This window comes from Dendrobium catenatum, unplaced genomic scaffold (assembly GCF_001605985.2).
Source record: "Dendrobium catenatum unplaced genomic scaffold, ASM160598v2 fragScaff_scaffold_703, whole genome shotgun sequence".
In the NCBI taxonomy this organism is placed as follows: Eukaryota; Viridiplantae; Streptophyta; class Magnoliopsida; order Asparagales; family Orchidaceae; genus Dendrobium; species Dendrobium catenatum.
The window spans coordinates 505770-577858 of NW_021319165.1; the positions used below are offsets into that span (position 1 = coordinate 505770).

Genomic DNA, 72089 nt, shown 5'->3' on the forward strand with positions numbered 1-72089 from the left:
CAACAAATAAAGGAATTTTTTCATAATAATTTGTTTAATGAATTCCATATAGGATATCAGTACAGTTGCCAAAGCCTGACTTTTGCTAACAGGAAACGCATTAATCTGGAAGAAGAAGAAGAAGAAGACGAAGAAGCAGCGCTTCAATCATCAATGTTGACAAAAATCCAATCAGAAAATTCTTATAAATAATATGTTTATATTATAGTTTCCGTTTATGAATTATAAGAATAAAGTTTTAATAATTGAAGATTTGCTTCTTCTTTTTTGCGATTAATTCATGATGATCAATATTCATGCAAATCAAAGAGGAGAGAGAGGATTAAAATCTGGAACCTGGGCATGGAACAAGCCTTAGGCTGCCACCGTAGCCTGGTGTAGTTTAAATCCGGTCGTCCATTCTTAAAGCAGTTAAAAGCCTCTTCAACAAACGGGCAAGACCCTGCCTCATACAAAGGCATCGTCTCTCCATCCTCCACCCATCTCCCATCAAACAGATCACAATGATACTTATCATTACTGCTTCTCCTCCTTCTTTCTCCCCATCCCTTCTTCATCTTCCCCTTATTCTTAGCCGACCTTCGAAGCTCTTCGTCACTGGTCAGCGTCGGGGAAGAAGAAGATGAGACCATGAGGTTGGCGTTGAGATCAATGGAAGTGGAAGTAGTAATACATGAAGAGGAGGAGAAGTTGGTCATGAGAGGGAGAGGAGTTTGTTGGAGAACAATTATCTTAGTGGAAGGGTAACGGGCGGTGCATATGAAGAAGAAAGTGGTGAGGACTGTGATGAACGTTAGAGATATTTGGAAGTAGGTGACTCCTTGCAACATGCAGTTCTTGCTCAGTTTCTTAACTTCATTTGAAGACGCCATGGGAGAGGGAGAGAGAGAGAGAGAGAGAGAGAGAGAGAGGGCGGGATGGAGAGGATGCCGACGGGTTGGATCGGGGAAGGTGGAGTTCGGCTTTAGGAGGAGGAAGGGTCGGCAGCTTCTTGAGTTGGATCGGACAGAGAAGGTGACGGGAGCAGGGCTTTCGCTTGGAGGAGGCGAGTGAACGAGAGCAGTGAGAGAGCTTGGGGCCGGTATTTAACGAAGAGTTTGAACTCTCGATCGAGGAGAGGTCGCATGAATAGCGGAAAAGCGATTCGGCGCTGCTGTACAGTGCCTCGGCGGAATTTCGGGCAGGATTCGCGGATTCGACAGTCCGAGGTAAGCGACGTTTCAGCCGGATTCGTGGGATTCGGCAGGATATGAGGTGAGCTGCTTTCTCTTTTTTTTTTTTTTTTTTTTTTTTTTTTTTTTGTCCTTTGGATTTAACATGCAGGTCAACAGACCCATTTTACCCAATTACAAACCGTTTAATTTAAATACAACCAATATAACCCAAACCAAACACGATTTGCTTGAACTAAAAAATTAATCAGGTTAATCTCAAGTTTTTGGGTAAACCTAAACCAAATAAAAATTTAATCAAGTTAGGGTTTTGGGCCTAATTAATCTGACTCAAAATTTAATCATGTGAACTCATACATATATATTTTGAGCTAGGTCCTTATCAAGTTATCGTGATGGGCATTTACTAACACTCCTAATTATTCATATGAAAGGAGAGCACTTCTTACTAAATCCGGAATTGACATTAGAGAGTGCATTGCCCGACGATCAAAATTGGTGATTATCGCAAATAACTGTCGTCACCTAATCACAGACATCCAACTAGACTCACCTGATTATAATCTTCTAACTGCCATTGATCACCATTTATATTCTTCCAACAATCATTGCCAGACTATTATAGCCCTCTTATGTTATCTTAACTATCGTTACCCATAATCTCTTTAAGACTATCACCTAAAAGCAGATGTTCATCGATTTTATCACTTGTTATGGTTAACAATACCAACACACATCATCACATATAAGGTCAATTTACTCCAACGACATAAAACACAATTATACTCACTGACTTTATTACTCGCCATTGTCAATAATGTCGACACACACAATCTCTTTTATAAGATTGATGCACATCATTAACACAATCATCGAAGAAGCTGGATGACTTTATTACATGCCTTTGCTAACAACGTTGATGCATGCCATCACAAAGAAGGTGTATCACCATCGACATCAACTTTGAATCCCAACGTTGACAAAATTACTTATAGGACTTCTTGGGTTATGATCTCATTTCCTTAAAAGAGAACGGCAAAATTGATTTTAAGTGATATATTGAAGACAACTCTAATACCTAAAAGCTCTTCTAGCTTCCATCGTGGAATCCATTATTCATAGTTCATACATAATACATTATATCATCACCATCATAAATCATGGGAAAATATATCTTTTGTAACAAATGATTAACATTAGTGTAATTATTTCAACTGAGCTAAATCCCATAATTTTTTTTTTTTTTTACTCTTTTTAAGTTTTCTACATAAATTAAAATATATTCAAAATGAATCTTTATTTTTACTCTACACAAATTTTTACTTAAATTAACATTGAAATGTTTGACTTTTGAGTTCCTACCGGTTCAAGCCAAGGTATTGCTCTTAAGTCTTATCAATAACAGTGCTTCTATTATCTTTCAAACTCAACAATATTTTTGCTACCATTTTTGAACATATAAATGTATGAAAAAGAAGAAAGCAGTGAGTCGAATTAAATTTTATTAGATATTATAAAAATATTGAAAATATTTCGATTTGTGGCTCAAAAAAGATTTTTTTAAATAGCTATTATATATTAATCTAAATAGTGGGTGAATGCCAAATTTAATTTAATTTCAAAAAAAAAAAAACGCCAATCTGAGTTAGTAAAATATTATATATAATATCCAATAGCCACACAAATCTAAACTAAAATGGCAAAGTTTATCTTGCAGCTTAGTAGTTATATAATATTTTGGGAGTTTTTGTTATTTTGAGACCGCTACAAAATTGATATAATGTAGCTTGTGAATATAGAGGTACGTTAAAATAATTGAATTTACTTTGAAATTAATATTATGCATAAAAAATTATTTCACACTTATCTCAAAGCTAATAAACAAATGAGTCAATTGTTGGCTTTGTGTGAAATTTGATTGTATTGATCAATTAAGTTGTTATGTTGTTTCGAACCTCAATTCAATATTTCATGCTCATTTGGAGGTTACAGGGGATCCTCCCCAAGCTTTAGGTTCGGGTGATATGCATCTAGAAAAATTTTTTCGTATAGCGCTACAGTGCTATATACACGAGCACCCCAGTACAGTGTACTCGAGCTCCCTGAAATTGCATAGTTTGGTGGAAAAAAAAACAAAGAAGTGGAGTGTTATGACGCTGCTAGAGAACGTTCTGGGGCTCCAATCCCAATGCTACGATGATGTCATACATGTTGAAATCAAAGAGTGAGTGTTTTGGCGCTACCACTTGGCGCCACAGTGTTGCGAGGCTAGTTGGGCAATTTTTTTCCTAGTTTATCTTTAGGCCGGGTTGTGTTCCTGTGTGGTTTCAATTGTATCTCTTTTATATATTCTAATGTGATAGCGATACAATGTTGAAGAGAAGTGAGGAGAGAGTGAAATTTGAAAGCTGAATATAACAGCTTTGAGGCTCAGAAGATTCACTAACTTAAATCCAAGATTTGAACAGCATTGTCATACCATAATTCCTTTTTGAACTTTCGAAGCCTCATTAAAGAATCAATAAATGACCGCTTGCATAGTTTATGCCATTGCAACGTTACAACGTCGAGCATTTCCAAGAATGTTCGTCATATGGCTTTTACAGTTTTAGTTAGTTAGCAGCCCATCATGATAATAAGAATAAGACAAGTGACTTTTCCCTATAATGAACATTATAGCTCGTGCAGATCGCGTTCCTTTCGTCCAGATTTAGGCCCTGAAAGCGAACAAAAGTCTTTTGTCAGGATATCCTTAACTATTGCTTATGAATAAATAATTCTTTAAATAAAACTAATCATCTATTTGTAATTAAAAAATATCATATCCTCAACTTTGTAACCACCGTAATATTTATTTTTAGCATAAATATTTTTTTCTTTAATAATTAATGTAATACATTAATAACATCAAGACTTTAACACACCACGTGAGATCGATAACATAAATTAATTTTCTTCATTATGTGTTATTAAGATTCAAACTATTATCTAAGCATCATTTTGAACAGCTTCTTTATTGCTTCTTAAAAAATAGTTTTAGTACAAAAATTTTAAGCCTAGTTTGAGATGGCTTAACTTTGACTTTTCAATTTCAAAACGGCAAAAATTTTTTTGGCTAATGTTTGTATGTGTTATTTTTTGCAAAAATACTTTTTAGAGAACTGTATTTTTATAATGTTTTCAAAAACTTTATGATATTAATTTATCTATTAGAAAACTCCGTTCTCTCAAACAACAATTTTAAAAAGTATAACCAAATGAAGCCTTAATTTTTGTACTAAAACTCTGTAATAAATAAAAACACAATAAACATGTCATCCCAAATGAAACCTTAAATCAAATAAAAAGAAGCAATTCCTAATACTTTCTAACCAATTTTTTTTAGATCTATCTATACCTTTCTCAACATAAACCGGAACTAATATATTACTCATCAAGTCATTGAAAAGCCAAAGTTTTATATGGTCAAATCATCTATGACAACTCTATATAATCTCATTAACCATTAGAGCTATTCCAACATTTTCACATATATACTCATTTCACATTATGTTCTTAAGAATCATCCATCTAAGCATCCTTATCTCCATAATATTTAATTTTATGTTCTCTTTTAATGGCCAACTTTCTATGCCTTGAGGTTTCTTTTAATGTAAAATAAACAATTTATGAGCCCAAGTATCTTAAAAATCTGATGAATCTTTAAATTTAATATTTATTTTCAGAATAAGTACAAATATTTGTTTTTTCTTATACAAATTCTAAATTTAATCTATTAATCAAATATTTCACTTAATTTTTTTTTTTAAAATCACATGTTGTAACTCATAATTTTAAAACTGTACTGAAAGGAAACGGATTAGGACCCCAATGAGACCACATTTGATAATATTATAGTATTCTCCTATAGCTCTATTTAGCAAAAATAATATCATTACTCTCACAGAGGCACAATTTACTCTACATGTATATTTCTCATAGGTGTCGTAAAGTTATGGATGAGGCGCACGTGCAATGCAGTGCATTCTATCTAGGGCATTCTATCTAGGGCTGCAAACGAACCGAACCGAGTCGAGTATGTGAGTGTTCATGTTTGTGTTCATTTAATATCAGCTTGTTCAAGTTTGGTTCATGTTTGTTCGGGATTTATTGTTGTGTTCATGTTTGGTTCATTTAAATTTATGAGTGGTCATGTTCGATTCATGTTCAGTTCATGTTCGTTCGTTTAATGCTTATCGAGCTTATTCGCGAAACATATTTAATGAAATTTTTTTAACTATCAAACAAACACGTTCATGAACATATCTATGAACAAACATATTTATAATAAAAACAATTGTCTATGTAACAAAGGCAATGATTATTTATATTTATTAATTTTATAGTCAAATATTAATTATTTTTATCGAGCTTATTCATGAGTTCAAAATCGAACACGAGTCGAACTTTTATCGAGCTTAATATCGAGCTTGTTCACGAACTTCAAATGATGTTGTTCGTGAACATAAATAAGCTGAACACATTAATGTTCAAGTTTGTTTATTTAAGAATTGAGTATTTATAATATTGTTCAAGTTTGTTTGTTTAGTTAATTAAACGATCACAAACGAGCTTTAATCGAACCGAACAATGAGTACCTCGTCGAACGTTTGGTTCGCTTGCTTGCAGCCCTAGTTCTATCTTACCATTTTTGTAAAAGCTGAATCATGACATCACGGTTTAATTTTCGACAGCTTTCATTTGACTTTTTTACTGATTTCTAAAATAAAATTTTAGCACAAGAGTTGTTTTAAACTAAAAAATTTTGCATTAAAAATTATTTTAAAAAGCAACAAAAAAGCTATCCCAAACTAAGGCTTCATTTGGAATGACTTTTTTATTGCTTTTTAAAACAACTTTTTAGTTTAAAAATTAAATTTTTTATACTATAAAGCTGCTTTAAGAAGCAGTAAAAAAGCCGTACCAAATAGCCTAAGGCTTCCTTTGGGACGGCTTTTTTTCAAATTCTTAAAGCAGCTTTCTAGTATAAAAATTTTTAATTTTGTACTAAAAACCTGCTTTAAGAAGCATAAAGAAAGCAGTCCCAAACGAAGCCTAAGACTTCATTTGGAACGGCTTTCTTAATACTTTCTAAAACAACTTTCTAGTACAAAAAAATTTTATGCTAAAAAACTGCTTAAGAAAATAGTAAAAAAACAGCCCCAAGCGAAACCTAAGCCTAAGTCTTTGACAAATCAAAAAGCATCACATAAGGCCTGCACGTTTAGCCAGTTCTTGTACAGTGACAAACAATACAACAACAGTATTAATTACAAGCAACACCAAAAAAATAAAAGGTCTCCTCAAAAGAAAACACAAGAGAAAACTGGGTTAAGGCAAACCTCCTTGCAGGGCATTCATCCTTCTTATACTCAAGAAGTACTTGAATTATCTTCTTTTAAGGACATCAACAAGCCAATATTTGATGATGCATTATGATTAAGGTAGTAAGACATTTGGATTGAAGGTCTAAGCAATAGGAGCCTCCAATGAAATAATTTGAATATTGTTGCATGCCTTTACCTGTGTTTGTTGCCACTGAAAAGAGTATTTTCCAAGGGAGGATATATTGTCAATCTAATATACTTTGATGTAATCTTGACACTCATATGAACTAGTTGATAGCATAAAGAATGTGGATTGTGTAAGCATATCCTATTGCAAGTAAAATAAGAACAAAAAACTTCATGTAGATTGCACATATTGTTAGTCATCTCATTTGATATATCTTCATATCCTTTTCATAACATATAACTAGAACTATAATATAACACCCTTAGTGATAGATTTTACAAGAAATATTGAAAGATGGTGAACATATTAAAACCTTAAAAATAGGATATGAAAAATAAATATATTAAGATTCATATTTTGATAATGGCTATATTGATATGTGTTAAAATCCAGTCGTTCAACATAGATAAGATCCAATAGCTACAGTGCATGATCTGTGGGACGCATGACTCACATCAGAATTCTTTCCATGTTCGAGTAGCTGATTTAGGAAGGATTCTATTAAAGTTATTATGTAATTGTTTGTTTTTGTATTAAGATTTATTGTATAGATTATAAATAGGGAAGAAATCATGGAATAAAGCATGGTTTTCTTCTCAAACCTCTTGTTTTTGACAAATGATATATATATTTTTATTTTTAAATATTGTATCATGCATAGGTCTAAGTATAGAAACCTCCCCTAAATAATTTGAATCTTATTGCATATGTTTAACTGCATTTATTTCCACCAAAAAGAAGAATATCTTCGCAAAGTAAATAGGCTGCCAACCCTACGATATAACTAAAAGATTTCATTGACTTTGATGTGACCGTGACACTCATATTAACTTAATTGATGGTAGATAAAATTTCAATTGTGTACATGAGTATATCCTATTGTCAACAAAATAACTTAAATGTATTCATATAGGATTTCATTTGGACAACTTTCTTACTACTTTCTAAAATAATTTTTTTTGTGCAAAAATATCTTAAACTAAAAATTTTTGTACAAAAAAGTTGATTTTAAAAGCAGTAAGAAAGTTGTCTCAAATGAAGCAAAAATTGTAGATCTTGTCAGTCATCTTAGTTGGGATATCTTCATATCATGTCGGTAGAACTATAATATCATCATGGCCAATGAATATTTAATAAAAGGTTTAGCACCAAAGTTAGTGATAATTTTACCGGAAATATTGAAAAGATGTCAATAGTTGATTCAAGCTCTAACAAAAGATATCAAAAAAAGAATATCCACAATTTTGCCATCTAATAATTTTTATATTTATCTGGCTTATATCTCCACTTTTAATCGTCAGCAAAATTCTAATGCTTTATTAACATGTTTAGACGATGAAGACAATACTTTCACTAAATACCACATGACAAATTAATGAAAGATGCAGAGATTTATTTATGCTAAATTGACAAGTTCTGCTCAATTATTTTAGCAGAAAATTCATAATGATGATATGTTTTCAATCCAACCTAAAATGATATGTTTTCGTGCATTTTACCAGCATAAAAATTGTAGTTTTTTTTAAGAATTTGAAGCTAAACGTGATTACTAATCTGACATTGAATCTTAAATCACTACTTGTTCAACTTATTTTAGTGTATGTTCTTAATTTTCCACCTCTATTTCACTACCTAATATATTTTAATGAACATGCTGAACCACAATAGCAATAAATCTTATCCAATGCAGCTAAAATATGATCAAAAATTTTCTTTAAGAAAGTAACTTACTTGATTAAAAAATATCCAGAAATACCTTCCTTACCTTGTTACACCATCATTGATTACATACAAGAGTACATGTAGATTATATTAACAGAATTTACATATAAAATTAAAGTTTGTATACCATGAATGTTCATCTCACTGCTTGGGAATAAAATAAAGGATATTGCAACTTCGTATAATCTATCCTATACACAACTTGCACTCCACTACTTCATATCACCTATAAAAGCCTTTGAGCAATATTGTACTATTAGCAAGCTAGTAGTATGCCAGTTTCTTAATACTTTGCTAGCATGATAACAACTGTGGGTTCCGAAAATTCGGCCCCGGCCTCCGCCCGCTTTACTTTTCTTTCTTCGGGGGAGTTTTAACGGATTAAGTTCCGGGGTAAATTTTGGGAAGGCATATGTGTTTGTAGATAAGACACCACCCAGAGATTTCGCCCTCATTTTGTGAGGACTTTATGATCTGAGTTCTGGTTTCCTATAGGCGCAAGCCCCTATAGTGAATTACCCCTCCCGAACTTTCGATTAAGGCTAGTCGTCAATAAGATACGTAAAGAATATGTGTTATCTGACATAGAGAAGCAGCATGAGTATTTGGAATTTGAGAATTTGGAAAGTTTGGATGTTGGAGGTTCAATGTTTGATATTTAAAATAGAAATTTTTACCATCTTGCACTTAAAGCGGATGGTGGGAGAATGGATGATGGACCCAATCAAGATCCCATGGTTCTGTCGTCCCGGGCCATCGTGGTCGTTGGTCTACTTAGTCAAAGGAGGTACTCGACCTTGAATCAAGGCGCACCTCGAGGCGTATCAAGGCGTATGACACAAAAGCCTTTTTAAACCATAGATTTTCTACATCAACTATCCCACTAACTTAAAGGGATGAATGCTTAGAAAGTCAAAAATCCAAGATCGTCTAACAACAGTGCATGAGAGAAAATCGTTTCTCATACTTGTTATATTAAACTTACTTCATATAAGTTAACTTCTTTTTTCTTCTAAAATTTATAATTTACATATATTTATTTTGGGTAAAAATATTCTATCTATGATTCTTAAGATTGGTTAGAAACACAACATATTTAAAGTTTGTCAGTGTTATTAATTATACTATTAAAAATATAATAATTTATAACATTTATGATGAATAGAAAGAAATTTTTATCTTATGGTTTTCTTAGGCTTACATAAATTATTTGCTAATGTTCCTTTTTAATCACCACGGTCAACATTTCTACCTAGTCCTTTTCGCATAAAGAATTCAGCGTGATTTTAAAATGTACAATGCACATCTAACAAGTATCATATGTATTTTTATAAAGAGAGCTGTGCTTGTATAGTAAGTTAGTAACAGGTTGAGCTTAGTTAAATTAACCTTTCCTAAAGGAATTACAGAACAAATGCCCATGTACATTGAAATCAAATCATCCGTCTGCTTGACTAATAATAACTATTGTTGAAGAAGGGGCTGATCGGAAGAGAGTGAGAGTGAATGACTAGTGTAGATCCAAAGCTCAATGAGGTGAAATGGTGGAAACCAAGAAAAAAAATTTTTTTCCTCTCAAAGAGAACAAAATACAATATCATTTCTTCTCTGCCATAACAAATATATCCTAAGCTAAATGAAAAATAACAAGTTAAAGGTCAACAAGACTACTTAAAGCAACAAGACTACTAAGAAATAACAACTTCATTACCAAAATGAGAAAACAATAGAGTTAGTGGGTAACATGGCACAGGAGTCGCTTGATGCAGTTGAAAGACAGACGGTGTCAAGACACTGCGGTAGATACCACAACATAAGCGATGAAGAGTTACACAAGAAGAAACAATGGAGTTGGCAAAGAGAATGGTGCCTTAGTGCAGATGATAGGCGTAGAGATGCCGTGAACGAAGAGATAGGCGAGACAAAATAACAAATGACATCATGGAGATGAGCTCCAATGCTTTGATGCTGACGGGGCAGCATTAATCTTGTTGGTCTTCAGAAGAACTCAACTCCGAGTTCATTTCGACAATCTCAGCCTTATTTGGAGGGTGGCACTCAAAGATATCTTTGACATTAAATTTTTTTGAGAATTTAATTTGTCAGGCAAGCCAATTATATAAGCACTGTCACTGAGTTTTCTTTTGATTGCAAATGAACAAATCTTCCTGGTATAGAGCTAGTCAAATGTTCCCACAGTTGCCGTAGCTTGTTTATATGGATTATTAAAGGGTAATCTTCTTTGAACACTCTATGACACTGGTGACAATATTCAGTCTCCTTAAAAATAATTTGGATTGTCCCAGCTTTTGCTTCACTTCCTCAGAGATACTGTGAACTTGTTCTGCAAGTTGCTCGACTGATTTTTACATTGCAAAAGTTGGAAGTTCAACTAAGTAAACTGCTAATGATGGCACTTTGGTGCAAACAAAGGATAAGGGAAACCTACCAGTGAATCAATTAATCATATTGTTGAAGGAAAATTTGACTTAAGTGAGAACTTGATCCCATTGCTCTAGTTTGTCATCAGTGAGGCTTCTGACCATGGAGCCAAGCATGCTATTGATGACCTCTATTTGCCCAACCATCTAGGAACGATAAGCATTGCTAAGAGTTTGGTTGTGTCGAACTTCTCACTACGCCAAAAGTGACTCATAAATTTCATCATGATTGGGTGTGGTAGACTTTGAAATGCCATAAAGTCGAACAACTTCCAAAGAAAATATATTTGCCACATTGATAGCATCCACAGTCTTCCAATATACTTAAAAAAAAATACCATTTTGGAGAAACAATCGATGCCCACAAACACATAATTTTTCTATCGTTGCACCATTGACAAGCCTAGTACAAATCATACTAAAGCCTTTCCAAATATCGTTGGGCATGAGCAGAGGGTGTAGAATCTAATTTTTTGAGCATGAACATGGGTATTTTGAAGGAAAAGTACAGGTACAACCTAGAGTATCTTTGTGCAATTCAAAGATTGAGAAGACTCTTTAGCAAAGCAGTATCTCAAATGAATTGCATTCATCCTTGACAATTGAGATGAAAGTTCTTAACAAATGCCCAAATTAAATCAAAACGGTATTTTTGACTGGAGCCATTAATTAGCACAACCAACACAAGAATAACGCATGAAACAATAGAGGCCAATAAACTATATATTCCATAAAAAGCAGAATAAAAAAAGCCACATTTTATCTACCTTACAGAAATGGATGGCAACCAAACCCTTTCAATCATCACCATAGGCGCGGAAGCGGTACCGCTCCTCGTAGGGTCCGTCGAAGAAGAGGTCGGCCTCGAACCATTTAGGGTAGCGGACGAGATCTCCGGCAACGAAGCGCATGTAGCGTTCGCCGGACTTGGCTCCCACAGGCACCACTCGTACCTCACCGGAGACGACGTAGACCTGCTGATCAACGTGCCAGTCCCAAGGAAACCGGCACTTCCCAGTCTTCCACGTTGACCAACGTTCCACGCCCAGGTTAGCCAGCATTTCCTTCGACACCCCGCGCTCAACTCGCACGTTGTAGATCTCTTCCAGTGGCCGCTCGAACCTCGCATAGATTCCTGTTCCGCGGGAGACGGCGATGGTGGACCCGTACCGGCGGTTTGACGGCTGGGATGCGACGGATGGTGCCCGCAGCAAGGAGACGAAGCCAAGAGATCCGCTGGCTGATGCCATTGCGCCTTCTCTAGAGTAGCCGAACGCTCCTTCTAGGTAGAAGTTAGAACTCTCACCGCTCTGAAGGCAATCCCCCTATTATCATCTTATCCGGTTATTGAACATTTGAACGATGATTGATAACCCAACGAATATAAAAAGGACAAGAATTGTACCGCCATATTCATTCTGATATAAATTATTTTAAAGTAAATTTGAAATTTATTAAATTTGATTTGAAATTAATATTATATAAAATTTAGATTATACTAATTTTATGTAATTAACATCAAGATATTTTGATATCATTTTTATTAACATAAATACTAGGGAAGCTTCTATCAAATATCTAAATTTGTAAAAAAAAAATGTTTTTATTGCACTTAAAATCAAATAACATAAAATATAGAAATTTTTTAGTTTGCTAAACCTTTTAATATTATTTTGAGAACTAAAAAGATGCCAGATGAGTGAATGATGAGTGTGTTGATTCTTATTTTTAAGAAAATAAATCTGATACACAAGATTGTGCGAATTATAGAAAAACTAAGTTAATATATCATACTTTAAAATTATGAAAGATAATTATGGAGCATAGGTTGCAACATGATATTAAAGTTTCCCAAAACCACTTTGGATTCAGGTCGGGTAGGTCTACTATGAAAGCTATACATTTATTAAGAGGTTTGATGGAAAAGTATACAGAAAATAAAGAGGATATTCATATGATATTTAGAGATTTATATAAAGTATATGATAAAGTTGTTACTTGTGTTCAAACACAAGGTGGTTTGACTAAGTATTTTCCTATTTCAGTTGGATTACATTCAGGGGCGGATCCAACTTCTTTTTTTAGGGTGGGCAAAAAAAAAATTTTTTGTGAGGGATTGATAAAAATAAGGCAAAAAAGATTTTTGAGGGGGGGCAAAATTCCTAAAATACCCAAAATATCTAAAATATTTCAAAATCTCCCCTCAAAATATTAAAAAAAAAATTTTTTTGAGGGTGGGCATTTGCCCACCCTAAGCCATGGGTGGATCCGCCCAAGATTACATCAAGGATTAGCCTTAAGCCCATATCATACTACTTTAGTCATTGATGTTCTCACTAGACATTTGCAAAAGGTTGTATTATGGTGTATGTTCTCACTAGACATTTGCAAAAGGTTGTACTTGGGTGTATGCTTTTTGTAAATAATATTCTTCTTGTTGATAAGACTATAGAGGGAGTTAAAGGTAACCTTGAATTATGAATGTCAATTTTAGAGTTTATAAGTTTTTGTTTGAGTAGATTTAAAACTGAATATATTGAGCATAATTTTAATTGTAATAGATCTAGTGGATGCATTGTGACTTTGGGTGATCAACTCCTTAATAAGTACACATTTTAAATATTTTTAGTTTATGGTTTAGAGTGACGGTGAAATCCATGGGGATATGATTAGTAGAATTTAAGTTGGATAGTTGAAGTGGAGGAATGCATCAGGCTTGTTGTGTGATAGAAAAGTCTTCCTCAAAGTTGAGAGAAAATTCTAAAAAATGGTGGTGATACATGCAATGCTTTATGGTGTAGAATGTTGGCCATTAAAAGAGAAGCATAATATTAAGTTAAAGGTTATAGAGTTGAGGATGCCCAGTTGAATGAGTGGCTTTACTCTTAGAGACAGGATACAAAACGAGCATATATGTGAAAATGTTGGAGTAGATCCAGTGGAAGATATGATTAGAAAAAGTCATCTTAGATTGTTTGGTCACATCAAATGCTAGCCTTCCAAAGATCCAATTCAAAAAGTAGATGTATTAGATTCGGCTTATGTTAAAAAAAGGTGGATATAGAGCTAAAAAGGCTTAGTTATAAAATAATAGAAATTATCTTTTTTATTAGATTTAAAGAAGAATTTGACTCTTATGAACAAGACACAATGAAGAAAAATGACTCATGCAGCTAACCCCACATAATAAGATAAAGGCTTGATGTTATTGTTTGTTGTCATTGTAAACTAAAATAGCATCTTGTGTAACTATATTATTAAATGTTTAGACATACAACCTACTTTGACTTAGTGGTTAACTATTTTAGCTCAAATAAAAAAATAATTGGGTTTAAGGTATCACACTTCGAATGCAAAAGTTTATACACCACTCTGGCACAATAACAATCAACATAATGAAAGGATATAAAAACATTTGGTAGTCGTTATAACATGCACACACATTCTAATAACTTAAGCATTCAATAAGTTATGTTTAGTTAACATGATAATTAATGCTAATCTCATCATAAGATATAATTTTTAGATATAAATTTTACATTGTTTAATAGAGTCAACGATTATTAAAGTAAATCCTGTTATTATAGAAATCATTTTGATACTCAAGAATTTATGCAAATATCTAATCGGTAGAAGGAATATAATGCCCCTAACAAAGAATGGAGAAGGCGAAGAGGAAGAGATTTTTTCAGTAGCTTTGATAGAAGGAATAAAAAGTTTCAATATTTTATAAATACATTTTACATATAAATATTTATAATCATTTCATATTTTATTATGAAGAAACAGAGAAATAAAAACTATTGAACATCATAATAAGCGAGAATCATTAATATATGTTAATTCTAATAATCTATTTAATTATGCTTATAGATATATGATTAGCCCTCACATTGTTAGTTTTCCTTTGTTAATCTTAAAGCAATGATGCCTACGAGCTTCCGAGCATGCAAACAAAATTACACCAAAAACCTGTAAAATGTATGTACAGAAACTCGCCTTCATCAAAGTTAGCTCCAACACAACTAAAAACTAAAAAAACAAATTGCATTTACTTGTGGGCGTTCTCACAAATCTCATCAATCTGTCATGGTATACATACGGCCACACAGTTCCTGCATTGTCCCAAAATAAATAGCATTATTTCACTGTTATCTGGAGTCAGATCTCAAGCAGCAGCAAGAGGAGAGATTCCTGAACCTTTAGGGATCAGAATGTAGAAGTTCCGATGGAGGTTGCTCGTCCTGTAGCTTGTACTTCCTTCAGTGTACTTGCCAACCAGTCCAAACCTTCATATAGGCCATCACCTTTAAGAGCACAGGTTCCTTGAATATGCCATATTCGATTCTTAAGGTCATATAGACCAAGCCCCTCGCAGACCTCCATTGGAGTCATTGCTCCTTTCTGGACATACGAGGTGAAAATGGAAATGAGAAAGTTTTAACAAAAGATGACCAATGCCGTAACTTTACCTTTCTGTTTCCTTAAAATTTATTAACACATGAATGGAGATTCTATTTAAGCATAAACAAATCAGCTGAATTCAAATGCCGAACAACGTAGCAACTTTGTACCTAAGCCATCCTTAGAGCATCGCCAACGGAAAATCCTATTTTTCACTCCAAAATGCAATGATTCATCTCCAATCGAACTTCATTTTGCGGGCTTCTGCGAAGGTAATCGTCTTTCTCCTCTTTGGCGCGTTTCTTCGACAAATCCGATTGAGAAAGAAAAATCACGTTGGTGAACAGTGCAACGCCAATATTGGCGTTGTACTGTTCACCCACAAACAAATAGCAGAAGATTTGGCATTCCACTGGAGCGACCGAACTACGCCATACGCATGTTTGACGTTCGGTTGGAGATGCTCTTAAAAGAGATGATAACGCATTCCTTCAGCCATTGAATTCGGCTATGCTGTTTTTGTTTAAATTGATTTTCCATGCATGAATGGTTATTATAGATAGCCACTGGTATGTAGTTTCTTCAGTGAATGGAGCCATTAAGATTTGAACATATTGATAGTAACAACAAATAACAATAAAACTTGGCACAAATAAAGGTGTGATAAAAGACTGTCTAAGACCAGAAAGCTGATGAACTCATTTAAACTGACACTCCAGCAAAGGAGCTAAAAACTTACCATGTCCTGCTTGTTAGCAAAAACTAGTATGACACTATTGAGCATGAAGGGATCATTGATAATAGCCTGATAACAAATGATATGGCACCATATCAGTATTAGCGAAAAGCATTAACAGATAGTGAAAAATATGCCTGCACACCACCATCAAATGAATAGACAAACATCTAATTGAAACAAACCTGAAACTCAGCTTTAGCTTTTCCAATTCTTTCTCTGTCCAAAGAATCAACAACATAGATCTGCAATCAAGAGAAAATTAGTTCCAAGCTTTGTCAATTCATAAAGATGTAATATCTAAGTCTCAAACAACCTAACAGCACATCCACGTTTCCAAAAGAGATTAGGCTCACAAAAAGAGTTTGGCTAATGGTCTCTTTGAGATTAGCAAAAAAGAGTTGTTTGTAGTAGAGTATCCACAGAATGTGCTTTACAATTATATGATACGAAGTTATATGCATGTGTTTTCTCTCAATAAGATCTTACAATGGGGAAGCCAAAGGATAGAGGTGCATCTGCAACGGGAAAGAGATGTGAAAAAGATGTTTTATTTTCTTTAATTTAGAGCGGTCAAGCTAGGAAACTAACAAAACAGTCATTTCAATAAAGGATGCTTTAATTAAATATTTAAAAAGATACTGAAGGAAAACAAACAAATATCGACGGAATGTTTCACTAAAAACTACAGCGGGAATTTAATCGGTTTTGAAATTTGTCACAAATTAGTTGATATTCATTACCGGTAGATTTCTAACAGATTTTTTTGCTAGAAATGATTAGCTTCAAGAGAAAAAAAAAAACTATTTTGTAAACTTACTGCTAGAAAATAAAATCAACAGTAACCTAATGTCTTACCCTCATTTTCTCTCAGTTAAATGGCGTTCGGAGCCCTAGCTATCTCTTGATGTTGTCAACATCCCCATTCCCCTCCCTTGGACCTTTATAAATCGTCGCTCTTCCATTTTATGTCTGGTTTAGATTGAAATTCATTCACAATCTTACTTTCTTCTTTTACGTATTTCTAAAAAATCAATGGATATTCTTCTTCCACAAAGCTTCCAAGTTCAAGCAATCGCTTCCTTTCTTATTTCACTTTAGATCTACATATTTAGAATAATTCTCTTTTTATTTGTAAATTTTTTGAGTTCCTTTTTTTTATTTATTATGGCACTTGGATGATTAGATTTATAGGGCTTAATCTTTTATATTATTAGAACTTATAGATTCCAAATTTTAGAGATTTCTTAAAACATGATTGAGTGCATATTTAGATATTATTATAGATTTTTAGAAGGGTTGCAAATGAACTGAGTCGAGATGAGCTTTAGCATGTTCAAGCTCAAGCTTGTTTGGCAGCATCCTGTTTGAGTTCAGCTCGATAAGAATCGAGTTTTTATGGCCTCTGTTCAAGCTCCAACTCATTTAAAAACCCCTGCTCGAGCTCAGCTCATATTAACATTCGAGCTCAATTATTTAGGCTTATTGAGCCGCTCGTTAACAAGCCTCATTGACCCGCTCGTTAACAAACTGGTGAATTTCGGTTCGTCTAGAAAAAATGAAATCGCAAATAAACCCAACCAGCATGCTGAATCCGCCAATTACCCGTTGTTCAGCAAATGGTTGGTACATGTTTTTTTATAGAGTAAAATGACACTTGTCCAGGCGGTGTGGGACTGAACTCCCACTGTTTTTTTTAGTTATGCTGATGCCACGAAGGAGAGAGAGAGAGAGAGAGAGAGAGAGAGAGAGAGAGAGAGAGAGAGGGTAAGCGGGAATTTTTTGGCGGGCAGGATAATGAAAAACAGGAAACGTAATAGAGAGAGAGGCGAGCTGGTCAAGCAGGATAATTAAAAACAGTACTTTTATATTATTTTTTAAAATTTTGGTTAAATAACGTGAGACTTAATCATTTTATTAGTCAAATAAGATACAATATTTATTTTTATTTAAATAAGGCATAATCGAGCTCTAATAGAACTTTAAACAAGCCTTGAACATGAGCCTTAATCGAGCTTCTTAATGAGCTTGTTCATAAGCTCTAAACGATATTTTTCGTGAACATAAATGAACAGAACTATGAGTTGTTCAAGCTTGTTTATTTAGCTATCGAGTATTTATAAAAAATGTTCAAGCTCGTTCATTTAGCTTATCAAACGAACATAAATGAGCTCTTATAAACGCTCGTTTCATTTGCAATCCTAATTTTTATTCTAGGGCTTATATTTTTTGAAAAAAAAAAATCCAGGGCTTATATTTTTTGAAGCACTACACAACAACACTTAAAATTTTTTTTTTAAGAAAAATATAATTATCTTATATTTTTAAAAATACTGGACTATTTTAATTAAATGTTCATCCTTGTTAATAAATTTTAGTGTGAAAACCCTTGATACATTTTTTTTTCTGACTGAAAATGCATGGACGGGAACACCAGGCTTTGATGGGGGTATGGTCATATTAAGCAATCTCATAAAAACTTTGCATTATAATTTAAATTTAAGCTAAAAACATGTCACAAAAAATGTTATCTTCCATGCCGATCTCCATTATGTCTTTGTGATCATACATAACACATTTAAAGAAAAAATTGTTTGTCATATAAGATTCCTCCTTAATCTAGGTAAAGGTAGAAAAGATTCATCCCTAACAAAATGAAAAAAAAAAAAAAAACACATGTTCAATGACAAGTTTATTAAAAGAATATGGAAAAGTAGAAGAAGATTGAGTTGCCTAAGAGGTGCCCCTCAACAAATGCATTACAAACATTATTAGCAAACAAGAAATTAATGAAAATTTGTCAAAATTAGCACCTAAATTCCATTAAAAATCATAAATGTATTAATTTAATAACCAAAACAGTAACATTTGCCTGTAATCACCCTCAAAAGGAGAGGACCATCAAATGGGGGGGGGGGGGCGCGTTGTTCATATATCACAACTGGACATTGTGGTCAACTTAAAAATTTAAGGTCATTTGGGCCTTTGGATGGTCCCAAAGGCCTATGAACTCCCACACCTTTTGCATTGCATCACATAAATAGTGAAAATGATTGAAAACAATAAAGAAATAATTAACAGTTGACAAATTTGGTTGGAGATTATGTATAAAAGTAATTATGAATACCGAAGTGTGTAATTTGTTTCATTTATAATTTATTTGGTTTGCAGGTTTCCATGCAAGATGAATGATATGATAGCATAAGATACATAAAAGTCTTTATAATTTAAAGAATTAAATGTACCATTTTTTTCCATTTCAGCTATCATTGCTTGACATTGAAGTTAAATTTTTTCTCTTCCTCTTAATTTGATGTGTTAATTTGTATGCTTCTCTTTATGATTATCTTCTTTCACATGGAAGACATATTTAATTTCTTGAGAAATAATTAAGAAATTGACCACTTTGATTTTGCATATACATAGAAAAGAATAGCAAAAAATTGTGGCTTTCAAAGTTTTGTTCTTCGAAGACAATTCTAGTCATCTCCTCAAATTTAATTTTGAGTTGTTATTATTGTTATCTTCATTTAGTTGTTCTTTGAATAGAGTTATGAATTCATTTTAAAGCCAATGTTGCCTAACTTCTAGCTAAGCTAGCCTACCAGGCTACCATATTAGTTTGGGAATTTTAATGAATTAAATGATTTCTAATCCCATTTCCTATCTTATTTAGTAATGTTTGTACTGCCATATTTAATCTGCAACTATGTGCAAGTGAGAAAGATATCACAACAAAAAATATTAAAGTTTGATGGAAAAAATTCACTAGAAATGTATTTTTTTCAAAAAAAAAAAAGGTTGTCAAAAAACATTTACGGTGAGATTTTTTGAGTAAATGGATGTAGCAAAAATCTAGTTTCAGCCAACAATGGGCTATTTTTCCATTCCGAGAGGTCACGAAGAGTGCATGATATAACACAGCTAAAGAATGAGGTGAGCCAACTCAAAAAGTATTGAAAATTATGTAGGAATTAAAGCGAGGGTCTACATGTTTAGGATGGAACCCAAAGTGATGACTATTAATGCACCTAAAGTTTGGTGGAAATTCAAATTGAATTATGTGTTGCTAATAAAGTATATTTGGTATATTTGTCTGCCAGCTCAAACGATATTTAGAAATTATTGCATTTATCCAGAGTTAGAAGAGGAATTAGATATAATCTTAAGAAACATTGTTGGTTTATATGATAATACATGGACCACAAGTATGGGAAAGCTGCCAGATGACATGAATAAACTTAGAAACTCCATTAAGAAAGTTTGTTCTAATGCATCAGAAAATGAACTGTGAAAAATATGGATTAATCAACTGATATTATATATAAGAGGCCAACCACATATGATACATGTGGTGGGAAGAATAGAGGTTATGAGTCTAGCTTCCAAAGGAATCAAATCTCATAGTTGGTTAATGCATGTTTAGCATGAGTTCAAAATTCAGCTACGTTAGTACCTGTCATAGGTACTCTGACACAGATGGCCACCATTATGGAACAAGTTTGTAATCCAAAATCAATAAAGATGCGTGACTATTCTTGCATGTTGCAAAGCTACTTGAGGATATCAGCAAAAGAGAAAATTTCAAGACCACTACCGACAAAAGAAATATTCAATAAGGGGCCTTTTTAAAAGCCATAAAAAGTGATGTTTTATGATACAATATTGAGCTTCTTTTGGTTTTGCTTAGTTGTATGGTGCTTTGTGACTACTCCTTATTCTATCTTTCAAGAAGAACTTCATATTATATTCTGTGGCTACTTTGGTTGATGTTATATCCAATCCAAAAAATATGATGAATCATTTTCTTATGTTATAATGACTTTGTATGTAGTATTACGTCAAATTATGGGTGTTAATAATTGGTAGAATATATCAAATGCTTTTAGTGCAATTATGGATTTGAATCTATCCAATCATAGAGTGTACTACCACGATGTCATGATTATTGTTTCATAAAACGGCGGCCTTCCGATGACCCGGTTAGGAGAGTAGAGGTATTAGATTTGACTTATGTTAAGAAAGGTAGGGGTAGACCTAAAAAGACTTGGTTAGAAAATATTAGGAATGACCTTTCTTTATTAGATTTAAACGAGAATTTGACTTTTAATAGAACACAATGGAGAAAAAGGATTCATGTAGCCGACCCCACGTAGTGGGATAAAGGCTTGATGTTGTTGTTGTTGTTGTATTATACAAGATACCATGCATGACTTCCATCACAAACAACAAAAGGTTAACATCAAAATTATCATAGAGTTACAAGAAGTTCGTTTAAGTAGGTTCGAAAATGAAATTTTGCATGGCACAAGCAATTTTCATGTATGTTTAATAACTCAACAATGTCATCATGGTTTGCATGTTTTATCAATGTCCATATCAACGTAAGTGCTTGCTATTATGCTTTATATAAAATCACATAACCAACTGATAAGGATTACATGTGAGCGATTCCAACACTACAAGATGGATGGTAAATATATTTTTAGAAGGTTTGAACTCTCATGTGTGGCTATCCACGTCTTGGCAGATCATTCCAGGAAGGTATTTTGGTGTTATTTCAAAGTCTATAAAGCAACATGTTAGCTACTACATATTCAAATGTTAACATAAAAATTATCATCTAATAATAGGATTGTGTTGGTCTTTATTGAAGGAGCACACATAAATACACGCATTTTAAAGATGAATACGTAGAATGCCTAGGCCATTGCGAATCATCAAAATAGAATTTCATGTCAGCCTGTAACTTGAATAAGTGCTTATCGCTTATCATGTTGGATAGAAAGAAAGTAAACATGATGCATTTTTAAATATGCCACTAAAGATCGTAGCAAAATTTTCCAATCCACCAAGACCCTCGATAAGCATTCTTATGGTTCATTAAGTAGGTAATAGTACATTTAAAAGATAATTACGGGACTAATAAATTGAACAGGGAAATATTATCGTGCTGACTTTGGGTGTCCACTGCAAAGTGGTTTGCTAAATTCATCTGAAAACAATATATCATACTCTTGATTATATAAAGGGTATTCAAGTAGTACAATGCATACATAGAAAATTCGACAAAATTTATATTTGGTGTGGAAGAAGAAAAGAATTGTTATTCGGGACATGCCTAAGAACCCTTTGAAGAAGCAAGGAAAAATTGTGGCTACTACAATATGTTGCTCAACCATATATATGTAGACATCCCTCCCAACATGATCATGAATTTGATATGTGTGAAGCAAATGATTCATATACACCATAAGAAGAACATAGATACCACATCAAACAATCGTTGGAGTCAACCAATGAAACTGTAGTAAAAGTCCAATTAAGGATGACAAGTGCATTAAAGATATGGGTACCTTAGAAGATGTTATTGAATGTCAATTAGTTAACGAGGTCACATAAATTTTATTTCATGTTGCTTAAAAAAGTAAGAGTATTAAAACGTTGATCCTTTAATAATACCAGTTCTTCCACTCTCTAATCTCTATGGTGGTGTCATTTTTAGAAGTATGAATATTGTTTATGTGTGGTAATTGATGACAATGACTTAAAAATTATGATGTCTTTGTTTATGCAAATCTATTTTACTACGAATATTTTGTTTATAATAAGATATCATGTTTTATATGGTTTCCAATATTGATCGTCCATTTCTAAATTAAGAATTATATCTTTTAGAAGTTAAGAGATTATAAGTTACTTTTGTGGATAGGTATCCATGCGCTTAGATGGCAGGGGAGAATTGTCAAGTTCAAGTGGTCTATTTTAGTATCACCACATATCAATCAGGGCAAAACCTTAAGGACGGAAAATGAACTGTTTGAGTAATAGCAGCGAGGACATCGAAGAAAACAACAGAAATATTGGATTGATTCCAAGTGCTACTAATATAGATGACATATTTGCAGGGAATTAAATAATTTTATTTCTTAAAAAATAAAATAAGAGTGGAAACATGAAGTATGAAAAAAATGACGATTCGAGTTCTCAATATATTTCAAGCTTCAAAAGTTGAAGTTGTACATAAAAAATGATAATTCCAGTTTTGATATATTTCACACTTCATGAGTTGGCGTTGTATATAAATAAATGATTAATCAACCTTTTGATATATTTTGAACTTCAAGTTTCATGAGTTAGAGTTTCTCCTAACAAACCCACAGGGTTTCAAGTAATCCTAAAACCTCCATACAGATAGATGTGGCCCCCCTAACAACAATAAAACCCTATCTAATGAGCCTAAACTATTAATACAAGCATACTCAATAAGGAATGAGTCCAACACCAATTTATAGGATGCTCAACCATTCAAATATGATCAAGATTAATCACAATGGAGTAGCTACCCCTGAAATTCAAACCCATTATATATTATCGGCCATCCTATCGCTTAAAAAAAAGGGAAAAATGAAAATGCACCTAACATTTAATAGCCAATTTTATTTCCCTTCTTAACATTTCATCCCACCACAATTGTTTTTATGAGATAAATAATATCAAGATTCCAAGAATTATCCAATAAACACTTGAAAATAAAGAAAGAAAAAAGATAAAATTAAAAAAAGAAAGCCCTAAAAAAATCAAACTTGCAATGTGGTAGAATTATCAAAAGGAAGTTAATTGAATGTAAGTGGATATATACTATCAATATAATGTAGACAGGATGCTCAAAAGGTGAAAAGCTGGACTTGTTATAGAAGGATACACTTAGACCTATGAGTTGAATAGGGAGAAACTTTTGCACAAGATGCAAAGCCAAAGATCATCATAATATTGTTAGGAAATACTTGAAGATTTCAAGTAAAACCTAACACTATTGGTAAAAACAGCAAAAACAGTCCACAACTCCAACGGAAAACAACAAAATCATTAATTTTATTGCAAGAAACTAAATAGGACGGAAAGAAATTACCAAGATACAATTGATCCTCTATTCAAGAGGAATTATCTCTCCCAATTCTCTAGACACCGCTAGAGCACAAAAACCTAAACCTAAGAGATCTCAAATTTCAGTCAAATTCAAGATGCCCTAACCCTAGGAAACCACCTATTTAAAGCAAACAATAAATACCCACAACCCTCCCCCAATTCCCTCCTATTTCCTTAATTATTTCCCTCCCAAACCAGCTCTCAAATCAGCCCCTAAATCTGTCATCTTCAATTAGGAAACATTTCTTAATTAATCTCCTTCAAATCAGCCACCAAATCAGCCCCCAAATCAACCATATTCAATTAGAAAATATTTTCTAATTAATCACCTCCAAATCAGCCCCCAAATCTTCAATTAGAAAACACATTCTAATTAATTCTCTTTGATTAAGAACCTTCCTAAACAGCTCCCTCCTGATTATAAAACTTCTTAATTCCCTCACAATCAAATCAGCTGGTCCATCAATACTCCCCTCCCAAAGTGTCATCTTGTCCTCAAGGTGGAACGAATGAAACTGTTGTTGAAGCACTTGACTAATACCACTGGACTGAAAAATGGACTGAACCTCTGTTCACGTAAGCCGAAGGGACCGGCTGAACCGGTCCAATGGACCATTCCCTCCATTCCTTCTTCATCACAAACGGTAAGAACATGAAGAGTTCGATCCTTACACTTATGCCCCTAGCGTATACCTCTTATCACATCTGATATAGAGCCCCTTTTCCCTTTGCTCTTGTAATTCCGTTTTGCTGAGCTTCTTGAAACTGTCCCAATGTCTTACTCCTGCATTATTCTCCTTCGAAGTCTCCCGAAAAGTACCCGATGTCTACTCCTTAGGTGCCAAAAAGGTGGCGATCCTCCTGTTCAAACCCCCTGAGCTACTGCCTCCCATCTCTCTCCAGATGTCTCTGTTCTCCACCAATTGAGCTACCTCCATAGTCCCTCCCAAGTCACGAGGCCTCATTACTCTAACAGCTACTCAGATCTTTGGTGTCAGTCCCTTCATGAAATTTTCCTCTAGCACTGTCTCAGGAAGACGGTCTAGTAGGCTAGCAAAGTACTCGAATCTCTAAAGGTACTCCACTGAACCAACCTAAGTAAAGGCAAAGAATTGCTCGTAGAAGTCTCCTCCTCTGCCAGTTTGAAAATGTTCCATCAAACAATTCTTGAACTCTCTTCAACTTCGTATGGGTCGTCGCATGACCCTCCATTGGTACCAGACAAAGCCTTCCCTTCCAAACTAGGCCCGCTACCATTAGTATATCCTCCTCCGTCAACCCATTGACGGTGAAATATCTTTCTACCTTGTAGATCCGCCCATGTGCATCCTCGCCCTCAAAGATGGGCATCTTCAACTTTCTCAGCTTCGGGTCACGCTCAATTCACCTGAATCCTTCATAGCCTACAATTCCTCGAATAGGAGGTGCCCCCCAATCATCACGCTCTTCCTTTCAATGCTCATATCCCAATCCTTCCTCAAAACCCATTTTCTTCTTTCAAAATCAACACCCCGACGATTGAAATCATCCACTCTCCTTACAAATTCAACACCCCTTCTTACATAGCCAATCATCATCTCCTCCCTATAAAACGGTTCTAAAGGAGTCACTCCGTCTTCTCCATCTAGGATCTCCACTTCCGGATTTTCCCTTCCCCTAAACGTGTTGGGGTTCCCACCTCTTCCATGGCCGTCGGTAGTTTCCTTTTCTTCCGATGTCGCCGGTTTAAGTTTGGCTTCAAGGAATTTCTTTAACATGTCTTCCACCACTGCGAACTTTCCCTCCATCCTTTCATTGACGGATGCAATCTGATTTTGAAAATCAACAATCTTCTCCTCAAAATCTGCTTTGAGTTGCCCAAATTCTCCCTCCAAAACTTCCAGTTTCCTTTCGGCCATTGGTTCCCCTTAGATCAATGTGCTCTGATACCAATTTGATAGGAAACACTTGTAGATCTCAAGTATTTCCTATCACTCTTCGGAAAACAACGAGAATTCTCCTAAAAAATCCACACAAAACCACAAAACAATAGATAATTTGTATTATTTGATGAAAGTGAAATGGAAAATACCAAGATACAATTGATCCTCTATTCGAGAAAAGGATCTTTCTCTCTCAAATCTCTAGACGTCGCTAGAGTCCAAAGAAACTAAGAGATCTCAAATTTCAGACAAATTCAAGATGCCCTAACCCTAGGAAAACAAACTATTTAATGCATCAAATCAAAAGAAAATCCCTAAACAATCCCTACATTCAAATTTCCCTCCTAACTCCCTCAAAAAGCCTTACTAAACAGCTCACGCCCGGGCAGGCGTGTGTTCGGCGCGTACAGGAGGCGGACATTTTCGCCTCTGTTTGTGTAACCCAGTGCCTTCGAACCAGCTGGACTAAGGACTGCTGGACCGATCTAACAAATACTTCTACCTCTGGCAGCCAACTTAAATTGGCCCTTAGAGCAGCTAGGTAAAAAAAGCATTCCTAAATGGTGAATAAGAAGAATAGGCACATATGAACCCACAATAAAGTTTTAATCAAGATTTTAGTACAAAACATATATGCATGTTAATGAAATATCTATATGGGCTCAAATAATCACCAAGAGCAAGGTTTGTGAGGTTCACTAAAACCATAAAAGAATGAACTTCAAACGTCTTTGCGATCATACTTTGTTCATAAAGAAATCCAACCAAAGTAAAATCAAAATTATGATAGCTCATGTGGATGATATCAAAGAGAAAAAAAAGTGAAAGATCAATTATCCAAAGAATTTGAAGTAAAAAATCTAGGAAAAAAAATATTTTATTAGAATTGAAGTGATCAACTTAAAGACTAAAATATTCATCCCTCAACAAAAATACATCATCGATATACTAAATGAAACATATATGTTGTGATGCAAGCCTTTATAAGCTTCAATTGACTATTTCCACAAAGTTGGGCATACAGGCGATAGTCAAAAAGTTGACACGAAGTGAGGTACTAAAGGTGATTAGGAAGATTATAGAAAATATTGCCCACACGAAATCAAATATAACCTATGTTGTATGTGTTCCAAGTTAAATTATGCATAATCCTAAAGATGTGCACACAAAACAAACAAAACTCTTCAATACCTAAAAGCAACACTGGGAATCTTAATTTATTAAAAAAAAAAACTTTGCTTAAAAGTAAACATATATGTTGATTCAACATAATCCCTTGTTGATAGGCCTTTTGTAAATTATTGCACCTTCTTGGGTGTGAGTCTAAACACTTGGAGAAAAAAGAAGTAATCAGCAGTCCCTAGATATACTGCTAAAGCTGAATTTCAAACAATGGTTCAAAGAATCTGTGTACTATTCTATATGATTTTGGAATAAATTAGGAAAATACTATAAAATTATACAACGATAAATACTATAATTTTATATGACAATAACAAAGCAGCCATCAAAATCACACACAATCAAGTCCAATAGGACTGAATCAAACCAATAAAAATTGATCAATCTTTATCAAAAAATTAAAAAGTTGGTTGATATATACTTGTATGTCTAAGACACAAGCAGTTGGCTGATGTCATAACCACATAACTACTGAGCTCTATATTTTAGAATATTACCTCCAATTTAAATTAAAAAGTACCTACTGTATAGCTTGAGGACTATTGGCGATCTTAGGCCAATCAGACAATCTGTGGGGTTGCAAGTTAGAGGTCCATTATTGTGGACAAGGTGGCAGTCTATGAGCCTTGATAGGGGTGAATATCTCACAAATTCATGGGGAATAAATGTTAGCAAACTGTAGTCTATCTTCCTTATTTTCATGACTACAAATTTAGAACATAGTAAATTTTTACATATTCTATCCTAGGAATTCTCATGTAAACACTATTTGATTAGTAGCTTCCATATGTAGATATTACCAAAAGTAAGCTAAAATCATATCGTATAAAGAGACGAGTAAGACCTTCAAGAAAACATACACAAAATTGAAATCATGGTTTCTCTCTTTAGATGTTACTTTCATTGTCTCTCTAATATAATTATTTATCCATCTATTTAATTAAGCACAATAAATTATATTAATATTTTTTTTACTATTTTATGAATTATTTCATATAGATTAGAATTTTGGATTATTTTGTTAGGATGAATTATCCTGTTGGAAAATTTTAGATTCAAATTTCAATTGTTTGGGAATAGATTTGATATCAAATGTTAACTTGATATGATCTTGTAACCCTAATTTATAAACAAGAGATTCATGAATTGTATTGGGATCAGATGATTGAAATTAAATCTTCCCCTCTATCCTTTCTTTATATCACTCTATTGGTGGGACTTCAATCCTTTTGTATTCTCTTTATTGCCAGTTCGATATTATTTGGTATCATGATTGAATTTTCTTGCTCATTCGTTGTTTCTCATGTCATCGTCTCAATCACCTGCATCCCACAAAACTGCCCTTGCAAATGTTTACTGGCTCATGATTGATGCTGTCCGCAAAAGAGCGCGTATGTAATACCCCCCCCCTCTCTCTCTCTCTCTCTCTCTCTCTCTCTCTCTCTCTCTCCCACGAGCCCTCTCATTGGAAGCTTATTCACTAAAAAATAGCTTGCATGTCTCCCACTACCACCTTCTCCCATGTAATGATTACAAGATGAAATTAAGTTTACAGCCTTCCATCACATGTTTAACCTTCCTTCGTATCAAAGAAATGGCCATGACAAAGTCAATCCTTAGAAAAATTAAGGATATAGAGAGGGGCTTTGGCTCCTCATTGTTCATACAATCAAGCTTGAAGAGATATTAGGCAGTCGCGGAGAGTGAGAGAGAATACTGGAGTGTTAGGATTATGAGAGAAAAGAGGAAGAAGGGTGGTCAGGAAAGCCTAGAGAGTTAACATGCTCCTCAATTTTGAAAAAATCCAAAAAAATTCATTGAAGCTCGTTCCATGGTCTGCCACTGAAAAATATGTAACTTTGTTTATTTTCAAGCATGTTTTATATAATTCAACTCTCTAACATTATGATGCTTATCCAATTAAAAGAAGATGTGTGTACATGCCTAATATATAAGTTTAGTTAAAACATTGCTCATTCAATTAATGAAAACTTGCAATATTGAATAAACTCGATCAACTTTTACATGCAATTTAATACACTGTGTTCATAGACAAACCCATATAAGCAAGTCTTAGACTAAGCGTAACATACAAATGAGAAGATCTCAAAATTCTTATGAGATCTACATGACTATTGTTGGTAGGTGATGATGTGTTGAGTCGGGTCACAATGCCTATGTGGTGGATCTGCCTGCAGATTTCAATATTAATCCATCTTTTAACATTGAAGATTTAGTATCCTATATGGGTCCAGAGTTTAACCCACATAATCTACTACAAACTGAGCCTTGTGTGACCCCACCCTGTGAGAACCCAAGTCTTCCTCCACTTCCAATTTTTTTCCAAAACACCTATTACGGAGAAAGTTTACATGATTTTAAACGATAACATCATTTTCATGAAAGTGGGTGGACGAAGAAGATATTTGGTAAGGTGGAGAGGTAAACCAGAAACAGAGAACACTTGGTTAGAGCGCGAGAAGCTCCAGCGGATTGACCCAGATGCACTAGAGATCTATGAGAGCACCCGGGATGCATACTCGACGGAGTCGAACTCTTTTCCACTACGGGAGAATAATGAGGACATCCGACCGTAGAAAGTTTATCAAAGAAAGGGCCGAAGATCTACGACTATTATTGGACCACTTTATTTCTGAGCATTTATTTGTATTTGATTTTTATTATGTATTTTTCTATTTTTACCCTCACTTGAGGGAGTAGGCTTATGTGACCCCAGGGGCACTTCTGTCATTAGATATTTTATTATAAGTCGTCTATTTATAGACCTCTCCTCTTCTTTGGAGGGGATGATGATTATTATGATGAAAAATTTCTGCACTTTATTTCTTGGAGAGTTGTGAGAGTTCTTGTGAGAGCTTGAAATCCCTTGGTGAGGGCAAATCACTACCTATCAGCCGCTAGAAGCGTCCGGGCTCGTGGTTTATCTCCACCTCCAATTCATCTTGATATTTTTTCCCCTAGCCGTTGGCCCCTCCATAACACATCCCTTGACCGACTACCACCCCAAGCCGCCGCCCCCTTCCCTTCCTAAATCGCCACCCACCCTTCCCTCCCCTTGGCCAATTCCCCACCCTAACAATTGACCACTTCCTCTCATAGCCACCGGCCACCCACCTCTCCCCATTGGCTCCAAAATTTCAAACCAAGTAATCAATAATTTCCAAACTTAGTGCATCATAAATTTAGAAAGATGTAAATTCATACTTTAATTTACTTAAATCTGAAATTTCTTTCTTAAATGAGATGAGTGATGTTAGGAAAGTTCCCCATTAATGATAGTTTGAATTTTGAATAGAGATTTGCCCTAAATCTCCTTTCCTCATTTAGTATTCTAAAATTGACAACTCCTTTAAATCCTCTAATTATTCCATCTCCCCTAGTCCTTGCCGTCTAATTATTCCACCTCCCCTAATCCTTGCCGCCCCCTTCCCCGCTTTCCACAATTGTAACCTTTCCACTTTGAGTTCAACAATCAGCCCCTCCATCAAGGTTTGCCGCCCCTCCCATCTCTCCTTATTTTGGGGTCATTCAAATTCAAATTCCTCCCAATCACTCCCCCTATTTAAAGCAGCCATTAAATCCCAATCAATCCAGATTGATTCTTTTCTTAATTTGCATGCCACCTAGACAAGAAATCAATTCCATAATTTTGTTAATTGCTGGAATTAAATTCCGAACTTCTAAATTGTTGTCCATGCCTTATTCTACCCTCCAAATTTGAAATTAAAACTCACCTATCTCTGCCCCTCTATGGCCGGCCACATCCCCCCCCCTTCTCCATGGAATATTATTCTTCCCTCCCCGGGCCTACTACACCTCCACCCACCCTCTCTACACCTAGTCCTCGACTTGAAGATCCCACTAAGCAAGAATTATCAAACCCTTTTGATTGAGTCACGAAGTGAAACCAAACCATCGACAGCCAGATTCTAGCAAATGATCGAACAACCATCAGAAACACGAGGACGGTAAACCTTTTTTTTTACTTTATACCTTTTTTATTCCTTCTCAATCATGGCATCGCTTGATCATGAAGATTTATCCGCATAGCCCAAATCAAGAGTGTGTATGAGTGGATCTATATAGTGACTATTCTAATTGTTAAATTAGGGATTCTCTTTAAAAGCCTCACATTAGCATGGTATGATTTAATTTGATTATTTGTGATCCTAATGTTATCATGTAATTGATTGCCTGAGCTTAATCACTATCTTGTTGGCTTTAATCTTTCGCTTAGATACGTGGGAAGTTAATGAATTATTAAAGTTCTATTCATAAGCATGTAAATTTCAAATTCACTAAATTTACATATGCATGTCATCCTACATCACAAACTTTGTCAAATCTTTACCACAATTAGGTTCAGTTAAAAAGTATCACTTACATGTGATGTCCTAAAGGTCAGTGATCATGAATCTAATTTTGAGCCACTTCAAGGTCATCTTAAAATTAAATACTCCATTTTGGTTTGTTTGCTTCCATTATTTAATGTAATGTTATTAGAAGGAAGTAATTATTTGATTTGCTAACATTTTAAATAAATAATATTTAAATGATATGTAGATTCTAATTGATGAAATTCAGACGTAAACTACAAGGGGCAACATTCAAATGTAGGTTGTCTGCATACTGAAAAAACATAATACATAGCAAATAAAACTGAAACAAGCAAAGAGAAACAATTACATCTAAGCAAAGAGAAACAATTACATCTTAATAACACCAAAATCTTTATAATATTGAGCAAATTAAAACCTGGATAACATGTACAAAAAAGATTTCAACTTTTTATTAACACCAAATAGCAAACAAAATGTAGAACTTTGCTTTTGAATAACAACAAAGCTGATAATGTACCACAATAAGCGATTAATTACCAATCCATCAGTATTGTTAAAATAATGCCTCCACAAAGGCCTTAGCTTCTCTTGCCCACCTACATCCCAGACTGTGAAGATCACATTTTTATATTGAACTTTCTCTACATTGAAACCTACATTAAAAAAATAATAAATAAAACATAAGACCTAATAACAAGTTTATTAAACAAAAACATAAGTCGGAAAGAATCTATGCACATATTCATGTCAGAAAGTTTTGCTGCGTTTGTGAATGTAAATTCATTGCGTAAGGTTGATGGATAATTCTTAGTTGTTGCTTCTGATTTTTTTTTATTTTTGTTATTAACAATAGAGGTGGAATGCATGTGAAAGAAACATTGGATGATAAATCATCTTAAATTGTAGAAGAGATTCTAATTCATTAATCAAATGCAAGACTTAAAATTCTAGGAGATCGCCCTGTTTAAGTGTGAGGTTTTTTTAGTGATTTATTTCCCTTTTTTTTCCTTTTCTTCCCCTTATTGTGAATCATTTTCTTTTCATGATTGGTTGTAAGGGAGATTTAAGTTTTGTAGGATTAGAATTCCTTTCAATTAAGTAAGTTGTATGCTTGTTTGTAGCTTTTGTGATCCGTAATATTTTCTTCATAAATTCTAGCACAAATAGTGGTTTTGGATTAATAACTTGAGTCATGAAATTTTTTTTTTAGATGTTTGTTGAATTATTTTGTGCATCACATGTTATATCCATAGAAATCATAGATCCTATGACATCCTGAAAAGCATAAAATTTACTACAAAATTAATCTTATAATTCATGCACTTAAAGGAGACAGTTTTTCTTGGACTTCTTCTTAAATACAGATTCATTTACCCGTAGACTAGCCTTATCATCACCTTCAATTTTAGAGGGTTAAGCTTATTTAAAAAGGGTTTTAACATGATAAGTAGAAGAAAGAAATAGGGGAACAAACAAACAAACAACAACAAGCCTTTATCCCACTACGTAGAGTCGGCTACTTGAATCATTTTTCTCCATTGTGTCCAATTAGGGGTGCAACCGAGTCAAGCCGGCTCGAACTAGACTTGGTAATCGGCTCGACGAGTCGAGCTTATCGAGCTCGCGAGTCTAGCTCGAACACAGTTTCGAGCTCGAACGCTTATCGAGCTCGAGCTCGAACAGACGTCGGACTCGACTCGTCGACTCGACGAGCAGCTCGGCGGAGCTAGCGGGCGGAAAATCCAATTTACAAGCGGGGAAATCCAAACCGTGAGCGGGAAATCCAAACCGTGAGCAGGAAAATCCAATTAGCGACTCAATTTGCGACGTTGTTACGCTCGGTGACGAGTCGACGACGGCATATGCGACGTCTGCTTCTCTGGCTCTCTGCGATGGACAATGGAAGCGGACGACAACATTGTGAGAACGACGTCTTCGACGTCTGCGACGGACAACGGCGAGAGTCTCAAGACGTCGTTGGACAGACGACGACGTCTGCGATGGACAATGGAAGCGGAAGTGGAACTCGATGACGGCATGGGGTTGGGCGGAAGCGAATCTGCGATGTCTACGACGGACAAAGGCGACGGTCGAGCGATGGGGTTGGACGGACGGCGATGTCGTCCGACGCTGGTGAATACGGCTCGATCTCCCGTGACGAGAGCTCGACGAGCTCGCTTTTTTTCTGTTGAGTCGAGCTAGAGCTCGACTTTTGAGCTCGACTTGAGTTCGAGCTCGAGCTCGGTTTTCGACAGCTGGGCTCGACTCGAACACCCCCCGACTCGAGCTCGACTCGACTCGTTTGCACCCCTATGTCCAATTAATAGTTAAATTCTCATGTAAATCTAATAAAAAAAATATCATTTCTAATACGTTCTAACCAAGCCTTTTAGGTCTACCTTTATCTTTCTTACTATGGGTCAGATCTAATACATCTACTCTTGTAACTAGGTCAAATGAGAGCAAACGTTTTATGTGTCAAACCATCTAAGGAAACTCTTTAATCTTATCTACCACTGGATTCACTCCAACCTTTTCACATATATACTCATTTCATATTCTATCTCTAAGTATAAAGCTACTCATCCACCTGAGCGTCCTCATATCTGCAACACTGAACTTTATGCTTACCTTTTAATGGCCAACATTCTGCGTCATAAAGCAGTGTAGGTTTCACCAGCATCTTATAAAATTTTTCCTCAAGTTTGAGGGGTTCTTTTCTATCATACAACAGGCCCAATGCATTCCCCCACTTCAACCATCCAACTTAGATTCTATTAATAATATCCACATCTATTTCACCATTGCTTTGAACAATAGACCCGACATATCTAAAAAGAGTACTCTTTTTAATGACTTGATAGCCTGAAGTGACAATAAACCCACTAGATCTATTACTACTAATACCCCATGTATTTGATTTTAGATCTACTCGAATTAAAACCTTTAGACTCTAAGATTGATCTCCATAATTCAAGTTTCCTTCAAGTCCCTCTCTAGTCTTATCAACAAGAAGATATCATCAACAAAAAGCATACAACATGGTACAACTTGCAAATGTCTAGTAAGAACATTCATGACTAAACCAAAAAAATATGAGCTTAAAGTTGATCCTTGATGTAATCCAATTAAAATAGGAAAATATTTGGTCAAGCCACATTGTGTTTGAACACAAGTAATAGCTCATGTATACATATTATTAATGGCTTGAATATAAGCATTATTAACTCATTTCTTTTCTAGAACTCTCCAGAGCAGTTCTCTTAAAACATTATCATGTGCTTTCTCTAAATCAATAAATATCATATATAGTTCCTCCTTACTCTCTCCATACTCGTCCATCAAGCCTCTCAATAAATGTATAGCTTTCATAGTAGACCTACCTGGTATGAATCCAAAACTGATTTTGAAAAATATAGTATTATGTCGTAACCTATGCTCAATTACTCTCTCCCATAGTTTTAATGTATGCACATTAACTTAATTAACAAAATTTACCATTTGATTAATAATATAATAGCCTCAAACCCTAATTAAAAATCTCTTAAGTTACCTCAAATCTAAAAGCAACAGGGCAAAATCAAACAAGCAGAAATTCTTTAGCTGATGACCCCTCAAAACTTTGGTTTCAAAGCAGAAAAAGAAAACGAATGGGAGTATTATCTAAAACCATATAATGACTAAAGGCGATCTTTAAGCATTGAATACAAAGTTGCAATCAATAATAAATTGATAAGATAATTCAAAATTACATAAAATAGCAAAAGCTAAGCATCCAAAGGTCTAAGAAGAAGCAAATACTGGAATAATTGAATGTTAACAAGACCATCTACGACCATGCAATAAAACCCTCCTTAGTAAAAGTAATGTGTAACAGGCCATTTCAGATTTTTTTTCACAAGCTGCTACATAATATTTCAGTTGAAACTTCAGAGGTTGGAACCCTAGATAAATACATCTTTTCCGCCATCACTTTTAGACCTTTCTTTTGTATAGTTCAAGCAAATTATTGTAGGAAGATGATTACAAAGCCTAACGGATATAACAAATGAAAGCTTCTAATGCAGCATATGGTGCATAATGGTCAAGACTTCAGCTGAGAGTTAGTAGTAAGAAAGGCAAAAATGTTCGACAGAGCTAAATATGGATTTAATTTTGTAATCATACCAATGGTTGGAACCGTTGACAGAACTTCTCCAATGTGCAGCTTATACAATATGGTTGTCTTACCCGCTGCATCCAGTCCAAGCATTACAACCTACATGAGATGTTGGTAAAAGAACAAAAGTGCATTAAATAAAACACATAAAAACCTTCTTCACAACAGAAGAAATGAAAATCAGTAAAAAGATTTTTTTTTTTTTAATGACTTAAACATGATGAAGCTCCTCTAATAACACAGCCCAATCCAGAATAAAAAACCTCACGCCCAAATAATGAAGTAAGACAAGAAATACACTAATCATAAACTTGCTCTGGGAAGCATACATTTGAAATAATATTTTTTACTAATTTATTATGAAAAGGAAAAGCAGCAACAATCAACATTGCATAACACAAAAAATGTAAATAAGTTCTCTATACCTGAAATGCATATGCTGTCAAATACAAGATTGTACAACAACAACATCAAGCCTTTGTCCCACTACGTGGGGTCGGCTACATGAATCCTTTTTCTCCATTGTGTCCCGTTAAAAGTCAAATTCTCGTTTAAATCTAATAAAAATATCATTTCTAATATTTTCTAAGCAAATCTTTTTAGGTCTACCTCAAACTTTCTTAACATAAGTCAAATCTAATACCTCAACTTTCCTAACCGAGTCATTGGAAGGCCTCCGTTTTATATGACCAAAACATCTAAGGCAAGTCTCTCTAATCTTATCTTCCACTGGAGCTACTCCAACCTTTTCACGAATATGCTCATTTCGTATCCCATCTCTAAGGGTAAAGCCACTAATCCACCTGAGCATCCTCATCTCTACAACACTTAACTTAGTATTATGCTTCTCTTTTAATGGCCAACATTTGGCACAATAAAGCATCGCAAGTCCCACCACCATCTTATAGAATTTTCCCTTAAGTTTGAGGTGGACTTTTCTATCACAAAACAAGCCCGATGCATTCCTCCACTTCAACCATCCAACTTGAATTATGCCGATAATATCCCCATCTATTTCACCATTACTCTGAACCATAGATCCAAGATATCTAAAACGTGTACTCTTATTAATGACTTGATCGCCCAAAGTCACAATCCCCTCACTATGTCTATTGCTGCTAAAATTACACTTCATATATTCAGTTTTAGATCTACTCAAGCGAAAACCTTTAGACTCTAAGGTTGACCTCATAATTCAAGTTTACCTTTAACTCCCTCTAGTCTTATCAACAAGAAGAATATCATCAGCAAAAAGCATACACCAAGGTAAATCCTCTTGCAAATGTCTAGTGAGAACATCCATGACCAAAACAAAAAGATATAGGCTTAAGGCTGATCCTTGATGTAATCCAACCGAAATAAGAAAATACATGGTCAAACCACCTTGTGTTTGAATACAAGATTGTACAATGTAAAAAACATCAATAATCTGGCACAAATTCCAAAACAACAATTTACACAGTATTGCAAAACACTTAATACCAACAGCATGATTAAGTACTTCTAAGAAGTTTTGGACCGTTTAAAACCATTTGCTTATGCATTTACTCCACATATTTCGTAAGAAATGTGAACAAAAAAATAGCAATGTAAACAATACAAATAGATATTTTCATTCGGTAAAAAAAAAAACTATTTTATTCTTTTAACAAATTGCATATCATAATAAAAAAATTATTTAATTTCACAAACGATTGATATCTCAAAGGGATGCATTTACTGAAATGTTTAAACGAGAACAACTACATAAACATGTAATGTTGGAATCAAATTATAGTTGAGTTGTCAGAAGAATATGGCCAATATTTACCAATGGAACGTGTATCTGAAAGTACGTGAGAAGGGAAAAAGAAAGCAACTGCTGGAAAAGAGAAAATGTTTGTCTTCTAACTCGATTCCACTTCCCAAAAAATGGCTGATAAAAAAGGCAAGGATACCAACATTTTATGTTACTAAGTAGCTATTGCATATTGGAACTAGAATTCTGAAAGATCCATTTTCAAGCAAATCTGAGCACATTCCAAAGATGCGCCAAGTGATCTCCTATTAGCCCAACATGGCAATAACAAGCTTGAACTAATCTCGATTCAAGCAAACTTATTATGATCCATGTAATAACTCAAATATGTAAAATAAATTTATTTGAAAAACATGAAAATTCTGAAGTAGAGAGCTTTGACACTGATTTGGAGAGCACTAGGGGCGTTGAGCGATACACAGTATATATATATATATATATTCATGCCTCCCCCCACCGACTCCCTCACTTCGTTGCTTGTCCACAAAGAAATTGAAAGAGGAGAAGAAGAAAGAGGAGAGAGAAATGTCTTTGGATTATATTTATCAGTCATTCATATTACAGATTTTGTTCTATTATTTATAAGTGACTATTCTCTTACTTTTGTTTTCAATGATTATGATTTCTACGAATTTCCTCTCTTAAATATGCAAAAAAAGTATTATCTCCTGATTTCATAAGCTTTCACAGTGCAAGTTTGGATATGTTATAGATTTGATATAATTTTATTGTATTTTTAATGAAGAGTTGAATGATGTCACATACATGATATGATAACTCCACGTGATACCCTACTGATCCACGTGATTCACTGATTGGGATTCATAAGAAGCTGGTGACTGATTCACGTGATTCAATGGGAGTTATAAGGAGTACATTAATTGGGAGTCATAAGTGTTGGAGCAAGATACCCTTAAGATACACTCATAGAATATATGAATACTGATAAAAATATTGCTACGAACATTGTACTGATTTATGACTGGCACTAATACTATTTACAGTCATTAACAATATTTAACGTTATTGATCATGATATTAATGTTATTATTGTCATTAGTACTATTGATTGCTACTGATACTGTGACTGATGATGTAATGGATTGAGATGTGATGAAGTAGAGAATGATAAATTGATACAGATAATCAATATAAATATTGTTGCATACATTTCTTTATATGATTTATAGCATATTATTCTTTTTTATCTTACATTGATTTCAGTTGTAAGATTTTAGTTACTTTATGGGCTATGAGCTCATTAAATGGTTTTCCATGTTTTCAGAAAAGAATAAGGATCCTATGATATGAGGCTCCTGATGCATAATTTTTCTACTTGCAGTTTCAGACAAAATGTAATCATATATATTTTTTTTTGTTGTCCATTGGTAGGCTCTAGTTAAATGGATAAAATGAAAGACATATATAATTATTTTAATATAGATCCTAGAGTGTGACAATCCAAGCCAGTAAATTGATCAAATTTTCAGAATTTAAATCAAACTTTGCACAAATGCATGCATACAGACATTCATAGATATTCATATTTGGATGAATAAATACACACATAAAACAGAAATGCCAATTGCCAAATATAAAGGCAAACATATATGCCAACATATATGTGAACATAAAAATGCATGCTGATGAAAGGGGAAGAGAAAATGGTGGAGAATGTTACATGTAAGGATTTTGGTGAGATTTACAAAAACTTAAATGATGTTTATTTTTTGCTTAATAAAGACTACATGATCAAAGACGGTAGTATATTTAAGTTTACACTTTTTGTTTTCACGATTTATTATTGAGTATTTTTTTTATTTAGATTTACATGCTAGGGATGGTTCTCGTCATTTTGGAAAAGATAAGACTATTGCAATGATTGATGATAGATACTTTTAGTCGAGTCTCAAAAGAGAGGTATCATGTATTGGTTTATTATATAGGACTTGCTAGTTTGCTATGGGTTGAAGCAAAACATATGATTTTATACCCCTTAATTAATTTCATATAAACCTTGGGAACATGTTAGAATGGACTTTATAATGGGTTTAGAATAAATACTTAGAAAAAATCATTTTATTTAAGTTTATGGTGAATTGAAATCCATAAATACTTCCATTTGGAAACTTTAAGAAGCGGAATACAAGGAAAAATCATTTAAAATTGTTCAACACAATGGAACTAATGCCTACAATTTAGAAATTCCAAAAAATTATTCTATAAATCAATTTTTAATGCATCTGATTTGACTTTATTTTATGAGTTGACTGCCAATTTCTTTGATTTTGAGCAACATTCATTATTTAGTAAGAAACTTATATGAAGATTGTCTTTGAAGCTATTTCTTGAGGATGATTGTGTTCACTGTTCATTTCTCATGACGGCTTATAAATATACCACTTATTCTCTGGTGAAACAAATCTTATTATATTGATTAATTGATTTTTTCATAAGAGGCTTATAATTTTGGTCAAGATTTGCCTTGTGAGTAAAAATGCTAAATTTGTTGAAAAGAGTTGCATTTATTCTTATCACAAACATCACATCAAGCATAAATTTCTAATATGGTGTATATTTTCTTTTCTTTTTTTTTTACTCCATTTTGCCTATTATTTCCATTCTGAGAGCATATTACTGATAATGGAGGATAAGTGTTGTATTGACTAAGAAAGATGCTTTCTAGCTTTAGGTTAGTTTATTTGTTTGGTATGAATTTAGTCTTGATTTGATTAAGGTTACTTCTCCGAAAGGGTTGAAGAGGTTTTGATGGATTGTTATTGGGTTCGGCATCCAAATTTCATTTCATTAGAGTTGATTTTTCAAGCTGGGTAGATTGATAGAAGCTATTATCTAGTTTGTATTATTTAAGAAAAAAGAAGTAAAAAAAAAAATTCTATGCATAAGTATGAATCCCATATCTGTGGGATATAAAATATAAACTCTTATGGGTTTTTCAAGAACACAGCAATGCAGGTTGTTGGATTTGTGCTCTTCATACTTGGCCTTATCCATGTATGGCAATAGTGAGGTTTTTGCGAGCTTTATTTTTTTGGGCTTCACATTTTTGTTTGCTTGTTTTGTGCTTGTAGAGTGAAATTGGGGGGCGTGTGGCATTCAAAAGTAGCAATTCGATAGTTATTCACAATTCAGATTTCATCTAATTTTGGAGGGTACAAAATAAATAATCATATGTTTTGAGTGTAATATTAAATTCAAATTAATTTAAGCTTAGATTAAGGTCGATTCTATGTCATCCTTATCTATTAACCTAACTATGATGAGTTTATAAATAGTGATCCAAGGTATGTAGTTTGCATCTTTTAGCCTGTATAAATTTTCCCTTCCAATTTTCAATCTTTGAGTGTCAGTTGGATGCGTGATTCTTTCAAGTATGACTACGTGACTCTGGGAAGTCAACACTTCTACTACTGTGAGGCATTATTTTTCTCTTCTTGGTATTATTATTGTTTATTTACTCAGCATAATTTGTTATTGCTAATTTATTAGCTTGATTTTAGTAAAAAAATTACACTGTCGGAAATATGATTTTTTTTTAAATTATTTTTTTGCTCGTTGATTTTATATGTACGAACTCTTGCTAAATTTCTCAGATTTTTACAATTATTCTTTATAAATTGGGGTTAACTCTTCTATTCTTTATTTAGATTATGAGTCTTAAAAATAATTTTTCGCTCGTATTCCCCTCAATCTAACTTAATATTACCCACTCAAATCAATTTTTTAAAAAAATATATCACAACAACAAGCATATCATTCAAACGAGGTATAGGAAATTTACATTTGATAATGGTCTTATTAATGGGCCAAATATCAACATGGCTCCTTCAACTATCATCTCTCTCAAGTTTAAGCAAAGCAAGTGTGATACTGCAATGCAATATCTCATATTTTTCCTAATAAATCCCTTCTTAAGTAACTCATTCACATCTTTTTAATTCAGCATGTTATCATGGATTCATCCAATAATATGAAAAATTAGATAATGATAATTAAGGAACTAAGATAATAGTAGATTGTATATTCCTACTCATTAGAAAATTCACCAACGTCTTGAAAACCACCAATGCTTGTTTAACAGCATCAAGCAAAATCACAATTTTTAAGTTTCATATCAATTCCACAACTATTAAAGCATAGATCACACCCCTCTGCCTACTATTTCTTAAATGCATGTTTATAGAGAATGTTCCATAGTTTCATTTTCTTGGGAGCACTTAATTATTATGTAGATTTAGATTTTATATTTTGTAGTTTTAAAATTAATACTCTACCATTAATCTTAAAAGACTAGGTATTAAATCAATCAAAATGAGTCACATAGAGCCCAGGTGTACGCAAAATAACATGAGCAATATTCAAGGATAACACATCACATCGTATTTAATTCGAATTGATAGCCAATTTAATCGAAATTAGACACCTTCCACACATATAGCAGTTTTATCCACCGAAGCTACTTTATATGGTTGTAAATGTGGTTTAGGTTTCAAATACATGCGATATAAGGCACTCCTAGGCACAACACTAATATGACTCTCAGTATCAACTATAAGCTTGTAAAGCTTCAATTCCAATCAGACTCAATGTTAGCAGTAACTATGATACAACACATGGCATTAAAAGAATTATTCAATCAAGTATCCTTAAATCAACAATTTTTTTATCAAATTCATTAGCATCATCAGAATCATTTATTTTGTTATGTTCATCCTCTACATTTAAATGCAAGTTCCTACTAGGACATTTACTAGCATGATCATAAATTTGATGACACTTAAAACATTCCTTTGCAAAAATTTTAGACCCAAGTGCATTTTCTTGAGCATGAATATTGATTTTAGTGTTATAACTCTTAGCTACTATGAAAGCATCCTTGGATTACCACATACACATAGGACCCGCAATGCCTGAAACCTAATCCTCTCCGACTCCTCACACACTGCTGCATGCGTCTCCCACAAAAAATTCCTCCTCGCTACGTCATGGATTTGTGGGATTCTTTCTACCACCTCACAAAATCACGGGATCCTTAGTGCCACCTCAACAATCCATGGAAACTAACTAACTATACAAGAAAACATCTATGGTATGACATATAATAATTATTTTATAGTTATTTATTTTTAGTCCCTGGTTTTGTATAATTCCTATTAAAATATTTCCTATGGTGCAAGCTTTACGAATAGTTATCAATCAAACATCATCTGAGCTAAGGATCCACAATAACATGTATAATTCAAAAATTCAATTAATTAATTAATTTGTTAAAAACAAGACAAAATCAATTTTTTTTTTCAACAGGCAATCTAAAACACTGTTTCAAGAGAAATTTATTTTTTAGCCAGTATTTTTTCTCTGTTCATCCAAACATCCAAAATTTGCTTTTGATATTCAAGTAGAAGCGTGATTGGAACCTTATTCAAATCTGAATCCCTAATTGGATTGTAATTTGTCAAGAAACTATTCTAATATTAACAATTATAAATAAAATAATAGAAGAATACTCTGAACATGCTAAGCTGCCCATCCTTTTTTTTTTTTTCAAAGAAACAAAAAAACATAATTTCATCACTTATTGCCACAACTAAATATCAAAGAAGAATTCCACACTGCCCCCAGCTTACCATCAATAAATATCTAACAGGACAGTTGCCTTACAAAAGCTTTCACGGTATTCAAACAACTTCCAAACACAAAGTGCATAATACACTTCAGAAAGAAACCTTTTCATTCTGCTGTGAGAATTATTCACAATAAGGCGTCTCAGCTCACCCTAGTACAACAGGAGCTTGCCTATTTAAGGTTATAGGCACTGCCCGTTCTAAAAGAACAGAAGTACCAATGCAATCAATGGAGTACAAAAAAAAGTCAGAAACATTCATTACAGGAAAAAATTTAGGCAGAAGTATTATCCTTCTATTAAAAATTAACACGTGTAGATCAATCATAGTAGCAAAACAGAAAGAATTTCTTCACACATGTCCTCATAAATAAATAAACTTGCCAAGAATAAAAGAGATGTCCTCAAATAGTTACAAAGTTGATCAAATCCGATCTTCCTTTGGTCAGACTTACAATAGAGAGCCAATTCGGGATAAAAAAAACAAAAATAGTGTCCTCGATAAATCATCAAACAGCTAATTTCGCAAAAAACTGAGCAGGATGAGACTAGCAGGTTTTGTTTGAAAACTAGTCCAATCCAATACCTCAAGCAGCCGTAAAAGGGCATTCTAATCCGAAACCAATAAGGTTATTAGTCAATCAGTCACGCAGTCTCTAATATCAACCAAACGATACTAACTAAGCCAGTAGAATCAAATCCCGTGATGGAAAATAGAAAGCATAACACTTGAATCTTTATGTAACACCAAAATACAATTTTAGAAGGAAATATGATAACAATGGAACAATATAAAGCAAACCCTCATTTCTTTGTTGCCGAAGAAGGCATCAAAAAGCTTCCGGAAGGCTTGACCCATGGCCGATCTCTCGCTTATCCGCTCTTCCTAGCTCCGCAATCTATAATTTAAGCTAGAGATATCATGGCGGGTTTTTGTGAAGGTAACCAAGGAATCAAAGAAGAGGAAGACGGATATCTCGATCCGCCCTCGACGCTTTTTATTTAAGCTATTTAAAACCTTGCCGTCTTCTACAATAGCGACTGTTGATTGGCCACTATGTCCCTTCGACGAGGTCTAGCGGGGCTTCCTGGTCCGGTCTGATTGCATCGAAACCGTCCGATTTCAGCAGGAAGAAACAGGAGATGAGATCGACGGCCATGAATGAAAGTCTGATTTGAATTACATAATTCTTTATTATACTTGATTAAGGTTTTGTTTGGGACGGCTTTTTTATTGATTTTTAAAACGGAATTGTAGTACAAATTTTTTTAATTTTTGTATTAAAATTCCGTTTTCAGAAGCAATAAAAAAGCCGTCTCAAACGAAGCCTAATTGTTTCTTGGGTATGTAAACATAAGGAAATGTTCGTTCTTGTAAACAATGAAATACCACCTGAAGTACTGAATCTATTATGTTTTCATTATGTGTCTTATTTCTTTGGGATTATTTACTTTTATGTGTTTTTATAAAGAGTTTTAAATATATTTATAGTGCTTATTTTGAGGTTTTTTTTATTATTTGGATTAATTTCGAACATAATGTGTTGCAACCTCATTAATTCATGATGCCCCCATTGCAAACTCCCTCAATTCCAAGCTCTCATCACGATCTCCATTAATGCATTCCACAACTAGCTCCTTTTCTGATTTGAGCAAATGCTTATTGTAGCGAGCTTCCATTGTGATAAAGTATATTACTGTCTTAGTGAGCTCCCTGCCATGGAGAGATCTTCAGTAAGTCTCATGTGCAGCTTTAGCACTCCTTCCTACTACTAAGTCAGCTTAAAACACATACAATGCTTGGCTAGGCAACAAAGAATGCTAGAGAGAAGGTGAATGGGATAAGCTTCACTATTATAAGAGAATTCTTACAAGAGGAGTTGGAGGGAGTTGGAGGAGTTGGATTACAAATGAAGAGGAAGGGTTTTATTTATAGCCCTCCTCCCATGCTTAAGAACATTTTAGGTTTCCCTCCATAACTCTTGAATGTGGAGTTCTTTAAAACACTCTACATCAATCCCTATAATATACTTATATTACAATATGCTTGAGAGTTCTAGAGTATCAAACAGTATGCTCTTAGTCCACACCATTCTAGAATATTATAGAGTACTCTAGAAATTTTAAGAAATTCTAAGTCTTTCTAGAACTTTTCATAATCTTCTAAAACTTTCTAAGATATTCCAAATCCTTCTAGAATCATATAGAACCTTCCTTATTCTTCTAAAACCTTTCAATGTCATGTGACTCCATTTAGGAATGATTCTGGAGGACTACTTGGCCTCCGTTCGGCATGTCACGCCCAATGGATTTAGCCAAACCTCTTGCTCCAGCTTTTGGGCGTGACATCCTGCTATTGATCCACGACCGCAACCTCTTTATACGGAGCATGTTAAGTTAGGGGTTGTCAGTAAATAACCCAACCTTTCAACAACAATAGTAACAACAACATGAAATCTTTATCTCACTATATGTGATTGACTACATAAATATTTTCTTAAGAGTCAAATTCTTATTTAAATCTAAAAAAATATCATTTCTATCATTTTCCATCAAGTCTTTTTAGGTCCACCTCTACCTTTTTAAATATAAGTCAAATCTAATACATTTACTCTCCTAATCGATTCATCGAAAGGGTGTATTTTTATGCGACTAACCCATCTAAGGCGACTCTCTAATCTTATCCACCATTGGAGCTATTTCAACCATTTCATGTATATGCTGATTTCATTTATTGTCTTTAAGAGTAAAGCCACCCATCCATCCACCTAAGCATCCTCATCTATGCAACACTTAACTTAATGTTATGCTTCTCTTTTAATGGCCAACATTCTGTGGCATAAATTACTCGACCCAAAAAATTTGAGTTCAAGTTGACATGTTTAATAAATAGGTCAGATTTTGGTCTTGCATTCCGACCCATTTATTAAACAAATTAAATTTGGGTTGACCCACCAACCCATTTTTTGCCTGAAATTGACTTTGTTTTTAATTTTTTTCTTAATTTCTTTTATCCACATATAATTTTCTTGTTTTTGATAAATAAATCTAAAGTTTATGATTAATAAGCTACTTAAAACTCTTTTTTTAATTAAAATGAGTTATCAATTTGGGTTTGGGTTGCCAGCACGTCAATTTCAGGTTCAATTTTTTTACCCAATTATTAAACATATAAGGCTTGTGTTGATCGGATTCAGGTTGGGTCCATTTAGGATCGGGCCTGAACCCGACCTACTAACTCATTTTTTACACCCCTATGATAAGACCTATAAATTTTTTATATATGATATCATGAGTCATCATGTCTATTTTTCTTAAGTTGTTGCCGAGTATTAAGCATCCACACGAAAGTGCCATCATCGTGAAGCCTATCATCAAATCACCTTTGTCATTATCTCATAACATAGTTTATTTTTAATTTTTTTATTTTCATTTTTTCTTCATTCCATGCAAACACACACACAAAAATCATACTCTAAATTTAAAAAATATTACTTTAATTTCCTTTGTATTTAGATTATTTATGATTTCTATAGTACTTGCAACCAAAAGCCACTTACTAAATACTAAATTAATCGCATGCTACTAAAGCTTATAATATAAACTTATTAGCTTTTAAGAAATAACTTCCTACATGGAGAAATAAGAATTTTGTGGGTATTAGATTAAAAAAGGGAAATTTACATACATATGGCTTTATTTTATGTTATTTACGTATCTAGCACTCAAAACATTAATATTACATGCCTACCATCCATATACAACTTTAATATCAAATATACAACTCCTATGATTCATTTATATAATTCATACAATCCTATAAACTTTAATATTTCATTTCATGCACCCAAATTTATTCTATGAATGGTAATCATGTAATATTAATGTTTTGAGTGTTAGATACGCAAATAGCATAAAATAAAATGATATGTATGTAAAACCCCCTAAAAAAAGAGAGTTGTTGAACTCATATAAGAAATTTGAAAACAATATGTGGATGCTAACAACTGCATTCCATATTTATCACCCAAATCTTCTTATTATATCAATCAATTACTTTTCATCTAATAAAAATTGTGGCTCTAACTTAACTAAATATGATTAAATCTTAAATCATATAAATAATATAATGTAAATACAACTAAGCAACATGAACTCTAAAAATTATTCTTTCCTAAATTAGTTTAAATATAATTATTGATGTCTTCTTCAAAAACTTCAATTTATCGGAGCAAATCTTAATGCATTATTTTGAAAATTTTCAAAATTAAATTCAGACCATACAAAATTTAATTTCAACAAATTTCTAGTTAATTGTTTACCTTGACAAACACAAATTTATGACACCAAAAGTGATTTGATATGAGTCTAAATAAACCCAATTTGAGCGTTTGAAGTAGGGGTGTCAAAGATTGAACCTACTTGGACTCGTCCCAAAAAATTCAGGGGTCGGGTCAACTCATTTGCCTGACGAGTCGGGTTCGGGTTTCATTTTCTGACCATTTATAAACTAGGTCGGGTTTGGGTTAACTCAAAAACCCGAAATCAACTCTTGTTTAACCCGCGCGCATCAGGAGTTATGAGTCCTGCCTCGTGCCTCGAGTTGTGTCAAGTGTCCCGCGGTCCCGCCTCGGCCTTGTGTTCCATATGTCTAGTCTAGCCTTAGCCTAGCATCTTGCACCTGTAACCTGCCTCCCTGCGCTCGTCCACAACAGTCCAACTCGTGACTCGATCGATCGACCCCACAACCTCTTTGTTGAAATTTTTGATTAGAATAGCTGGGTCAAGCACCATCTCCATTAGCAATTTGAATCATACGGTGAATCCCTTGCCTACAATGTTATTGCCGACGGCATGTGTTTGCCACCATAGATGTTGGAGTTAGTTCTAGCTCAGGCATTAGCGTCCGAATTTGTGCTTCGTGTCGGATCAACCTGGTACCCCGTGCGGGTCAGGTCCAGGTTGGAATTCCTAACCTGTTTGCAAAATCGTGTCGAGTTAGGGTCAACCCATTTGTACCCAAATCAATTCGGGTTGGACTCGAACCTGACCCGTTGAACTTTTTTAACACCCCTATATATTTGAGGGAAAGAAAAAAATGCATCCCTTGCCAAAAAGCTTTTAAAAATCTTCACCTCTAATTAATGTAATTATCCAACATCATATTCCAGAGGGGCTTAAGTTGCCTACAATTTATCCAAATGATAGGACTTTCTAACCGTTATGACTATATTGACCACTATATGGCCATTATGGACATTCAATAAGCTTTTTATGTCATCATTTTCCAAGTTTTTCCTGCAACTTTTGAGGGATAAGCTAGCAGTTGGTTCTATTCTCCTTGTTGCATTACTATTCACAATGTTATGTTCTATTTAGTCTTTTCATCGATTAATGTATTAGTAACTAGAAGATCATCAGAGACCATCTTATAAAATTTGCCAAAGTGAAGATGACACCCTTAAAGAGTGATTTCAAAGATAGAGTGAAAATTTTTAACGACTTAATGATATAACAAATTATAATATAGTAGAATTCAAATCCCAATAACTATAACATGACAAGGAAAACACAACAGATGATATAACTTTAGCAGGCACCATGAAACTAGATTAAAATAGTTACAATATTTTTATTGTAACATGTGTGACAGAATCACAAAAATTATAGTTCAACTATATCATTATAAAGCATTCAAATCCAACCATATCTATATCATTATAAAGTGCCAGAATATGATCACTTCTTAATCATTGTAAAGTGCCAAAATGTGACTACTTCTCTATAATATGTGCTCCTGAATATCATTATAATTGAAGCCATTTTTATCAAACAATAGTACACTTATTTTCACATTTTGATTATGAATTCAAGCCACCTGAGTTTAGTACTGATCTTCTACAACACATCCATAGAAATAACTATTCAAATATTGTGTGCTCACTCCTCATATTCAACACAATAATATTATCAATTTCAAACGACTCATATAACGTGATAGTTTCATTCCTCACATCTCTGTATTTATTTAACCGAATCTTGCTTAACAAGCCAATTTAAATTAATGCAACACAATAAATTTAAATATTGCGTAAAATTTTTATCGAACAATGATCAAATACTCAAACTTAATTTGAACATAAATTAAAACTTATTTTGACCTCAATCGAACATGATCGAAGCATCTTCAACTATTATTCGCTCTTGACTTTGAAACACATATTTTGAATAAGCTTCGAGACATGTTTGATCTTTTGCCAAACATATACAAATCAAGTTCGAATAAGTTTTGAGTAATATAAAAAATCTGTAATCTCATATGCAATACATTTCTAAGTTTAGGATTTATGGTATACACATTAATCACGAATCTTTAACAATAATCATAAACTAGTCAGAAATACAAATATTATATTAGCACTTTGATAACATAGAGTGGATTTGATATGGATTTTTTAATTTATGCATGCAGTTTTGGAAGTAAGCAAAAGTAAAAAATAGTTTATTCAATCATTAGTAAAATAAAATTAAAAACCAAAAGATACATCGTGCACCAGCCGGGAATCGAACCCGGGTCTGTACCGTGGCAGGGTACTATTCTACCACTAGACCACTGGTGCTGTATGTACAACTAATTTTCTTTAAAATTTTAAATTAAAACTTAACTCTTTATAAGTATTTATTCTTTATTGAGCTCGTTCGTTATTAGCTTATTCATGTTTGAACTCATTTGTTATCAGTTTCTTTGAGCTCAATTCGAGCTCTATTTGAGCTTTTATGTTTGTGTTCATATTTAGTTTAAAATTGTATATTTTCAAATTTAGTTTGTGTTTGATTCATATTCGACCTATATGGTACTTATCGAGACGAACAACACATATAAAATAATAAGTGAGTATTATCGAGCTATTAATAAGCTTTATTTTCTATTTGTTCATTAGCTTAATGAATAATTATGTCGAGTCTTATCGAGTCCATTAATGATCATATAGAGCGAGCTTTCTCTAACCCATAGATGATCTATCAAATATTTTTGAGCTTAGAAACTAGTTGATTGTTGAGATTAGAAAATTATATTTTTAATAAATGTGTTTCTTTATGAACGCTTAAAAAAAAAAACATGACCAAGTACCTTTAACTAATATATCTTATAATGTTAAATTAGTTTTATTGGCGCAGGCGGGCGAGCGCCTGCGTGGCGCGGCAGAGCGGGCAGCTTCGCAGGCAGTTCCTGGGCAGCGGGGCAGCTTTGCGGGCAGCGGGCAGGAGCGGGAAAATTCGAAAATAAACGGGTTTCTGGTTGACCCGGCAACCCGCCGGGTCAACCCGAACCCGACCCGATTCGGGTTCGGGTTAACCAAAACCCGAAATTTTTGGGCGGGTTTTCAGGTCGGGTCAAATGTTGACAGCTCTACATGTAGTTTCTCCACTGTTACCGAGCTTATTAACGAGCTCTATATCGAATATGAATCAGGCTTCTTAATGAGCTTCATTCATAAATAAGTCGACTAAATAGTTGTTTAAGCTTATTTATTTAATTATTTAGTATTAACAAAATATTCAATTTTATTTGATTGCTTAGTTAAATGATTATTGATACATAATCAAAAGAATTATCTTGATCGGGCATGAATCTCGAGGCAAAATCAAGCCGAAAACTTCAAAAATTAAATATGGGATCACCTAAACTCCGATTTCAGCTAACTTATAGTCAAATTGAGTGTCTTGGAAATACAAATCCAACGACACCAAATTCGACTCAATCCGAGCCCAAAAGAGTCCAAATCAAGGACCCAAAGTGCTGCCGGAAAGTTTGAACCATAATTTGAGTTACCAAATGATTTTCAAACATGACTTGTTTATAGTCGAATCAAGCGGCTTGACGAGATGATCTAACGAGCCCAATATCACCAAATTCTGACATCATTAAAACCTTCAAATGTCTGACAAACAGTACAAGATCCAAGGATTCAATATCTGCTGTCTATCCAACCACTCCCTATTTACCCCTGATCTCTCACCTATTTATAGGTCATGCCACTACATAATTTCTATAAATAAATTCCTCATTTCTCATGAGAAGGGACCCAAGCAAGAAGAAGAAGAGAAGAAGGAGAATAAAAGAAAAGAAGATTATGAGGGAAGAAACTCCTCTTCGACCACCCACCGACGTCGGAATTCTGCACGACGCCCGAGTGACGTCAAAATTCTGCCTGACGCATGAGTGACGTCAGAATTCTGTCTGACGCCAGAATTATGCCCAAGTGATATCAGAATTCTGCCCGACGCCCAAGTGACGCTGGAACTCTGTCTGATTTTCAAGTGACGCAGGAATTCTAAGTGACTCTGAATTCAGCTCAAATACGCAACTTGTTTGTAATCGGATTTCAATTTGGATTTGAAGCATTGTAATCTGATCGTTCTAAATTTTTAAGGACGAGTCAGCTTCTTGTACCTCAAACAAACACTAGTGGAATTATTTTAACTGGGCGTGACCCCGTGGTTTTTCCCTTTCCCGGGTTTTCCACGTAAAAATCATGGTGTTATTATTTCTCCTCTGTTTGGGTGCTAGATATTCGTACAACGCTGAGACAGAAATTTTCTAACTCTATCGCCACGTATATTCTAGTCCACAATAATCAAATGCTTGATTTATTTGCAGCTTCAACAAAAATATATAAAAGTTTATTATATTAGATAGAAGAGGTTGGGAGTTCCAAACATCACCAAGACCAGGAGCTGCTTACAAACCTTCAAACGATTTTTTTTAAAATTTTATAAAAATAGATTCAAAGAATATATTAAGGTCAAGCCGCAAAAAAAAACTAGAATTATCAAATCAATAAACAGTAATATAAACCTGACTTAGCTATAATGCTCAGCTGTAATAATAATAATAATAATAAAAAAGCAGATGTCCTCAACTGAAAGGAAGACTCGCAAGCCACTAAAATAGAAATTAGTCAAAGAATAAGTTCTTATAAATATAGAATAGAAAATGCATTTTGGTAAAGGTTTCGTATGAGATTGTTTTTTTTTAATTGTTTTTTAAAATATTTGTTTTTAAATTATCAAAAAACAAATTATATTAAAAAGCTACTTTCATAAGCAATAAAAAAGTTATCCTAAACTAATGCTTTAAAAAACAATAAAAAAATGGAACAACATCATTAAATTTTCTTCCTAAAATAAATATAAAAAAAGTAAATTTACTTTTAAGTTAAATATAAAATTTAAATAATTAATATTACTCTTATTTTTTTTTTTAATTGGATATTCACCAATTGTCATCTCCGAAAGGATGCTTGACGGCATGACTAATCCTAGAAATGATACCCATCCAAAAAATCTCCTTATTTAATTGGCCCCCACTTAAGAAGCTCCGGTGCTCGAGAGGTTTTTGAAATTCAATCATTTTTTTATCAATGGAAAACAAAATTTCCCAAGAAATTGCGAACGATTCAGAGGTATCTGCTGTTACGTGAGAGCGGCAGCAAGATCGCGCTGTTGCGTGAGAGCGGTAGCGTGTCGCGCCGTTAATTACAATATCCGACGGAGAGAATGGAGATTAGATTTACCCCTTCTCATGAGAGTGCTTATAAACTGTTAGTTTGTTCAATGTGGTCAAGAGGAGAAGATATCTGACGGAGAGAATGGAAAATAAAAAATAAAGAAAATAAGCGAGGAGAGAGAGAGAGAGAGATGAATGCCTTCAGGTTAGCGGGGGATATGACCCATCTGCTAAGCATCATACTTCTACTGCTCAAGATCCGCGCCACGAAATCGTGCGCAGGTCCATCGATCTTTCACATTCTAAGGGTTTCAAAATTTCTATGAGCTTTTTGGTTTTAGTTCATGAAAAATTGGAATTGCGACGTTACGATTGATTGATATTAGTGGCATTCTTTATTTCTTCTTTTTTCATGGTGAAAATTTGGATATTTCTAATCGTTCCGATTTTGATGAGCAGGAATATCGTTGAAGACACAGGAGCTTTATGTTATCGTGTTCATGAGCCGGTATCTTGATCTGTTTAGGACCTACTATTCTCTATACAACTCGTTGATGAAGATAATTTTTCTTGGAACATCGATGTGCATCGTTTGGTATATGAGATCGCATAAGGTAGTCAGGCAGACCTATAATAACGATGAGGACACTTTCCGGCATTTTTTTCTTGTCCTGCCATGTTTTGTGTTGGCCCTTTTGGTGCATCGCAATTTCACTTTTATTGAGGTAGTTATTTTTACTCGCACCTATTTAGCTATTGATAAACTGCATTTTATTCCTTACATGAAACAGCACATATTGTTTTAGCTTTTGCTGTCGCGTTTCCAAACTTGAATGTTTTAGTTGATGGCTTCTGTGGATTTCCTTTCTGCTAGTAGTCCAAGTGGTATGATAATTGTCTATTCAAATGGTTGTTTTGATAGTTATAATAACCATTCATCTGCTTTAGCATTAAAATTGCCTAGAAGAGTACCACCAATATGGAGGCAAGAGGCTTTTATACACCAAAGCTCTTGAATAGATAGCATCACAAAACTAAAACTACCAAAGTCTGTGAAAAATAGTTGTTTTTTGTGGCCCAAAGATGCATAAAACTATGTAAACAAGAGTTGGGCTGAGATCTTTGCCCGAAGATTGAAGATCACTTGAAGATAAAATATATTTTTGGCTTGAATCAAGTCAAACGGGGCAATGCACAAATTAAATTTTTGGCTCAGTCCGACCTTCGTGTCGTTAGCTTAAGCTAAATTCGAAATATAAATAGTACACATAATTTGAAAATTATTATATACATATGAGTACATGTGTATATGGTCTTATAAATATACATGTATGTATATATTATTATTATTTTAAATTAGAAAAAGGAAAAATAAATGATTCAAAGTCTTTTCAAAATTGGGTTGATTCCAGCCAAGCCGGCTCGAAATTGACTCAACTAATCAATGAGCTGATTTTCGAGCTTAGTTTGAGCTGTAATTGTATTAGCTTGAAATTGGATTGTTCTTGCTCTAGGCAAGAGTCCAACATTTACAAAGTTCACTTCCTAGAATGAGAGCTGTCCATGACAATGTAATGTTGATGGCTCACTGGTAGAAACAATAGTAAGGGAAACATGAGGACAGGTGAGAGAATGAAATAAATCTCAATAAAAATATATTACTTTCTTGTTATAACATGTTGAAGTTTATAAACAGTAGCTAAGCGCTAAGAAGCTACTGGCTATATACACATGCGTGTTAGACTATATTGAAGGTAGACTTGGGCATTTCACTTGCATTTCACATTGTATTGCTTGATGTGTTTCAAAGTAATGATCAAATGAAGAAAAAATATTCTTGCATGAATGCCCTGTTGTCCATGGATCCCGATATTGCTTCATTCAACCCTTTTGCTTTCATATTCTTAAAAATACTTTTGTTTCTCTACCTTAGTCACTGATAATGGCTCATTTACTTTGTAACACCTTATTTTCATCGTTCATTTGCTCTTGACTCGATTTACATTGCTTAATTTTTTTTTGGTGAGAACATGCGAGTGCTTATGGATAAAGTACATGCTACTAAGAAAATCCTCCTTAGAACAAACCAATTAACTTAATACTGACCTATCTATATACCTTTCTTACACCATGTGTTTGTATCTTGATTTACAAATCCTATATTCATAACCATATTTTATATACTAGCCATGTATCGGATGCTCCTGTTAATGAAATGCTTTGGGAGCTTTGTTGTTAATAGTCTTACCCTACATTTATATAGAGGTTAATTCCATGACTCGAACCTGTGACCTCCAGCATAGACTAGAGGCAACCCAATCACCGCTTTAGGCCTGCCTTTAGAAGGTGCTACCTAGAAGTTGAACCAAACTACAATTGTCCAACATAAAGTTAATTTAAGAAACACAAGAGGCTACCATTCTTATATGCAAATCATATTAACTCTTTACAATGGAAGATGAATCATCTTTAAAGAGAAAATTCATACAGGTACCATAATTGTGGAACATCATCAATATTAGCCTTATCCCAACTTTCAGATCAATTTTTTCTTCTTATTGATTCTTGCTGAGAGTTGCATATATGGTAAATTTAAGTTAATGTAATAATGTTTGAACAACTTCTAGTTATTTGGTCTAATCTTTATCTCTCCTCCTTATTCCTTCTACGTTTTTGTCGTCATTTTTGTTAAATTTAATTTTTAATCAGTGTTACTCCCATAAGCATGGAAACTATTAATGTAAGAAAGTTGCAAGATTAGAAACATCATCCTCATAATTAACGATAACCCCCTCCCCTTATTATCTTCTTTTTTCTTCTTCTTATTAAGCTATACATAGGCACCAATATTCAATTAATGAGATACTATAATGCATAGACACGAACACTGCGATATGGATATGACACGACACGGACACGGGACGCGTCAATTATTGAAAAAATATGACACAGACATGAGTCGGACACTGTGTTATAATTTTATATTTTAAAAATGGAATAAGTATAATATAAAAATAATTTAGAAATATTAAGTCATTTAACTGGAATTTGTGCTTAAAATGATTAATATTAAGATGTCGAGAGTCGGGCGTCAATGTCGTGCATCAAACATCGAGATAGTAGACAACAATGCTGTTAAGAGTCGGACATCGATGTTATGCAGTAAGTATCGAATGTCAATGTCAAGAGGGCATATGTCGTTGATGTTTAGAGGGTGTTGCTCGTCAATGTTAAAAAGACGTCGGACAAAGATGAGCTGTCAAATTGTGGCTATAGAAATTGCTAGTGTCGAGCATCAATGTCAAAACAATACCAGACCTTGATGTTGAGATGGTTTTGAAATGTCAAAGTTGTAACGACATCATATGTCGATGTTGAGATGACATCGAGCATTGTTGTGAAATCAAAGTAGTAACCTGCCAAAGAGAAATGAAAATGAAAATATTCTATGAATAGGGTATTGAGTGCGGTGATTGATTTGATGTTGTGAATAGGAAATACAAAATTGAGTTTTTATATTTTAAATAAATAAAAAATTTTAAGTACAAAAATTATATTTGAAATAATTCATAAATTTTTTAAGACACGGGTGTCGGATACAGTGCCTAATTTGTATTTAATATTTCAGCCAAGTACTTGTTGCCACACCAAGAAGCATCCACTTATGCGAGGTACGTTTGGAGCCACTTTTTTTTTGCTCCAGCATAGTTTCATAGTATTCACCATCTCCAAACTTATTTTTACATCCATCGACATTTGGATACTACTCTTTGGTGTGATTGCTAGAAGAAGGCCTCTACTCCACCCACTTTCTTTAACAAATGTGCTCACTTGATAGCCTTTATTGGGATAACGTAATGAATGAAAAGTAAAGCAATCATCAGTGAAAACAAGGAGAACCCCCCTAAAATCGGACTACTCAAAGTGACCATATGAATCCTCTTAACGGCCCCATGCAAATGACTAGGCAATGATCTAGATGACAAGATTTGTCAGTGCCATCCTTTAAATAATATAAAGACTGCAATTCGACAGTTAATGGAAGTAATAATGCTTCAAATTGATATGAAAGCAACATCATCAAGTTCCTTGTTGGAGTGATGGAAACTTCAAATTGATATGAAAGCAACAACACAAAGTGAATTGCATGATCTACGATATGTGTGCATGCTACTTAGCGTGCTTGTACAATACATTTATATGATTAAAGATACAGATACATGGCACTTACTGTGTTTATACATATTTGTATGTTTTTGGTACTCACACATTATACAATAGAGGACTCATAGGCAACACCCTTTAGTGATTTGATGTGTCATGCACACTTTAATTAAGAGTCGTACTGACACGCTTGTTTCTTTTCAAAGACAAATATTCATAAGGTGTACAACATTCACGGGGCGCATATGAGTCTCCTGATTTTAATAGTTGGCATGTACGCTACCTAGGGTACTTGTGCACCCATGACTCCTCACTTGTCTTTTTAGGTAGAGGTAGACCTAAAAAGACTTGGTTAGAAAATATTAGAAATGATCTTTCTTTATTAGATTTAAATGAGAATTTGACTTTTAACAGGACATAATGGCGAAAAAGGTTTCATGCAGCCAAGTTCACGTAGTGGGACAAAGACTTGATGTTTTTGTTGTTGTTGTTCATAGTCCTACTTAAAATGTTTTGCTTAAGGCATCATATGTATCTTAATCACAGCACATTTTGCTATTATAGAGTTTTCGGCCTTTTTTCCTTTTTTTCTTTCTATTTTTTTGAGTTGCAGATGATTGTCATTGACAAACACTATTCACGATTTCACGTAACAGATTTTATGGACCTTCTCTCTGTATCTCGAGTCTGTTGCAATCCTACCCCAGTTAGTGTTGTTGCAGAAGTCTAGCAACATTGACAACCTGACAGGGACCTATGTATTCCTACTTGGGTAGGTTCTTACAAGCACAGTTTGTTGTTATAAATATTTTATTTCTTGAAGTGATTTGACGTTTTAAATGGTTGATTTATATGGAGGGCTCATGCGTAATTTTATAGAGTATTGAGATAATTTTACTAGATGAGCTGTTGCTCTCAGCCCTGAGGGTTCATTTGGAGTAATTGTTTTACACTTTTATTTTCTGAAAGCAACTATTGTTTTGTTTGGCTATAATTTTTTTTTGCTTTTTATAAATTTGTGTAATGAAAAATAAATTTTTATAATAAAATCTATTAGGATATGACAATTGCAAGAAAGTTACAGTTGACTTTTTTGAAAGTGAAAACAATTTTTAAAAAAATATGATTTCCCCACAATAGTCAGCAAGAGCTTTTACAAATATCTGTAGCCGCCCCAAATGGTCCCAAATTTCATTATGTTCAGCTAAAAAGCTACTATGAAACTGAAATGGCATCTATTAAGTTCTTCAGTACCCACCGAGGCTTAGGGCGGTTAGTGGGCGAGCACGGTTGGGAATCCCCCATTCCGATTTCAAATCCCCTCTACTACGGCCTCACCTCTTCAGTGGGGCAAAACAAGTTTGGGCATGATGCTAGTGGGTGGCCTCGCTAGGTTCTGCCGAGGCCAAGCGCTCCCTTTGGAGTGGCAGCAGTTAGCCATGTTAAAACATGGACATGGTTTAGCTTTTTAGCAGTTTTGAATATACTTAGACCAATTAAATTATACTTCTGTTTATCTAATTGTTTTTATGGCAATTTCTTCAGTAGGTTTTCTGTTATGCCGCTGTTTTCTATTATATTCCTTTAGCTGACATATTCCTAATTCCTTCCCTTTCATGTTTATGTACTTTCAGTCTCCAACATACACAGGAATATTAGGAAATTTGTTGTTTCTCTTTGCAGGGCTTACAGGGGATTATATCTGTTCAACTGGGTTTACCGGTTCTTCACAGAGAACCATAGGGTTCGCTGGATCCGTAAGCTCCTTTTCAATCCACTTTGGTGTTAACAGGCGCTTGATGTATCAATATTGTCAAACATCAGTGATGGGATTATGTAAAAATTAGATCAATCGCCGATTGAAATTAGTGCGGTTGCTTATGCCATCCACCTCAATGTGAAAATAAAAGTCCTTCATTGACGTAGAGTATTTTATCTTCTAAGGGCATCTCCAACCGCGTTCTTCCGTCGCTCTATCCGATCAACATTTTTCCTCGCTATTTGATTGCGGGTAAACAGTGCGACGTCAGTATTGAGACGCCGCACTGTTCACCTACGCGATTTTTCTGTCTCCACCAAATTTGCTGAAGAAACGCGCGAAGGAGAAGAGAGACGGTTACCTTCGCAGAAGCGCACAAAATGGAGTTCGATTTGAGATGAATCATAGCATTTTTGAATTTCACTGCATTTTGGCGTGAAATATGGTATTTTGGGTTGGAGATGCCCTAACGAAATATATCACCCGGTCCGGTAGTAATAGATTTGTTTATGGATTGCTGGTGTATTGCTTCCCCACCTCACCTTGAATATGAAGAACACTTTCGAGCCAACTTCACTCCTATTTGAGTGCCACTTCATTCTTATAACAAAAAATTTCATTAGGCAATAACCATATGCTCTTTCATAGTCGATTATAATAAATGAAATTTCATAACTGCCAAGCTGGCCTCCTTTAAATATGTATGTTGGGCTTCTCTATGATTGTATGAAGTTGCAGCAAGAGCATTATATGTTCAATGGTTTATGAAAATCATTTGAGATTTGAGATCCCCTATTTCAATGACAGATCATCTAATGATTTTAAGGTTAAGCACTTCTTGATATTTATCTTGCAGCTTGGTTGTCTGGCCTTATTCAAACAGCCATCTACACTGATTTCTTCTATTACTACATAAGAAGGTACATAAGACACTTCTCATTATCATCTTCACAGTTCTTGTTTTAGGTTTTGTTTGGGACGACTTTTTTATTGCTTTCTAAAACAGCTTTTAAGTACAAAAATTAAAAATTTTATTCTAAAAAGCCATTTTAATAAGCAATAAAAAAACCGTCCCAAACAAAACCTTAATATCATTGTAGTATAATAACACTCTGTTGTATCTGTCTTGCTAGTTGGAAAAACCGAGAAAAGTTGAAGCTTCCTGCGTGAGCATTGCTATTGTTTGCCTGATTTATGATTAACAGCAGTATCTCTCATTCAAGAGAGAGATTTAGATACTTTGTTAACTCTTCTCTTCTTTTATTTTCCCCAGTTTTTGGGAGATTTAAGTTGTCTTTCTCGAGTATATTAGATTTACGGCCTTATAGATGAGGTGAAGCACCTGTACTAATACTCTAGTGGAAAATTATACAGTACTCATAACTGTTTAATCTCATCATTGTTGCTATTAGTGGGGCTTGATTGTGATCATTTTCTATTTTTTACTTTTTTTATTTTAGTTATATTTTAATATGAAATAAAAATATATTTGATAATCTAAATGAGTGTTATTTTTTACTGAATATTGTATAAGTTGTTGATGACGGTCGGTGTCAATGGTGACTAATTTTTTAATTTTTTGGGGGAAATTTTTTTTGCAGATATCTTGAAATTTGATTATTTATAAAATTATTATTTTTATAGTAGTTTTATATTATATAAGGCTTCGTTTGTACTAAAAAGCTGTTTTATAAAGCTATAAAAAAATTGTCTCAAATGAAGTCTAAGGCTTAGACAAAAAAGAACTCTTAAGAAACAGCTAATCTATAATTATATTGTGATAGACAGAAAGAGTAGTGGATGTAGTTTTGAAAGATAGATTACTTGTAATTAGACCATTAATCAAATATGCTTAGGAACTTAATTTGTCTTATCATATTACATTTTCTATTTTGTGGTCAACAGCTTTAATGAATGAGCCGGCTTCTCCTCATTTTTATTGTTATATATATAAGAGATAAAAAAGTGACCTGCTGTTTCAGCATGAGTAGAGACAGAAAAGCTGACATAAGTCATGACCAAGCATTACATGGTTCAGCATAATTTTAAGAAAATTTTGACTACCAGATGGTAATATGGTATCATCTCCTCTTCCTCCATGGTGGGAGCGAAGATTAATTAATATGTTCGGATGCTGAACGTTGTTTGAAGATCAATCAAAATACGTCACATCACTCTTTTGTCCGGTACTGTGGCTTGGTACTGCTGTCGTGGTTGCACCTGATTCACCTCGGGACGTACGTAGAGCTGTGTCTGACCTCAGCACAGAATAATTTATCGTAAGCAAAGCTGTAAGGCCTTGAAGCATTGCACTTATTCTTAAAATTTTTTAGGCCTCTACTCTATAGAGCTATATGTCATGGCTTAGCTGGTGTTGCTTTAAATAATTTTGTAATCAATTAAGATATGACATTTGTTTGTGCTGGTTATAATTTTTTTATAAAAGTGATTATAAAATTATTACGAAAAAATAACTGGTAAAAAGCTATTATAAAAAGTAAATTTTCAGCACAATTTTTTTTAATATAGTGAAAAAATAATAGCTATATAAAATTTATAATTGAGATCTAAAAAATAAAGCATTATGAAAGCTGTCCAAATAAAATCATAGATGATAGACAAATGTAGCAATAAGCAACCCATCAACATCAAAAACCAAGTGAGATATCTTTCTTAATCACCTCTTAATTAATGAATCTGCAGAGCTTATTACTTTAATAATTATTTTGGACCTAACATAAGATGCCAAAATCATTTGTATTGCCGGCCTTAATTTTGATGCCAATATTTTAACATACTAGAATCTGCAGGCTTCCCATTAATAATGCTTATGATGGTGCAAAGAAGCTTGAGTTGTACTATGGCTAGTTATTTGAATTCTTCTGCACAGCTTTCAAACCTAGCATTATTTGATTTGGCTGCTTCATGATTAGAAGTTTCCGAGAAATACTAATGATGTAGTCGTTTTGTTAAATATATTGTAGCAATCTTATTGAATTGTTGATCCTTGGATTCTTGTTCGGTAGTTTTTTTAAGGTTTTCTTAGTCATATAAAATATTTCAGATAAATTTGTTTCCTTTAAAGCAAAATGTGAACAATAACAAAGAAAAAAACATAAAATCTGAAGCTCCATATCACTTAGGATCAATACTAAATAGCACAATGCTCCATAAAAAAATGAAGGTGAAGAGCAAATGAAGCTCCAAGACAAACTCTAGTGAAGAATCAAGCATGAAGGAAATGTGAAGAATTCAAATGAAGCCAATTACAAGAAAACGACATGTTTGTTGGATTGTCTGGGTGGTTGCTCTTTGGTTTGGTAGTTTGGTGTTTATTTTTTTGTTTTCTTAGGTGTTGGGTTTCGAGTAGCTTTGTTGTCGTGTTGTCTTCTCTTATCCGTCTTCTGGTTGCTGAACATTTTGGCGCCTCTGGTTTATTGTTCATTCTCTTGCTTGGTTTGTTTGGTCATTTTGCAGGTTGTTTTCAGGTTCCCGTGCTTGCTCCTCGTGGGACTGGTGCTTGGTTGGGTGGCTGCTTCCGTTCGATACCTCATGTTGTCTGAAATGCTTATGTGGAAATTTTCTCTTTAGCTTTGTTTTTATTTTCAGCCTTTCTTTTTTGTGGGTTGGTTGTAATATACCGGATCAAAGGCTCATATGTTTTCTTTTAAATGTCATATTTTTAGAGGGCTATTGATTCGCTAAGAACTTGTAATTTATTCTTTATATTAACATGCAAGCCCCGTTCGTGAATTTTATCAAAAAAAAAAAAAAAAAAAAAAAAAAAAGAACAGGTCTTTATCAAGATAAAGTCATGCTTGAAGGATTCAAAATCCTTCTTAAGTAGCTACAGGAGATGAGGAGATCAACAATGGAAAAGATATCTAGTGCAAACTCAAGACGAAATCAACAAGCACCGCATGCGATTGTATCCACGGATATAATAATAACTAAAAACAAATCAAAAGACTAATTTAAGCAGCAACAATTAAAATATAAACTTAGTTAACAACAAGAGAACCAATCTTGATTTCCACTAAAATCCATCATAACAACCACTTGGAGTTTGATATCTCCAACCAAAATTATTGCATACCTGAGAACAAGAGAAGCAACCCAGATTTTTCAATCAGAAGCATCAAGAATGCATCAAAATTCACTAACCCCTCCAAAGGCTTTGTCAGCTTTGTTTGAGTGCTTTGGTAGAGAAATTTACTGGCCGTCGGCCGCCGATTGATGCTATTCACAAATTTTTCTTTCAACTTAAACTCATTGGTGAGTTTTCAGCCACTTAGCTTATTTCATTAACAACTGTTTCATGAAGTTATTTAAGTGGACTCCTCTCTTTGACATTAATACTGAATCTCCTACCATTCCTATATATTTGGGTTTCCTATCCCAATCTTCGTCCGCATCTTTTTTCTCTCCGGATACTTCATGGACTTGGCTTCTTATTTGGCCGTCCCTTATGGACTGATAATGCCATCTCTAATGGCACAAGGCCTTCGGTGTACTTGTGGAATTAGATGTTACCAAGCGGTACCCTGACCAAGTTTGGCTTGATTGTGAATCTATGAGTTATATTCATCTAGTTGAAATGAAAGAATTTTCTTCTTACTGTGTTCATTGTAAGGTTTTGGGCCAATCAAAAAATGAATGTCATACTTTGAATCCTCTTTTAGCTAATCATCCTACCCAAACTATTGGGGGTGCTTTGGGTGAGGTTTCTGGACAAAAAAGTGTAGATAATTTAGAACATTCTCATACGGGTGAGAACGATCATATTGACGTGAAAAATAAGGCCCATTGTAGTGAATTACTCTTGCTTGAATCGGGTGCTCCCATTGGGTTGTCAATTGAGACTGATTCGTTGGTTCATGTTGCCGGTGTTCCACCTCAGACGCTTTTCTCCTCTCTTGTGTAGAATTTTAAAGATGATAATGAACATTTAGGGGCATTAGCTTGTTCTGTTGATGTTGGTGATGGTGGTAATGACTTGGTGATAGGGGTGAGATTGCTGTTGAAACTCCCGTGGTTGGTGTCTGTGAATTCTATAATGAATTTTTGAATGTGGGGAATAAGGAATTATGTGATGTTAATATGGTGGTGGTAAATGAAGTTTCTAGTGAATTGAATCCTTTTGTTGAATCTCCTGTGGCATATGTTGAGTTGGCTTTGTCGCCCTCTCTTGTGGGGCTGGTTGGGAGTGAGCAACTTGTTGATGTACCAATTACTATCCTTTCATCATCTAATGATTTGAATGCTCACTTGGGAGTCAGGTCGAGGTGAAATTTCTATGGAGCAATCTGACTGGCTTGACAGCTCACGTTCTTCTCCTTGCGGGATTGGTGAGATGGAGGCGAATGAACATGATTACTCGTTCATGACTTTTATGACTTGTAATGTGAGCTTTGTTGTGCGTGATGCTTTCTCCCAGATTGGTAAACAGAGAAAGCGAAAATCTAAAAAATAGTTTGTGTGTTTTTGACTCTCTTATTCTCGGTTGGCTGCTCTGGTTTAGTGTTTTTTGGGTTGGTGTGAGTGCTTGGGAGGGCTTTTGGTGGCTGTTGGTTTTGTGAGCTGTTGTGTGGTGGCTTCGTGGTGTTGGCATTCTAGTTTGGTGGGTGTTATCTTTTCTTTCTTGTGCTATTTCTTTTCTCTTATCTTTTGCAGGTTGCTTATGTGGTTGTTGTCTAAGGAGCTGTGGCTGCTGCTATTTGATGTCTAGTTGGCTGTTGCATTAGTTTTATCTTTTGGTTTCTATTTTTAGACAGAGCCATTAGCTCATAGGTTTTACTTCAAATGTTGTATTTTAGTGAGTTTTGGTTCTTTAAGGACATCTAATTTTATTTGTTATGGAACACGTAAGTCCTCTTTGTGAGTTTTATTCAAAAAAAAGAAAGATAACTTAGGCATTACCGAACTAAATGGAAGCAGAATCACTAAAAAATAACTACCAACAGATCACAATGAGAAATGCAACAATAATCAATCAATTCTTCTGAAAAGAATACGACTAAGATCTCACAAAATAAAAATGTGATCATCATTAACAATCTCCTAGAATAATAAAAATGCCCACAGATTAGGTAACTTCTAATAATCTATGGGAATACATCGAAAGAATTCTCTGCAGCAATCAAAGTTCTCTAAGATTTTCAGTTCCATCAACATGAAATCAAATATAGCAAGCCAATCGATAGATTTATTTCATTTCCTAAAAATGCTATTGATTCTGAATTTCATAGGTGAAAGAAGATGTTCAATTTTTTTGAGATCATATGAATATTTATAACAAATACCCTTATTAGAACAATGAAGTAGACCAAGGCAAATGCATCAAGTTCAATCCAAACTCTAAGAAAATATTTAGAAATACAAAATACTAAAACAATTAATGAAGCTTTTAATTGAGATTGAAAAAGCATTAGAAAGTTTAAGAGAAGATGTATAAGCAAAGATTAAGGTCTCATTTAGGATGATTTTCTTACTGCTTCTTAAAATAGGTTTTTAGTAAAAAAATTAATTTTTGTACTGAAAAGTTATTTTAAGAAGCAACAGGAAAGCCGCCCCAAACAAGTCTAAGGCTTTGTTTGAGACAACTTTCTTATTGCTTTTTAAAGTATTTTTTTAGTACAAAAATTTTTTGAACAAAAAATTTTGGACTAAAGAATTGCTTTATAAAGCAGTAAGAAAGCCGTGCCAAATGAAGGCTAGAATTTCGTTCGGGATAACTTTCTTTTTCAAATCGCAACCAAAATTTTTATGTAACTAATTTTTTTGCTGCTTTCAAAAAATTTTGTATCAAAAAATTACTTTATCTATAATAATTTTACAAATCAATAATAAAGCTGTCCCAAATGAAGTCAAAAGTATCATTAGAATCTCTAATATGATGGCCACCACCTCCTATAGAAGAATTGATAAAGTATTTAATTGAATTAAGTTTTGCTTTACCAGCATGGGGCTTGCCACTATAAACAGGGAGAGATTTTCGAATATGAACTTCAGTTCTAATCCAATCATTAGGGTTAAATATCTTAGATTCACTTAAGAAGAAAGCAAATTGACACAATACAATAACCTTAAACTATCCTCAATGTTATTAATAATATTAGAAACACTAAAGCTCAAGCTATTAAACTTATAATTATTTCTCTCAATCCAAATAAACCACACAAATTAGAAACAAAATTTTAGCATGCCCCATGGTAATATTATCAACAGAGTTAATGGAAAAACAAAACATCTCAGTAATAGAACAAACATTTGGTATGATATGTCACCAAAAATTATCTTGATTGGACATGAATCCCGAGATGTTTGATCTTTCAGAATTAAAATCAGGACTATTCAAACTTAGTTTTGAACAAAAATATAATCAAATTGAACGTCTCAATAAGAGAAACCAATGACACCAAGAGTGATCCAGTCCGAACCCAAATGAGACAAATCTACAATCCGAAGTATAGTTGAAAAATTCAAGACATTTGGATGATCAAATGGTCTCCAAATTTCACATACTTATGGTCGAATCAAGCGACTTAATGAGATGTATCCAACAAACCAAGATCAATTAATTTTGACATCATTAAGGCACATAAATTCTAACAAAATGATCTATGATTGAGGGAATCAATATGGGATGTCCAATGAGTGCTTAGAATTTTCTCAAAATTTATGGGGCTTGTTGCTCTCAAAATCTATAAATATGTCCACAATCTCTATATGAGGGGAAAACTTGTCTAGAGGCTCAAAGAGAGCATCGAGGCTTGAAGAATTTCGAAGTTCTACTCGAGCACTATTGATAGCAAACCCTCACCATCTTACTGTCACCACCAAGCCTAGACCCGGCTGACCTTTGCATGCTGGCCACCACTGTCGGACCTCTATTACCCGTCGACAATGGTCATTCAACCACCATCGCCGGACTAGGCCCTTCCAACTTTTATCACCAGTCAACTTTGACATTCTGACCATCATCACTTAACTATGGTTCTTCCAGCCTCAATTGCCCTCAAACCATGGTCCTCTAACCATTGTTGCTCAATTATAGTCATTATGACCTTCATTATATATCTATCGATTATGTTCTCAAACTACCGTCGCTTGACTACGGTTCTTTGACCATTGTTGCATGACTATGATCCTTCCAACTTTTATCACATGACGACTATGATTCTCTCAACACTATTGCCCAACTACGATTCTTCCAACCTCTCACGGACTACTATCCTTGAACCACCATCCTTAAACCACCATCGCTTATTGTAGATAGACTATAGCTCTTTGACCACTGTCGCCCACCTGCAGTCATTCTGACCATTGTTGCCCACTAATTACTATTCTCGGTCAACCGTCGCTCGACTACAGTTTTTCTAATCATCATTACTATGATCCTTCCAATCACCATCACCAAAAACAAGAAATAATAGCATGCCAGCGAAGGATATTAAGAATTGTCTTTTGAGTCACTATGAAGACTCCAAAAAACCACGAAACCCTCAATCTTCTAGACCAAACTCCTTATTCGGTTCAAATTTTGAAGGAACCTGCTACAGCAATGTTGTAGCTAATAAATTAGACAAATAATTAAAAAAAAATGGATGGGTTACTTTTAATATAGAAAGTTTGTACCGAATTTACTACATATTTTGCCGCAACATTAAAATCTGCACCTAATTTGTAGATTTATAACCCAACGAATAAAAGAAGAGATAGCAGGTTAATGGTTTGGTTTGAGACTGCTTTTTAATTGCTCATTAAAATATTTTTTTAGTAAAAAAAAGTTAAGTTTTGCAATAAAAAATTATTTTAAGAAGCAAAAAGAAACATGTCATAAACAAAGTCTTGTGTTTTTATTGCTTTCTAAAGCAATTTTTTAGTATAATATTTTAGTTTAAAAATCTTTATACTAAAAACTGCTTTAAAAATCATTATAGAGATGATTCAAAATATTCTCATTGAATTTAGGAAGCCAAAGAAAATAAGACTTCATTTGGGACAATTTTCATACTACTTTATTAAATAATTTTTTAGAACAAAATTTTTTGAACAAAAAATTTTTATACTAAAAAATTACTTTATAAAATAATAAGAACTGTCGCAAATAAAACTAAAAACTTTAAAATATTATTCAATTTCCACCGTTTCTCTCCAAGAGACGAATGGCTTTATTCATCAGTGAATTATCATAGCATCTGAAGGAAAGGAGGTAAAATGATAGATGGAAAATAATAATTAGTGTAAGAAAGATGAACACTATTACAGACTTACAGTACTTTTTTTTGGGACATTTAGGCCAATTAAGACAAACTCACACACACCACGCATACACAAAGACTCGAACCTAGGACCTCTTAGTTAAAGCATAAGCTCTCAACCAACAGGCCAAGGTGAGTACTTCCTTGTAATGCTTTTTCTAGTGACATATCATAGGTCTGCTTTCCATTCCTGTACAAATTAAGCATCTATTTCTCAGCTTTCTGTCCCATCGTCTCATCCTCCAATATTCTAATTAATTTTGTAGGCCTCAATGCAATTACAAATCAACAAATCAAAAAGAAAAACCTTCTTTTATCCCTACTTTACATGCTCTTCTGTTCAGCAACATTTCCAGAATTTTCTCCTTAACAAAGAGATGCTTATATGAAAGCATTCTTTACAAATTTTTATTTTAATTTTGCGAATTAGGTTATAAATTTTGTTATTGATAGCTGTTTATGCAGAAAAATATACATCTCAACTCAAAATAAATACAGATCATGATCATAACTTTTTTATAAGACTTACTAACCACAAAGAATTTGTAATAGGTTGGAATTCTCCCCATCAACCCCAAAAAGAAATAAAAAACCAACTAACTATAAATAAAAAATTCTTTTTATTTCCTATGAAATGAGCTCACTCATTCTTATAACATCATCTTAAATTTAGGCTTCGTTTGAGACGGCATTTTTACTACTTCTTAAATTAATTTTCTAGTACAAAAAATTTAGTCTTTGTATTAAAAGACTGCTTTAAGAAGCAGTAACAAAGCCGTCCCAAACAAAGCCTTACTTTTGGGACGGCTTTTACTGCTTTTTGAAGTAGATAATTTATAACACAAATTTTTTTAATTTAAGGATTCGTTTAGGATGGTTTTTTTACTCCTCCTTAAAGTAGTTTTTTAGTATAAAAATTTTAATTTTTTACTAGAAAATTGATTTAAGAATCATTAAGAAAACTGTCCAAAACGAGACCTAAAACTGTTAAAAACAATTTTAGATAGCTGTAAAAAAACCAATCCCAAATAAAACCTTAATCTATACCAAGACATAGAAACCTTGATGTTTAACCCGCATCTTCTCATTCACTACAATACTCTCATACATAGCATGCTATATAGAAAAATATATTAATTTTATCTATGTGAGAAACATTACTTGAAAATATATATGGAAAAGGTTTATAGACAGACCTTAAACAAATCTATAACCTCATGTAGAAAAAGGTGTTTGTTCCAAGGTCTTGTTATAAACCTCTCTTTGCTTCTCCAAATATGTTCCCTTCTCCCCAATCAAACATAATGAAAGGATCCATTGCCTTACTGTTATTGTTGTTATCCCTCTCCTCTTCTAATTTATCTCCCATGAATCCCTTAGGGAAGATAATGTTCATTGGATCGGGATCAAGCTCCGCCAAATCTGCAAAGAAGTTGTCAGGCTGGTTCAAATTTGACATCATCTGCTCATTGAAGCTGCTCTCGTCGAACACACTATCGAAATCATTATGATCTTGGTGATCAGTCAAAGCCTTTTCCTTTTCCTCATGAGCTTCTTCTTTTACATGTAATGAAGAGTTATTTGAGCTTGAACACTCTTTAGGTTCTTCCTTCATGTCTGTAAATTGCTTGTGGTTGTGAAGAGAACTCCTGGAAGTTGAAGAAGCGTTGTTGGTTTTTGAAGGATGAGATCTCGTAGATCCAGCAAGAGCATTTCTCTGAGTTGGCCATGGATGGTTGTGCTCTGAAGTGTAGGTGATGACCAGCATGTTAGGATCTGTCCGGCTTCTTTCCACTTGTTTCCTCGCTGAACATCCTTTTGAGCTACTACATCTGTAGTAGCCTCTGAAATAATATTGCAAATAAGAATCGAAATAAACGAATAGCTTAATTAACCAAGGGGGATATATATAGAGTTCCTTGTGATTGATTTGTTTTTTGTTTGCCAACTGTTTTAATTGTTTATCATGACTTATTAATTAACGTTAAATTGAAATCTCGTGCATGGTTTATATTATCAAAAAAAAAAAAAAAATCTTTACTCATAAGATGATCAAATTCAACAACAAAGGATTCGCATTCCCAAAGAAAAAGAAAGAAAAAAATGTCCAGAACAACATCAAAATACAATACCAAGCGGCAAGCACACATGCTCATTAAAAAAACATCTTAATCAGTTTTCTATTCAGATGGTCTCTCAAAAGAGAAATTATTACACATCAAGACTCCACACGTAATAATTTCTCCTCTCAAAGAGCATAACAAAATTCTAGTAAAATGCATGGGTACAATTTTCCTATAATTTTATAGTATTTCCCATTTAGATTTCTAAATGCTTGCTTAAATTAAAATATTTATCATCTCTAGTAATTGTATGGCAGGAGATGCAAGTAGAATATCTTGTTCTTAGCCTACTAATTAATCACTAATTTTACGCTAAGATATGTTAAAATAATATAGAGAAAAAAATCAATGGCTACGCTACTAAAAATTTTTATTTTTCCCAGCACTTGTTATAATCGGCGCTGCAAATCTATAAGTTTGCACCGGTTATAACCGCTGTTAAATCCAATACTTCCTTTTATCTACCTGCCGGTCCTTAAACTGCTACGAAATGTCGTTGTAGTACATTGCAATTATAGCGGGGGTGCAGCGGTTTTAATACTGCTGCAAAAAAAGTTGCGACTGTCATAACTGTTGGGATAAGTAAAAAATTGTGCTGCGATAGTCCTATTTTTTAGTAGTAGCTAGGATCGATTATTCGGGTTGGGTTTTATTTAGATGGTATATATCATAACAATGGTATTAACTATAAACTAAACAAATATATCTTCTTGAAGTATGCTCCTCTTATGCTTCCAATATGAAAATATACAATTAGAAGTGCATTAAGTTTATGCGTGTGAAAGTATCTCTCTTATATACATTATTGAGGCTTATCATAGTTTATTAACATTCCATCCTCTTGTACTAGTCAAATACCAAGCAAGAAGCTTTTTATATATATATATACTTATCATGAAGCTCGATTAATAGTTTTTTTTTTTTATAATAAGTAGCCATTCATATAAAAATTAGAAGTGAAGAAACGTTTGAGGACTAAAAAACAATTTTAGAAAAATATTAGTCAGGTGTAGCAAAGCTTAATTGAGACGTTCTTAGAGCAATATCAATAAAATAAGAAGGTTGTTATTTTTGAAATAACGTTTCTTCAAGGCAAAAATTTAGCTTCAGTGTTCAAATTGGAAGATTAACAGCCCAAATCTTCTCAGTAGGTCCTTCCTCTTGTGGTTTGAGATATAGGGGTCAACACAGTAATTAATCTCTATTGGTGCTTTTGTATACCAAAACCTGTCTCAAATTCTGATTAATTAGTTATTATCTTCAACATTGGAGTAAGAGAGAGGAGAGAGAGAGATTATATAGTTGATTAATTAATAATCTTCGGGGTTCTATCATGAGATCTAGATTACTGTTAATTAATTAAAAACAGTTAAGCTGGGGCGAGAGAGAGAGAGAGAGAGAGAGAGAGAGAGAGAGAGAGAGAGAGAGAGAGAGAGAGAGAGGATTATATATATAGTTGATTAAGAATCGTCAGGGTTATATGAGGAGATCTATATTACTGTTATTAATTAAAAATAGTTAAGCTGGGGCGAGAGAGAGAGAGAGAGAGAGATGATCCCCTCTTCACTCTATTCCATCTCTCTTCTTATCCAGCTAGTTGACTTAAAGTTTTAGCAGTCATGTACTGCTTCCACCCTAATCAAACAAAGTAAAGAAAGAGTAGAAGAATAGAAAGAAGAGGGATTTTTTTTTTTCTTTTTCAGCTCTATCAAGAAAGATTTGATTGCCATCAATTTATTTGATGAAATAAATCAATTACCTTGGGTAAGGAGACCCTTTGATTGGCTTTTGACCATATTTCCTCCAAGCCCATAGATCAGAAGGGACAACCTCTCCACTTGGCCTACCACTTGCTGCAGCTGGAGCTGGGATGCAAACCACCTTCTTTGCTTGACTTTTCCTATAATATATCATGTGTTATAGGAAAAAGTAGAGACAGATATCCGAATATTTTTTTAAATATTTCGACTTAAAATGGTTGCAGATCTTATAAGCTATAACAAGTGGTGTCATAAAGAGAATAATCCAATTTTAGTTGAAAGAGATTGATTTCTTTACATGATAGAGTAATTTGGCAGCAAAGGTTGAGTCTTTTTCCCTCTTGTTTGTAGTATCTAACCTTTGTATCAGCTATGAATTGTGACCACATGAAAACAATTGAGGTTGGCTTATCTTAAAAAAGGGAAAATGGATGCCTCTTCTTTCCCACTCAAATTTACGTTCTTCTGCCTGTCATTTCAGACAAG

At 34.0% G+C, this 72089-nt stretch overlaps 5 protein-coding genes and 1 non-coding gene across 10 annotated transcripts in view; 1 reads left to right on the plus strand and 5 right to left on the minus strand.

The window, feature by feature from the left end:
• Nucleotides 1–872, minus strand: part of LOC110109314 (protein trichome birefringence-like) — a 3773-nt gene extending 2901 nt beyond the window's left edge. Inside the window, exon 1 of the mRNA XM_020840325.2 lies at nucleotides 337–872. Within this exon, the coding sequence (XP_020695984.2) occupies nucleotides 337–872 (536 nt within the window). The remainder of the gene's footprint in view (nucleotides 1–336) is intronic.
• Nucleotides 873–3656: 2784 nt separating this feature from the next.
• LOC110109318 lies at nucleotides 3657–12240 on the minus strand. Of its 3 annotated transcripts, none has more exons than XM_020840334.2 (2): nucleotides 11656–12240; nucleotides 3657–3889 (listed from the first exon to the last, which is right to left on the minus strand). In XM_020840334.2, the coding sequence occupies exon 1, from the start codon at nucleotides 12136–12138 to the stop codon at nucleotides 11686–11688; it is 453 nt and encodes a 150-aa protein (XP_020695993.1). In that variant the 5' UTR covers nucleotides 12139–12240; the 3' UTR covers nucleotides 3657–3889; nucleotides 11656–11685. The 3 variants fall into 3 exon arrangements, with proteins under 3 accessions (XP_020695993.1, XP_020695992.1, XP_020695991.1); XM_020840333.2 differs by lacking the exon at nucleotides 3657–3889 and adding an exon at nucleotides 6398–6734; XM_020840332.2 differs by lacking the exon at nucleotides 3657–3889 and adding an exon at nucleotides 6398–6749.
• Nucleotides 12241–14827: 2587 nt separating this feature from the next.
• LOC110109306 (ADP-ribosylation factor) lies at nucleotides 14828–44049 on the minus strand. 2 transcript variants are annotated; one of them, XM_020840315.2, is made up of 7 exons: nucleotides 43826–44049; nucleotides 35590–35680; nucleotides 31960–32075; nucleotides 16214–16273; nucleotides 16032–16097; nucleotides 15089–15292; nucleotides 14828–15003 (listed from the first exon to the last, which is right to left on the minus strand). In XM_020840315.2, the coding sequence occupies exons 1-6, from the start codon at nucleotides 43880–43882 to the stop codon at nucleotides 15098–15100; spliced, it is 585 nt and encodes a 194-aa protein (XP_020695974.1). In that variant the 5' UTR covers nucleotides 43883–44049; the 3' UTR covers nucleotides 14828–15003; nucleotides 15089–15097. The 2 variants fall into 2 exon arrangements, with proteins under 2 accessions (XP_020695974.1, XP_020695973.1); XM_020840314.2 differs by having other exon boundaries at nucleotides 14828–15292.
• A 5523-nt stretch (nucleotides 44050–49572) lies between these two features.
• Nucleotides 49573–49643, minus strand: TRNAG-GCC. The gene has a single exon. It is a non-coding gene; the product is annotated as a tRNA-Gly (tRNA).
• Nucleotides 49644–52425: 2782 nt separating this feature from the next.
• LOC110109309 (ER lumen protein-retaining receptor B) lies at nucleotides 52426–59868 on the plus strand. Of its 2 annotated transcripts, none has more exons than XM_020840319.2 (6): nucleotides 52426–52816; nucleotides 52994–53259; nucleotides 57355–57470; nucleotides 58382–58455; nucleotides 59314–59377; nucleotides 59591–59868. In XM_020840319.2, the coding sequence occupies exons 1-6, from the start codon at nucleotides 52726–52728 to the stop codon at nucleotides 59625–59627; spliced, it is 648 nt and encodes a 215-aa protein (XP_020695978.2). In that variant the 5' UTR covers nucleotides 52426–52725; the 3' UTR covers nucleotides 59628–59868. The 2 variants fall into 2 exon arrangements, with proteins under 2 accessions (XP_020695978.2, XP_020695979.1); XM_020840320.2 differs by having other exon boundaries at nucleotides 52994–53148.
• An 8931-nt stretch (nucleotides 59869–68799) lies between these two features.
• Nucleotides 68800–72089, minus strand: part of LOC110109310 (probable WRKY transcription factor 35) — a 4238-nt gene continuing 948 nt past the window's right edge. The window contains exons 2-3 of the mRNA XM_020840321.2: nucleotides 71603–71743; nucleotides 68800–69564 (exon numbers count right to left, since the gene is read on the minus strand). Coding sequence (XP_020695980.1) covers nucleotides 68970–69564; nucleotides 71603–71743 — 736 coding nt within the window. The 3' untranslated portion in view covers nucleotides 68800–68969. The remainder of the gene's footprint in view (nucleotides 69565–71602; nucleotides 71744–72089) is intronic.

What these genes read in the sequence shown, in the direction of transcription:
- LOC110109306 (XM_020840315.2), bottom strand. Translation starts at nt 43,882, where the DNA reads ATGGGTCAAGCCTTCCGGAAGCTTTTTGATGCCTTCTTCGGCAACAAA. An exon ending in TTAACAATACTGATGGATTG is followed by an intron (nt 16,274 to 31,959) that starts GTAATTAATCGC and finishes TCTTGATTGCAG; the next exon opens with ATCTATGTTGTTGATTCTTT. An exon ending in TTGCTAACAAGCAGGACATG is followed by an intron (nt 15,293 to 16,031) that starts GTAAGTTTTTAG and finishes TCGTATGTCCAG; the next exon opens with AAAGGAGCAATGACTCCAAT.
- LOC110109318 (XM_020840334.2), bottom strand. Translation starts at nt 12,138, where the DNA reads ATGGCATCAGCCAGCGGATCTCTTGGCTTCGTCTCCTTGCTGCGGGCA.
- LOC110109309 (XM_020840319.2), top strand. Translation starts at nt 52,726, where the DNA reads ATGAATGCCTTCAGGTTAGCGGGGGATATGACCCATCTGCTAAGCATC. An exon ending in GCAATTTCACTTTTATTGAG is followed by an intron (nt 53,260 to 57,354) that starts GTAGTTATTTTT and finishes TTCACGTAACAG; the next exon opens with ATTTTATGGACCTTCTCTCT. An exon ending in TTCTATTACTACATAAGAAG is followed by an intron (nt 59,378 to 59,590) that starts GTACATAAGACA and finishes CTGTCTTGCTAG; the next exon opens with TTGGAAAAACCGAGAAAAGT.